The sequence below is a fragment of the Rhipicephalus microplus genome, unplaced genomic scaffold (genome assembly GCF_043290135.1).
Source record: "Rhipicephalus microplus isolate Deutch F79 unplaced genomic scaffold, USDA_Rmic scaffold_12, whole genome shotgun sequence".
Taxonomy (NCBI): domain Eukaryota; kingdom Metazoa; phylum Arthropoda; class Arachnida; order Ixodida; family Ixodidae; genus Rhipicephalus; species Rhipicephalus microplus.
In genome coordinates, this window is record NW_027464585.1 from 10,491,154 (window position 1) to 10,563,242 (window position 72,089).

A 72,089-nucleotide genomic window follows, 5' to 3' on the forward strand; every position below is an offset into this window, starting at 1 on the left:
CATATCTTCAAAGCTATCAGCCCAAAGAAAAAAAAGCGCCGCACCACCACCGGGTGGGCTCGTACCTCCAACCTTTCGTTTAACAACCGATCGCGCTAGCCAATTGCACCACGGAGACAGTCGTGCTCCACTCTCACCACCATCAGGACATATCTTCAAAGTTATCAGCCCAAAGAAAAAAAGTGCCGCACCACAACCGGATGGTCTCGTACCTCCAACCTTTCGGTTAACAGCCGATGGTACTAGCCAATTGCGCCACGGAGACAGTCCTGCTCCACTCTCACCACCACCAGAACATATCTTCAAAGCTATCAGCCCAAAGAATAAAAAGCAACACACCACTCCCGGTAGGGCTCCAACCTCCAACCTTTCCGTTAACAGCCGATCGCATAGCCAATTGCGCCACGGAGACAGTCGTGTTTCACTCTAACCACCGGCAGAACATTTCTTCAGAGCTATCAGCCCAAAGAAAAAAAGCGCCGCACCACCACCGGGTGGGCTCGTACCTCCAACCTTTCGGTTAACAGCCGATCGCGCTAGCCAATTGCGCCACAGAGACAGTCGTGCTCCACTCTCAGCCCCATTAGAACATATCTTCAAAGTTATCAGCCCAAAGAAAAAAAGCGCCGCACCACCACCGGGTGGGCTCGAACCTCCAACCTTTTGGTTAACAGCCGATCGCAGTAGCCAATTTCGCCACAGAGATAGTCCTGCTCCACTGTCACCACAAACACAACATATCTTCAAAGCTATCAGCCCAAAGAAAAAAAGCCACACACTACTCGCGGGAGACTCGAACCTCCAACCTTTCAGTTAACAGCCGATCGCATAGCCAATTGCGCCATACAGTCGTGCTCCACTCTCACAACCGTCAGAACATTTCTTCAGAGCTATCAGCCCAAAGGAAAAAAGGCGCCGCACCAACACCGGGTGGGCTCGAACCTCCAACCTCTCGGTTAACAGCCCATCGCGCTAGCCAATTGCGCCACGGAGACAGTCGTGCTCCACTCTCACCACCATCAGAAGATATCTTCAAAGCTATCAGCCCAAAGAAAAAGAAGCGCCGCACCTCCACCGGGTCGGCTCGTACCTCCAACCTTTCGGTTAACAGCCGATCGCGCTAGCCGATTGCGCCACGGAGACAGTCGTGCTCCACTCTCACCACCAGCAGAACATATCTTCAAAGCTATCGGCCCAAAGAAAAAAATTCGCCGCACCAACACCATGTGGGCTCGTACTTCCAAACTTTCGGTTAACAGCCAATCGCGCCAGCCAATTGCGCCACGGAGACAGTCGTGCTCCACTCTCACCAGCGTCAGAACATTTCTTCACAGCTTTCAGCCCAAAGAAAAAAAAGCGCCGCACCACCACCGGGTGGGCTCGTGCCTCCAACCTTTCGGTTAACAGCCGATCGCGCTAGCCACTTGCGCCACGGAGACAGTCGTGCTCCACTCTCACCGCCATCAGAACAAATCTTCAAAGCTATCAGCTCAAAGAAAAAAAAGCGCCGCACCACCACTGGGTGGGCTTGAACCTCCAACCTTTCAAATAACAGCCGATCGCATAGCCAATTGCGCCACGAACACAGTCGTGCTCCACTCTCACCACCATCAGAACATATCTTCAAAGCTATCAGCCTAAAGAAAAAAAAGCGCCTGACCTCCCCGGGTGGCTCGTACCTGCAACCTTTCGGTTAACAGCCTATCGCGGTAGCCAATTGCGTCACGGAGACAGTCCTGCTCCACTCTAACCACCATGAGAACCTATCTTCAAAGCTATCAGCCCAAAGAAAAAAAAGCAACACACCACTCCCGGGAGGGCTCGAACATTCAACCTTTCAGTTAACAGCCGATCGAACAGCCAATTGCGCCACGGAGACAGTCGTGCTCCACTCTCACCACCATCAGAACATATCTTCAAAGCTATCAGCCCAAAGAAAAAAAAGCGCCGCACCACCACCGGGTGGGCTCGTACCTCCAACCTTTCGTTTAACAGCCGATCGCGCTAGCCAATTGCGCCACGGAGACAGTCGTGCTCCGCTCTCACCACCATCAGAACATATCTTCAAAGCTATCAGCCTAAAGAAAAAAAAGCGCCTGACCTCCCCGGGTGGCTCGTACCTGCAACCTTTCGGTTAACAGCCTATCGCGGTAGCCAATTGCGTCACGGAGACAGTCCTGCTCCACTCTCACCACCATGAGAACCTATCTTCAAAGCTATCAGCCCAAAGAAAAAAAAGCAACACACCACTCCCGGGAGGGCTCGAACATTCAACCATCAGTTAACAGCCGATCGAATAGCCAATTGCGCCACGGAGACAGTCGTGCTCCACTCTCACCACCATCAGAACATATCTTCAAAGCTATCAGCCCAAAGAAAAAAAAGCGCCGCACCACAACCGGATGGGCTCGTACCTCCAACATTTCGGTTAACAGCCGATGGTACTAGCCAAATGCGCCACGGAGACAGTCCTGCTCCACTCTCACCACCACCAGAACATATCTTCAAAGCTATCAGCCCAAAGAATAAAAAGCAACACACCACTCCCGGGAGGGCTCGAACCTCCAACGTTTCAGTTAACAGCCGATCGCATAGCCGATTGCGCCACGGAGACAGTCGTGCTCCACTCTCACCATCGTCAGAACATTTCTTCAGAGCTATCAGCCCAAACAAAAAAAGCGTCGCACCACCACCAGGTGGGCTCGTACCTCCAACCTTTTGGTTAACAGCCGATCGCGCTAGCCAATTGCGCCACGGAGACAGTCGTGCTCCGCTCTCACCACCATCAGAACATATCTTCAAAGCTATCAGCCTAAAGAAAAAAAAGTGCCTGACCTCCCCGGGTGGCTCGTACCTGCAACCTTTCGGTTAACAGCCTATCGCGGTAGCCAATTGCGTCACGGAGACAGTCCTGCTCCACTCTCACCACCATGAGAACCTATCTTCAAAGCTATCAGCCCAAAGAAAAAAAAGCAACACACCACTCCCGGGAGGGCTCGAACATTCAACCTTTCAGTTAACAGCCAATCGAATAGCCAATTGCGCCAAGGAGACAGTCGTGCTCCACTCTCACCACCATCAGAACATATCTTCAAAGCTATCAGCCCAAAGAAAAAAAAGCGCCACACCACCACCGGGTTGGCTCGTACCTCCAACCTTTCGTTTAACAGCCGATCGCGCTAGCCAATTGCACCACGGAGACAGTCGTGCTCCACTCTCACCACCATCAGGACATATCTTCAAAGTTATCAGCCCAAAGAAAAAAAGCGCCGCACCACAACCGGATGGGCTCGTACCTCCAACCTTTCGGTTAACAGCCGATGGTACTAGCCAATTGCGCCACGGAGACAGTCCTGCTCCACTCTCACCACCACCAGAACATATCTTCAAAGCTATCAGCCCAAAGAATAAAAAGCAACACACCACTCCCGGGAGGGCTCGAACCTCCAACGTTTCAGTTAACAGCCGATCGCATAGCCAATTGCGCCATGGAGACAGCCGTGCTCCACTCTCACCATCGTCAGAACATTTCTTCAGAGCTATCAGCCCAAACAAAAAAAAAGCGTCGCACCACCACCAGCTGGGCTCGTACCTCCAACCTTTCGGTTAACAGCCGATCGCGCTAGGCAATTGCGCCACGGAGACAGTCGTGCTCCGCTCTCACCACCATCAGAACATATCTTCAAAGTTATCAGCCTAAAGAAAAAAAAAGCGCCTCACCTCCCCCGGTTGGCTCGTACCTGCAACCTTTCGGTTAACAGCCTATCGCGGTAGCCAATTGCGCCACAGAGACAGTCCTGCTCCACTCTCACCACCATGAGAACCTATCTTCAAAGCTATCAGCCCAAAGAAAAAAAAGCAACACACCACTCCCGGGAGGGCACGAACATCCAACCTTTCAGTTAACAGCCGATCGAATAGCCAATTGCGCCACGGAGACAGCCGTGCTCCACTCTCACCACCATCAGAACATATCTTCAAAGCTATCAGCCCAAAGAAAAAAAAGCGCCGCACCACCACCGGGTGGGCTCGTACCTCCAACCTTTCGTTTAACAGCCGATCGCGCTAGCCAATTGCACCACGGAGACAGTCGTGCTCCACTCTCACCACCATCAGGACATATCTTCAAAGCTATCAGCCCAAAGAAAGAAAAGCGCCGCACCACCACCGGGTGGGCTCGTACCTCCAACCTTTCGGTTAACAGCCGATCGCGCTAGCCAATTGTGCCACGGAGACAGTCGTGCTCCACTCTCACCACCATCAGAACATATCTTCAAAGCTATCAGCCAAAAGAAAAAAAAGCGCCGCCCCCCCACCGGGTTGGCTCGAACCTCCATCCTTTCGGTTAAAGGCCGGTCGCGCTAGCCAATTGCGCCACGGAGACAGTCGCGCTCCACTCTCACCACCATCAGAACATATCTTCAAAGCTATCAGCCCAAAGAAAAAAAGCGCCGCACCACCACCGGGAGGGCTCGTACCTCCAACCTTTCGATCAACAGCCGATCGCGCTAGCCAATTGCGCCACGGAGACAGTCCTGCGCCACTCACCGCCATCAGAACATATCTTCAAAGCTATCAGCCCAAAGAAAAAAAAAAGCAACACACCACTCCCGGTAGGGCTCCAACCTCCAACCTTTCCGTTAACAGCCGATCGCATAGCCAATTGCGCCACGGAGACAGTCGTGTTCCACTCTAACCACCGGCAGAACATTTCTTCAGAGCTATCAGCCCAAAGAAAAAAAGCGCCGCACCACCACCGGGTGGGCTCGTACCTCCAACCTTTCGGTTAACAGCCGATCGCGCTAGCCAATTGCGCCACAGAGACAGTCGTGCTCCACTCTCAGCCCCATTAGAACATATCTTCAAAGTTATCAGCCCAAAGAAAAAAAGCGCCGCACCACCACCGGGTGGGCTCGAACCTCCAACCTTTTGGTTAACAGCCGATCGCAGTAGCCAATTTCGCCACAGAGATAGTCCCGCTCCACTGTCACCACAAACACAACATATCTTCAAAGCTATCAGCCCAAAGAAAAAAAGCCACACACTACTCGCGGGAGACTCGAACCTCCAACCTTTCAGTTAACAGCCGATCGCATAGCCAATTGCGCCATACAGTCGTGCTCCACTCTCACCATCGTCAGAACATTTCTTCAGAGCTATCAGCCCAAACAAAAAAAAAGCGTCGCACCACCACCAGCTGGGCTCGTACCTCCAACCTTTCGGTTAACAGCCGATCGCGCTAGGCAATTGCGCCACGGAGACAGTCGTGCTCCGCTCTCACCACCATCAGAACATATCTTCAAAGTTATCAGCCTAAAGAAAAAAAAAGCGCCTCACCTCCCCCGGTTGGCTCGTACCTGCAACCTTTCGGTTAACAGCCTATCGCGGTAGCCAATTGCGCCACAGAGACAGTCCTGCTCCACTCTCACCACCATGAGAACCTATCTTCAAAGCTATCAGCCCAAAGAAAAAAAAGCAACACACCACTCCCGGGAGGGCACGAACATCCAACCTTTCAGTTAACAGCCGATCGAATAGCCAATTGCGCCACGGAGACAGCCGTGCTCCACTCTCACCACCATCAGAACATATCTTCAAAGCTATCAGCCCAAAGAAAAAAAAGCGCCGCACCACCACCGGGTGGGCTCGTACCTCCAACCTTTCGTTTAACAGCCGATCGCGCTAGCCAATTGCACCACGGAGACAGTCGTGCTCCACTCTCACCACCATCAGGACATATCTTCAAAGCTATCAGCCCAAAGAAAGAAAAGCGCCGCACCACCACCGGGTGGGCTCGTACCTCCAACCTTTCGGTTAACAGCCGATCGCGCTAGCCAATTGTGCCACGGAGACAGTCGTGCTCCACTCTCACCACCATCAGAACATATCTTCAAAGCTATCAGCCAAAAGAAAAAAAAGCGCCGCCCCCCCACCGGGTTGGCTCGAACCTCCATCCTTTCGGTTAAAGGCCGGTCGCGCTAGCCAATTGCGCCACGGAGACAGTCGCGCTCCACTCTCACCACCATCAGAACATATCTTCAAAGCTATCAGCCCAAAGAAAAAAAGCGCCGCACCACCACCGGGAGGGCTCGTACCTCCAACCTTTCGATCAACAGCCGATCGCGCTAGCCAATTGCGCCACGGAGACAGTCCTGCGCCACTCACCGCCATCAGAACATATCTTCAAAGCTATCAGCCCAAAGAAAAAAAAAAGCAACACACCACTCCCGGTAGGGCTCCAACCTCCAACCTTTCCGTTAACAGCCGATCGCATAGCCAATTGCGCCACGGAGACAGTCGTGTTCCACTCTAACCACCGGCAGAACATTTCTTCAGAGCTATCAGCCCAAAGAAAAAAAGCGCCGCACCACCACCGGGTGGGCTCGTACCTCCAACCTTTCGGTTAACAGCCGATCGCGCTAGCCAATTGCGCCACAGAGACAGTCGTGCTCCACTCTCAGCCCCATTAGAACATATCTTCAAAGTTATCAGCCCAAAGAAAAAAAGCGCCGCACCACCACCGGGTGGGCTCGAACCTCCAACCTTTTGGTTAACAGCCGATCGCAGTAGCCAATTTCGCCACAGAGATAGTCCCGCTCCACTGTCACCACAAACACAACATATCTTCAAAGATATCAGCCCAAAGAAAAAAAGCCACACACTACTCGCGGGAGACTCGAACCTCCAACCTTTCAGTTAACAGCCGATCGCATAGCCAATTGCGCCATACAGTCGTGCTCCACTCTCACAACCGTCAGAACATTTCTTCAGAGCTATCAGCCCAAAGGAAAAAAAGCGCCGCACCAACACCGGGGGGGCTCGAACCTCCAACCTCTCGGTTAACAGCCCATCGCGCTAGCCAATTGCGCCACGGAGACAGTCGTGCTCCACTCTCACCACCATCAGAAGATATCTTCAAAGCTATCAGCCCAAAGAAAAAGAAGCGCCGCACCTCCACCGGGTGGGCTCGTACCTCCAACCTTTCGGTTAACAGCCGATCGCGCTAGCCGATTGCGCCACGGAGACAGTCGTGCTCCACTCTCACCACCATCAGAGCATATCTTCAAAGCTATCGGCCCAAAGAAAAAAATTCGCCGCACCAACACCATGTGGGCTCGTACTTCCAAACTTTCGGTTAACAGCCAATCGCGCCAGCCAATTGCGCCACGGAGACAGTCGTGCTCCACTCTCACCAGTGTCAGAACATTTCTTCACAGCTATCAGCCCAAAGAAAAAAAAGCGCCGCACCACCACCGGGTGGGCTCGTGCCTCCAACCTTTCGGTTAACAGCCGATCGCGCTAGCCACTTGCGCCACGGAGACAGTCCTGCTCCACTCTCACCACCATGAGAACCTATCTTCAAAGCTATCAGCCCAAAGAAAAAAAAGCAACACACCACTCCCGGGAGGGCTCGAACATTCAACCTTTCAGTTAACAGCCGATCGAATAGCCAATTGCGCCACGGAGACAGTCGTGCTCCACTCTCACCACCATCAGAACATATCTTCAAAGCTATCAGCCCAAAGAAAAAAAAGCGCCGCACCACAACCGGATGGGCTCGTACCTCCAACATTTCGGTTAACAGCCGATAGTACTAGCCAATTGCGCCACGAAGACAGTCCTGCTCCACTCTCACCACCACCAGAACATATCTTCAAAGCTATCAGCCCAAAGAATAAAAAGCAACACACCACTCCCGGGAGGGCTCGAACCTCCAACGTTTCAGTTAACAGCCGATCGCATAGCCAATTGCGCCACGGAGACAGTCGTGCTCCACTCTCACAATCGTCAGAACATTTCTTCAGAGCTATCAGCCCAAACAAAAAAAGCGTCGCACCACCACCGGGTGGGCTCGTACCTCCAACCTTTTGGTTAACAGCCGATCGCGCTAGCCAATTGCGCCACGGAGACAGTCGTGCTCCGCTCTCACCACCATCAGAACATATCTTCAAAGCTATCAGCCTAAAGAAAAAAAAGCGCCTGACCTCCCCGGGTGGCTCGTACCTGCAACCTTTCGGTTAACAGCCTATCGCGGTAGCCAATTGCGTCACGGAGACAGTCCTGCTCCACTCTCACCACCATGAGAACCTATCTTCAAAGCTATCAGCCCAAAGAAAAAAAAGCAACACACCACTCCCGGGAGGGCTCGAACATTCAACCTTTCAGTTAACAGCCGATCGAATAGCCAATTGCGCCACGGAGACAGTCGTGCTCCACTCTCACCACCATCAGAGCATATCTTCAAAGCTATCAGCCCAAAGAAAAAAAAGCGCCGCACCACCACCGGGTGGGCTCGTACCTCCAACCTTTCGTTTAACAGCCGATCGCGCTAGCCAATTGCACCACGGAGACAGTCGTCCTCCACTCTCACCACCATCAGGACATATCTTCAAAGTTATCAGCCCAAAGAAAAAAAGCGCCGCACCACAACCGGATGGGCTCGTACCTCCAACCTTTCGGTTAACAGCCGATGGTACTAGCCAATTGCGCCACGGAGACAGTCCTGCTCCACTCTCACCACCACCAGAACATATCTTCAAAGCTATCAGCCCAAAGAATAAAAAGCAACACACCCCTCCCGGGAGGGCTCGAACCTCTAACGTTTCAGTTAACAGCCGATCGCATAGCCAATTGCGCCATGGAGACAGTCGTGCTCCACTCTCACCATCGTCAGAACATTTCTTCAGAGCTATCAGCCCAAACAGAAAAAAGCGTCGCACCACCACCAGCTGGGCTCGTACCTCCAACCTTTCGGTTAACAGCCGATCGCGCTAGGCAATTGCGCCATGGAGACAGTCGTGCTCCGCTCTCACCACCATCAGAACATATCTTCAAAGCTATCAGCCTAAAGAAAAAAAAAGAGCCTAACCTCCCCCGATTGGCTCGTACCTGCAACCTTTCGGTTAACAGCCTATCGCGGTAGCCAATTGCGCCACAGAGACAGTCCTGCTCCACTCTCACCACCATGAGAACCGATCTTCAAAGCTATTAGCCCAAAGAAAAAAAAGCAACACACCACTCCCGGGAGGGCACGAACATCCAACCTTTCAGTTAACAGCCGATCGAATAGCCAATTGCGCCACGGAGACAGTCGTGCTCCACTCTCACCACCATCAGAACATATCTTCAAAGCTATCAGCCCAAAGAAAAAAAAGCGCCGCACCACCACCGGGTGGGCTCGTACCTCCAACCTTTCGTTTAACAGCCGATCGCGCTAGCCAATTGCACCACGGAGACAGTCGTGCTCCACTCTCACCACCATCAGGACAAATCTTCAAAGCTATCAGCCCAAAGAAAAAAAAGCGCCGAACCACCACCGGGTGGGGTCGAACCTCCAACCTTTCGGTTAACAGCTGATCGCGCTAGCCAATTGTGCCACGGAGACAGTCGTGCCCCATTCTCACCACCATCAGAACATATCTTCAAAGCTATCAGCCCAAAGAAAAAAAAGCGCCGCACCACCACCGGGTGGGCTCGTACCTCCAACCTTTCGATTAACAGCCGATCGCGCTAGCCAATTGCGCCACGGAGACAGTCCTGCGCCACTCTCACCGCCATCAGAACTTATCTTCAAAGCTATCAGCCCAAAGAAAAAAAGCAACACACCACTCCCGGGAGGGCTCGAACCTCCAACCTTTCCGTTAACAGCCGATCGCATAGCCAATTGCGCCACGGAGACAGTCGTGCTCCACTCTAACCACCGGCAGAACATTTCTTCAGAGCTATCAGCCCAAAGAAAAAAAGCAACACATTACTCGCGGGAGGGCTCGAACCTCCAACCTTTCAGTTAACAGCCGATCGCATAGCCAATTGCGCCATGGATACAGTCGTGCTCCCATCTCATAACCGTCAGAACATATCTTCAAAGCTATCAGCCCAAAGAAAAAAAGCGCCGCACCACAACCGGATGGGCTCGTACCTCCAACCTTTCGGTTAACAGCCGATGGTACTAGCCAATTGCGCCACGGAGACAGTCCTGCTCCACTCTCACCACCATCAGAACATATATTCAAAGCTATCAGCCCAAAGAATAAAAAGCAACACACCCCTCCCGGGAGGGCTCGAACCTCTAACGTTTCAGTTAACAGCCGATCGCATAGCCAATTGCGCCACGGAGACAGTCGTGCTCCACTCTCACAATCGTCAGAACATTTCTTCAGAGCTATCAGCCCAAACAAAAAAAGCGTCGCACCACCACCGGGTGGGCTCGTACCTCCAACCTTTCGTTTAACAGCCGATCGCGCTAGCCAATTGCACCACGGAGACAGTCGTGCTCCACTCTCACCACCATCAGGACAAATCTTCAAAGCTATCAGCCCAAAGAAAAAAAAGCGCCGCACCACCACCGGGTGGGGTCGAACCTCCAAACTTTCGGTTAACAGCTGATCGCGCTAGCCAATTGCGCCACGGAGACAGTCGTGCCCCATTCTCACCACCATCAGAACATATCTTCAAAGCTATCAGCCCAAAGAAAAAAAAAGCGCCACACCACCACCGGGTGGGCTCGTACCTCCAACCTTTCGATTAACAGCTGATCGCGCTAGCCAATTGCGCCACGGAGACAGTCCTGCGCCACTCTCACCGCCATCAGAACTTATCTTCAAAGCTATCAGCCCAAAGAAAAAAAGCAACACACCACTCCCGGGAGGGCTCGAACCTCCAACCTTTCCGTTAACAGCCGATCGCATAGCCAATTGCGCCACGCAGACAGTCGTGCTCCACTCTAACCACCGGCAGAACATTTCTTCAGAGCTATCAGCCCAAAGAAAAAAAGCAACACATTACTCGCGGGAGGGCTCGAACCTCCAACCTTTCAGTTAACAGCCGATCGCATAGCCAATTGCGCCATGGAGACAGTCGTGCTCCAATCTCACAACCGTCAGAACATATCTTCAAAGCTATCAGCCCAAAGAAAGAAAAGCGCCGCACCACCACCGGGTGGGCTCGTACCTCCAACCTTTCGATTAACAGCCGATCGCGCTAGCCAATTGCGCCACGGAGACAGTCCTGCGCCACTATCACCGCCATCAGAACTTATCTTCAAAGCTATCAGCCCAAAGAAAAAAAAGCAACACACCACTCCCGGGAGGGCTCGAACCTCCAACCTTTCCGTTAACAGCCGATCGCATAGCCAATTGCGCCACGGAGACAGTCGTGCTCCACTCTAACCACCGGCAGAACATTTCTTCAGAGCTATCAGCCCAAAGAAAAAAAGCAACACATTACTCGCGGGAGGGCTCGAACCTACAACCTTTCAGTTAACAGCCGATCGCATAGCCAATTGCGCCATGGAGACAGTCGTGCTCCAATCTCACAACCGTCAGAACATATCTTCAAAGCTATCAGCCCAAACAAAAAAAAATCGCCGCACCACCACCAGGTGGGCTCGCACCTCCAACTTTTCGGTTAACAGCCGATCACGCTAGCCAATTGCGCCACGGAGACAGTCGTGCTCCACTCTCACCACCATCAGAACATATCTTCACAGCTATCAGCCCAAAGAAAAAAAAGCGCCGCACCACCACCGGGTGGGCTCGTGCCTCCAACCTTTCGGTTAACAGCCGATCGCGCTAGCCACTTGCGCCACGGAGACAGTCGTGCTCCACTCTCACCGCCATCAGAACAAATCTTCAAAGCTATCAGCTCAAAGAAAAAAAAGCGCCGCACCACCACTGCGTGGGCTTGAACCTCCAACCTTTCAAATAACAGCCGATCGCATAGCCAATTGCGCCACGAACACAGTCGTGCTCCACTCTCACCACCATCAGAACATATCTTCAAAGCTATCAGCCTAAAGAAAAAAAAGCGCCTGACCTCCCCGGGTGGCTCGTACCTGCAACATTTCGGTTAACAGCCTATCGCGGTAGCCAATTGCGTCACGGAGACAGTCCTGCTCCACTCTCACCACCATGAGAACCTATCTTCAAAGCTATCAGCCCAAAGAAAAAAAAGCAACACACCACTCCCGGGAGGGCTCGAACATTCAACCTTTCAGTTAACAGCCGATCAAACAGCCAATTGCGCCACGGAGACAGTCGTGCTCCACTCTCACCACCATCAGAAAATATCTTCAAAGCTATCAGCCCAAAGAAAAAAAAAGCGCCGCACCACCACCGGGTGGGCTCGTACCTCCAACCTTTCGTTTAACAGCCGATCGCGCTAGCCAATTGCGCCACGGAGACAGTCGTGCTCCGCTGTCACCACCATCAGAACATATCTTCAAAGCTATCAGCCTAAAGAAAAAAAAGCGCCTGACCTCCCCGGGTGGCTCGTACCTGCAACCTTTCGGTTAACAGCCTATCGCCGTAGCCAATTGCGTCACGGAGACAGTCCTGCTTTACTCTCACCACCATGAGAACCTATCTTCAAAGCTATCAGCCCAAAGAAAAAAAAGCAACACACCACTCCCGGGAGGGCTCGAACATTCAACCTTTCAGTTAACAGCCGATCGAATAGCCAATTGCGCCACGGAGACAGTCGTGCTCCACTCTCACCACCATCAGAACATATCTTCAAAGCTATCAGCCCAAAGAAAAAAAAGCGCCGCACCACAACCGGATGGGCTCGTACCTCCAACCTTTCGGTTAACAGCCGATGGTACTAGCCAATTGCGCCACGGAGACAGTCCTGCTCCACTCTCAGCACCACCAGAACATATCTTCAAAGCTATCAGCCCAAAGAATAAAAAGCAACACACCACTCCCGGGAGGGCTCGAACCTCCAACGTTTCAGTTAACAGCCGATCGCATAGCCAATTGCGCCACGGAGACAGTCGTGCTCCACTCTCACCATCGTCAGAACATTTCTTCAGAGCTATCAGCCCAAACAAAAAAAAGCGTCGCACCACCACCAGGTGGGCTCGTACCTCCAACCTTTTGGTTAACAGCCGATCGCGATAGCCAATTGCGCCACGGAGACAGTCGTGCTCCGCTCTCACCACCATCAGAACATATCTTCAAAGCTATCAGCCTAAAGAAAAAAAAGCGCCTGACCTCCCCGGGTGGCTCGTACCTGCAACCTTTCGGTTAACAGCCTATCGCGGTAGCCAATTGCGTCACGGAGACAGTCCTGCTCCACTCTCACCACCATGAGAACCTATCTTCAAAGCTATCAGCCCAAAGAAAAAAAAGCAACACACCACTCCCGGGAGGGCTCGAACATTCAACCTTTCAGTGAACAGCCGATCGAATAGCCAATTGCGCCACGGAGACCGTCGTGCTCCACTCTCACCACCATCAGAACATATCTTCAAAGCTATCAGCCCAAAGAAAAAAAAGCGCCGCACCACCACCGGGTGGGCTCGTACCTCCAACCTTTCGTTTAACAGCCGATCGCGCTAGCCAATTGCACCACGGAGACAGTCGTGCTCCACTCTCACCACCATCAGGACATATCTTCAAAGTTATCAGACCAAAGAAAAAAAGCGCCGCACCACAACCGGATGGGCTCGTACCTCCAACCTTTCGGTTAACAGCCGATGGTACTAGCCAATTGCGCCACGGAGACAGTCCTGCTCCACTCTCACCACCATGAGAACCTATCTTCAAAGCTATCAGCCCAAAGAAAAAAAAGCAACACACCACTCCCGGGAGGGCTCGAACATTCAACCTTTCAGTTAACAGCCGATCGAATAGCCAATTGCGCCACGGAGACAGTCGTGCTCCACTCTCACCACCATCAGAACATATCTTCAAAGCTATCAGCCCAAAGAAAAAAAAGCGCCGCACCACAACCGGATGGGCTCGTACCTCCAACATTTCGGTTAACAGCCGATAGTACTAGCCAATTGCGCCACGAAGACAGTCCTGCTCCACTCTCACCACCACCAGAACATATCTTCAAAGCTATCAGCCCAAAGAATAAAAAGCAACACACCACTCCCGGGAGGGCTCGAACCTCCAACGTTTCAGTTAACAGCCGATCGCATAGCCAATTGCGCCACGGAGACAGTCGTGCTCCACTCTCACCATCGTCAGAACATTTCTTCAGAGCTATCAGCCCAAACAAAAAAAGCGTCGCACCACCACCGGGTGGGCTCGTACCTCCAACCTTTTGGTTAACAGCCGATCGCGCTAGCCAATTGCGCCACGGAGACAGTCGTGCTCCGCTCTCACCACCATCAGAACATATCTTCAAAGCTATCAGCCTAAAGAAAAAAAAGCGCCTGACCTCCCCGGGTGGCTCGTACCTGCAACCTTTCGGTTAACAGCCTATCGCGGTAGCCAATTGCGTCACGGAGACAGTCCTGCTCCACTCTCACCACCATGAGAACCTATCTTCAAAGCTATCAGCCCAAAGAAAAAAAAGCAACACACCACTCCCGGGAGGGCTCGAACATTCAACCTTTCAGTTAACAGCCGATCGAATAGCCAATTGCGCCACGGAGACAGTCGTGCTCCACTCTCACCACCATCAGAGCATATCTTCAAAGCTATCAGCCCAAAGAAAAAAAAGCGCCGCACCACCACCGGGTGGGCTCGTACCTCCAACCTTTCGTTTAACAGCCGATCGCGCTAGCCAATTGCACCACGGAGACAGTCGTCCTCCACTCTCACCACCATCAGGACATATCTTCAAAGTTATCAGCCCAAAGAAAAAAAGCGCCGCACCACAACCGGATGGGCTCGTACCTCTAACGTTTCAGTTAACAGCCGATCGCATAGCCAATTGCGCCATGGAGACAGTCGTGCTCCACTCTCACCATCGTCAGAACATTTCTTCAGAGCTATCAGCCCAAACAAAAAAAAAGCGTCGCACCACCACCAGGTGGGCTCGTACCTCCAACCTTTTGGTTAACAGCCGATCGCGATAGCCAATTGCGCCACGGAGACAGTCGTGCTCCGCTCTCACCACCATCAGAACATATCTTCAAAGCTATCAGCCTAAAGAAAAAAAAGCGCCTGACCTCCCCGGGTGGCTCGTACCTGCAACCTTTCGGTTAACAGCCTATCGCGGTAGCCAATTGCGTCACGGAGACAGTCCTGCTCCACTCTCACCACCATGAGAACCTATCTTCAAAGCTATCAGCCCAAAGAAAAAAAAGCAACACACCACTCCCGGGAGGGCTCGAACATTCAACCTTTCAGTGAACAGCCGATCGAATAGCCAATTGCGCCACGGAGACCGTCGTGCTCCACTCTCACCACCATCAGAACATATCTTCAAAGCTATCAGCCAAAAGAAAAAAAAGCGCCGCACCACCACCGGGTGGGCTCGTACCTCCAACCTTTCGTTTAACAGCCGATCGCGCTAGCCAATTGCACCACGGAGACAGTCGTGCTCCACTCTCACCACCATCAGGACATATCTTCAAAGTTATCAGACCAAAGAAAAAAAGCGCCGCACCACAACCGGATGGGCTCGTACCTCCAACCTTTCGGTTAACAGCCGATGGTACTAGCCAATTGCGCCACGGAGACAGTCCTGCTCCACTCTCACCACCACCAGAACATATCTTCAAAGCTATCAGCCCAAAGAATAAAAAGCAACACACCACTCCCGGGAGGGCTCGAACCTCCAAAGTTTCAGTTAACAGCCGATCGCATAGCCAATTGCGCCATGGAGACAGTCGTGCTCCACTCTCACCATCGTCAGAACATTTCTTCAGAGCTATCAGCCCAAACAAAAAAAAGCGTCGCACCACCACCAGCTGGGCTCGTACGTCCAACCTTTCGGTTAACAGCCGATCGCGCTAGCCAATTGCGCCACGGAGACAGTCGTGCTCCGCTCTCACCACCATCAGAACATATCTTCAAAGCTATCAGCCTAAAGAAAAAAAAGCGCCTCACCTCCCCCGGTTGGCTCGTGCCTGCAACCTTTCGGTTAACAGCCTATCGCGGTAGCCAATTGCGCCACAGAGACAGTCCTGCCCCACTCTCACCACCATGAGAACCTATCTTCAAAGCTATCAGCCCAAAGAAAAAAAAGCAACACACCACTCCCGGGAGGGCACGAACATCCAACCTTTCAGTTAACAGCCGATCGAATAGCCAATTGCGCCACGGAGACAGTCGTGCTCCACTCTCACCACCATCAGAACATATCTTCAAAGCTATCAGCCCAAAGAAAAAAAAGCGCCGCACCAACACCGGGGGGGCTCGAACCTCCAACCTCTCGGTTAACAGCCCATCGCGCTAGCCAATTGCGCCACGGAGACAGTCGTGCTCCACTCTCACCACCATCAGAAGATATCTTCAAAGCTATCAGCCCAAAGAAAAAGAAGCGCCGCACCTCCACCGGGTGGGCTCGTACCTCCAACCTTTCGGTTAACAGCCGATCGCGCTAGCCGATTGCGCCACGGAGACAGTCGTGCTCCACTCCCACCACCAGCAGAACATATCTTCAAAGCTATCGGCCCAAAGAAAAAAATTCGCCGCACCAACACCATGTGGGCTCGTACTTCCAAACTTTCGGTTAACAGCCAATCGCGCCAGCCAATTGCGCCACGGAGACAGTCGTGCTCCACTCTCACCAGCGTCAGAACATTTCTTCACAGCTATCAGCCCAAAGAAAAAAAAGCGCCGCACCACCACCGGGTGGGCTCGTGCCTCCAACCTTTCGGTTAACAGCCGATCGCGCTAGCCACTTGCGCCACGGAGACAGTCCTGCTCCACTCTCACCACCATGAGAACCTATCTTCAAAGCTATCAGCCCAAAGAAAAAAAAGCAACACACCACTCCCGGGAGGGCTCGAACATTCAACCTTTCAGTTAACAGCCGATCGAATAGCCAATTGCGCCACGGAGACAGTCGTGCTCCACTCTCACCACCATCAGAACATATCTTCAAAGCTATCAGCCCAAAGAAAAAAAAGCGCCGCACCACAACCGGATGGGCTCGTACCTCCAACATTTCGGTTAACAGCCGATAGTACTAGCCAATTGCGCCACGAAGACAGTCCTGCTCCACTCTCACCACCACCAGAACATATCTTCAAAGCTATCAGCCCAAAGAATAAAAAGCAACACACCACTCCCGGGAGGGCTCGAACCTCCAACGTTTCAGTTAACAGCCGATCGCATAGCCAATTGCGCCACGGAGACAGTCGTGCTCCACTCTCACCATCGTCAGAACATTTCTTCAGAGCTATCAGCCCAAACAAAAAAAGCGTCGCACCACCACCGGGTGGGCTCGTACCTCCAACCTTTTGGTTAACAGCCGATCGCGCTAGCCAATTGCGCCACGGAGACAGTCGTGCTCCGCTCTCACCACCATCAGAACATATCTTCAAAGCTATCAGCCTAAAGAAAAAAAAGCGCCTGACCTCCCCGGGTGGCTTGTACCTGCAACCTTTCGGTTAACAGCCTATCGCGGTAGCCAATTGCGTCACGGAGACAGTCCTGCTCCACTCTCACCACCATGAGAACCTATCTTCAAAGCTATCAGCCCAAAGAAAAAAAAGCAACACACCACTCCCGGGAGGGCTCGAACATTCAACCTTTCAGTTAACAGCCGATCGAATAGCCAATTGCGCCACGGAGACAGTCGTGCTCCACTCTCACCACCATCAGAGCATATCTTCAAAGCTATCAGCCCAAAGAAAAAAAAGCGCCGCACCACCACCGGGTGGGCTCGTACCTCCAACCTTTCGTTTAACAGCCGATCGCGCTAGCCAATTGCACCACGGAGACAGTCGTCCTCCACTCTCACCACCATCAGGACATATCTTCAAAGTTATCAGCCCAAAGAAAAAAAGCGCCGCACCACAACCGGATGGGCTCGTACCTCCAACCTTTCGGTTAACAGCCGATGGTACTAGCCAATTGCGCCACGGAGACAGTCCTGCTCCACTCTCACCACCACCAGAACATATCTTCAAAGCTATCAGCCCAAAGAATAAAAAGCAACACACCCCTCCCGGGAGGGCTCGAACCTCTAACGTTTCAGTTAACAGCCGATCGCATAGCCAATTGCGCCATGGAGACAGTCGTGCTCCACTCTCACCATCGTCAGAACATTTCTTCAGAGCTATCAGCCCAAACAAAAAAAAGCGTCGCACCACCACCAGCTGGGCTCGTACCTCCAACCTTTCGGTTAACAGCCGATCGCGCTAGGCAATTGCGCCATGGAGACAGTCGTGCTCCGCTCTCACCACCATCAGAACATATCTTCAAAGCTATCAGCCTAAAGAAAAAAAAAGCGCCTCACCTCCCCCGGTTGGCTCGTACCTGCAACCTTTCGGTTAACAGCCTATCGCGGTAGCCAATTGCGCCACAGAGACAGTCCTGCTCCACTCTCACCACCATGAGAACCTATCTTCAAAGCTATCAGCCCAAAGAAAAAAAAGCAACACACCACTCCCGGGAGGGCACGAACATCCAACCTTTCAGTTAACAGCCGATCGAATAGCCAATTGCGCCACGGAGACAGTCGTGCTCCACTCTCACCACCATCAGAACATATCTTCAAAGCTATCAGCCCAAAGAAAAAAAAGCGCCGCACCACCACCGGGTGGGCTCGTACCTCCAACCTTTCGTTTAACAGCCGATCGTGCTAGCCAATTGCACCACGGAGACAGTCGTGCTCCACTCTCACCACCATCAGGACAAATCTTCAAAGCTATCAGCCCAAAGAAAAAAAAGCGCCGAACCACCACCGGGTGGGGTCGAACCTCCAACCTTTCGGTTAACAGCTGATCGCGCTAGCCAATTGCGCCACGGAGACAGTCGTGCCCCATTCTCACCACCATCAGAACATATCTTCAAAGCTATCAGCCCAAAGAAAAAAAAGCGCCGCACCACCACCGGGTGGGCTCGTACCTCCAACCTTTCGATTAACAGCCGATCGCGCTAGCCAATTGCGCCACGGAGACAGTCCTGCGCCACTCTCACCGCCATCAGAACTTATCTTCAAAGCTATCAGCCCAAAGAAAAAAAGCAACACACCACTCCCGGGAGGGCTCGAACCTCCAACCTTTCCGTTAACAGCCGATCGCATAGCCAATTGCGCCACGGAGACAGTCGTGCTCCACTCTAACCACCGGCAGAACATTTCTTCAGAACTATCAGCCCAAAGAAAAAAAGCAACACATTACTCGCGGGAGGGCTCGAACCTCCAACCTTTCAGTTAACAGCCGATCGCATAGCCAATTGCGCCATGGATACAGTCGTGCTCCCATCTCACAACCGTCAGAACATATCTTCAAAGCTATCAGCCCAAAGAAAGAAAAGCGCCGCACCACCACCGGGTGGTCTCGTACCTCCAACCTTTCGGTTAACAGCCGATCGCGCTAGCCAATTGCGCCACGGAGACAGTCCTGCTCCACTCTCACCACCATCAGAACATATATTCAAAGCTATCAGCCCAAAGAATAAAAAGCAACACATCACTCCCCGGAGGGCTCGAACCTCCAACGTTTCAGTTAACAGCCGATCGCATAGCCGATTGCGCCACGGAGACAGTCGTGCTCCACTCTCACCATCGTCAGAACATTTCTTCAGAGCTATCAGCCCAAACAAAAAAAAGGGCCGCACCACCACCAGGTCGGCTCGCACCTCCAACCTTTCGGTTAACAGCCGATCACGCTAGCCACTTGCGCCACGGAGACAGTCGTGCTCCACTCTCACCGCCATCAGAACAAATCTTCAAAGCTATCAGCTCAAAGAAAAAAAAGCGCCGCACCACCACTGGGTGGGCTTGAACCTCCAACCTTTCAAATAACAGCCGATCGCATAGCCAATTGCGCCACGAACACAGTCGTGCTCCACTCTCACCACCATCAGAACATATCTTCAAAGCTATCAGCCTAAAGAAAAAAAAGCGCCTGACCTCCCCGGGTGGCTCGTACCTGCAACCTTTCGGTTAACAGCCTATCGCGGTAGCCAATTGCGTCACGGAGACAGTCCTGCTCCACTCTCACCACCATGAGAACCTATCTTCAAAGCTATCAGCCCAAAGAAAAAAAAGCAACACACCACTCCCGGGAGGGCTCGAACATTCAACCTTTCAGTTAACAGCCGATCAAACAGCCAATTGCGCCACGGAGAAAGTCGTGCTCCACTCTCACCACCATCAGAAAATATCTTCAAAGCTATCAGCCCAAAGAAAAAAAAGCGCCACACCACCACCGCGTGGGCTCGTACCTCCAACCTTTCGTTTAACAGCCGATCGCGCTAGCCAATTGCGCCATGGAGACAGTCGTGCTCCGCTCTCACCACCATCAGAACATATCTTCAGAGCTATCAGCCTAAAGAAAAAAAAGCGCCTGACCTCCCCGGGTGGCTCGTACCTCCAACCTTTCGGTTAACAGCCGATGGTACTAGCCAATTGCGCCACGGAGACAGTCCTGCTCCACTCTCACCACCACCAGAACATATCTTCAAAGCTATCAGCCCAAAGAATAAAAAGCAACACACCACTCCCGGGAGGGCTCGAACCTCCAACGTTTCAGTTAACAGCCGATCGCATAGCCAATTGCGCCACGGAGAGTCGTGCTCCACTCTCACCATCGTCAGAACATTTCTTCAGAGCTATCAGCCCAAACAAAAAAAAAAGCGTCGCACCACCACCAGGTGGGCTCGTACCTCCAACCTTTTGGTTAACAGCCGATCGCGCTAGCCAATTGCGCCACGGAGACAGTCGTGCTCCGCTCTCACCACCATCAGAACATATCTTCAAAGCTATCAGCCTAAAGAAAAAAAAGTGCCTGACCTCCCCGGGTGGCTCGTACCTGCAACCTTTCGGTTAACAGCCTATCGCGGTAGCCAATTGCGTCACGGAGACAGTCCTGCTCCACTCTCACCACCATGAGAACCTATCTTCAAAGCTATCAGCCCAAAGAAAAAAAAGCAACACACCACTCCCGGGAGGGCTCGAACATTCAACCTTTCAGTTAACAGCCGATCGAATAGCCAATTGCGCCACGGAGACAGTCGTGCTTCACTCTCACCACCATCAGAACATATCTTCAAAGCAATCAGCCCAATGAAAAAAAAGCGCCGCACCACCACCGGGTGGGCTCGTACCTCCAACCTTTCGTTTAACAGCCGATCGCGCTAGCCAATTGCACCACGGAGACAGTCGTGCTCCACTCTCACCACCATCAGGTTATGTCTTCAAAGTTATCAGCCGAAAGAAAAAAAGCGCCGCACCACAACCGGATGGGCTCGTACCTCCAACCTTTCGGTTAACAGCCGATGGTACTAGCCAATTGCGCCACGGAGACAGTCCTGCTCCACTCTCACCACCACCAGAACATATCTTCAAAGCTATCAGCCCAAAGAATAAAAAGCAACACACCACTCCCGGGAGGGCTCGAACCTCCAAAGTTTCAGTTAACAGCCGATCGCATAGCCAATTGCGCCATGGAGACAGTCGTGCTCCACTCTCACCATCGTCAGAACATTTCTTCAGAGCTATCAGCCCAAACAAAAAAAAGCGTCGCACCACCACCAGCTGGGCTCGTACCTCCAACCTTTCGGTTAACAGCCGATCGCGCTAGCCAATTGCGCCACGGAGACAGTCGTGCTCCGCTCTCACCACCATCAGAACATATCTTCAAAGCTATCAGCCTAAAGAAAAAAAAGCGCCTCACCTCCCCCGGTTGGCTCGTGCCTGCAACCTTTCGGTTAACAGCCTATCGCGGTAGCCAATTGCGCCACAGAGACAGTCCTGCTCCACTCTCACCACCATGAGAACCTATCTTCAAAGCTATCAGCCCAAAGAAAAAAAAGCAACACACCACTCCCGGGAGGGCACGAACATCCAACCTTTCAGTTAACAGCCGATCGAATAGCCAATTGCGCCACGGAGACAGTCGTGCTCCACTCTCACCACCATCAGAACATATCTTCAAAGCTATCAGCCCAAAGAAAAAAAAAGCGCCGCACCACCACCGGGTGGGCTCGTACCTCCAACCTTTCGTTTAACAGCCGATCGCGCTAGCCAATTGCACCACGGAGACAGTCGTGCTCCACTCTCACCACCATCAGGACAAATCTTCAAAGCTATCAGCCCAAAGAAAAAAAAGCGCCGCACCACCACCGGGTGGGGTCGAACCTCCAACCTTTCGGTTAACAGCTGATCGCGCTAGCCAATTGCGCCACGGAGACAGTCGTGCCCCATTCTCACCACCATCAGAACATATCTTCAAAGCTATCAGCCCAAAGAAAAAAAAAGCGCCGCACCACCACCGGGTGGGCTCGTACCTCCAACCTTTCGATTAACAGCTGATCGCGCTAGCCAATTGCGCCACGGAGACAGTCCTGCGCCACTCTCACCGCCATCAGAACTTATCTTCAAAGCTATCAGCCCAAAGAAAAAAAGCAACACACCACTCCCGGGAGGGCTCGAACCTCCAACCTTTCCGTTAACAGCCGATCGCATAGCCAATTGCGCCACGCAGACAGTCGTGCTCCACTCTAACCACCGGCAGAACATTTCTTCAGAGCTATCAGCCCAAAGAAAAAAAGCAACACATTACTCGCGGGAGGGCTCGAACCTCCAACCTTTCAGTTAACAGCCGATCGCATAGCCAATTGCGCCATGGAGACAGTCGTGCTCCAATCTCACAACCGTCAGAACATATCTTCAAAGCTATCAGCCCAAAGAAAGAAAAGCGCCGCACCACCACCGGGTGGGCTCGTACCTCCAACCTTTCGATTAACAGCCGATCGCGCTAGCCAATTGCGCCACGGAGACAGTCCTGCGCCACTATCACCGCCATCAGAACTTATCTTCAAAGCTATCAGCCCAAAGAAAAAAAAGCAACACACCACTCCCGGGAGGGCTCGAACCTCCAACCTTTCCGTTAACAGCCGATCGCATAGCCAATTGCGCCACGGAGACAGTCGTGCTCCACTCTAACCACCGGCAGAACATTTCTTCAGAGCTATCAGCCCAAAGAAAAAAAGCAACACATTACTCGCGGGAGGGCTCGAACCTACAACCTTTCAGTTAACAGCCGATCGCATAGCCAATTGCGCCATTAAGACAGTCGTGCTCCAATCTCACAACCGTCAGAACATATCTTCAAAGCTATCAGCCCAAAGAAAGAAAAGCGCCGCACCACCACCGGGTGGTCTCGTACCTCCAACCTTTCGGTTAACAACCGATCGCGCTAGCCAATTGCGCCACGGAGACAGTCCTGCTCCACTCTCACCACCATCAGAACATATATTCAAAGCTATCAGCCCAAAGAATAAAAAGCAACACATCACTCCCCGGAGGGCTCGAACCTCCAACGTTTCAGTTAACAGCCGATCGCATAGCCGATTTCGCCACGGAGACAGTCGTGCTCCACTCTCACCATCGTCAGAACATTTCTTCACAGCTATCAGCCCAAACAAAAAAAAAGCGCCGCACCACCACCAGGTGGGCTCGCACCTCCAACTTTTCGGTTAACAGCCGATCGCGCTAGCCAATTGCGCCACGGAGACAGTCGTGCCCCATTCTCACCACCATCAGAACATATCTTCAAAGCTATCAGCCCAAAGAAAAAAAAAGCGCCGCACCACCACCGGGTGGGCTCGTACCTCCAACCTTTCGATTAACAGCTGATCGCGCTAGCCAATTGCGCCACGGAGACAGTCCTGCGCCACTCTCACCGCCATCAGAACTTATCTTCAAAGCTATCAGCCCAAAGAAAAAAAGCAACACACCACTCCCGGGAGGGCTCGAACCTCCAACCTTTCCGTTAACAGCCGATCGCATAGCCAATTGCGCCACGCAGACAGTCGTGCTCCACTCTAACCACCGGCAGAACATTTCTTCAGAGCTATCAGCCCAAAAAAAAAAGCAACACATTACTCGCGGGAGGGCTCGAACCTCCAACCTTTCAGTTAACAGCCGATCGCATAGCCAATTGCGCCATGGAGACAGTCGTGCTCCAATCTCACAACCGTCAGAACATATCTTCAAAGCTATCAGCCCAAAGAAAGAAAAGCGCCGCACCACCACCGGGTGGGCTCGTACCTCCAACCTTTCGATTAACAGCCGATCGCGCTAGCCAATTGCGCCACGGAGACAGTCCTGCGCCACTATCACCGCCATCAGAACTTATCTTCAAAGCTATCAGCCCAAAGAAAAAAAGCAACACACCACTCCCGGGAGGGCTCGAACCTCCAACCTTTCCGTTAACAGCCGATCGCATAGCCAATTGCGCCACGCAGACAGTCGTGCTCCACTCTAACCACCGGCAGAACATTTCTTCAGAGCTATCAGCCCAAAAAAAAAAGCAACACACCACTCCCGGGAGGGCTCGAACCTCCAACCTTTCCGTTAACAGCCGATCGCATAGCCAATTGCGCCACGGAGACAGTCGTGCTCCACTCTAACCACCGGCAGAACATTTCTTCAGAGCTATCAGCCCAAAGAAAAAAAGCAACACATTACTCGCGGGAGGGCTCGAACCTACAACCTTTCAGTTAACAGCCGATCGCATAGCCAATTGCGCCATTGAGACAGTCGTGCTCCAATCTCACAACCGTCAGAACATATCTTCAAAGCTATCAGCCCAAAGAAAGAAAAGCGCCGCACCACCACCGGGTGGTCTCGTACCTCCAACCTTTCGGTTAATAGCCGATCGCGCTAGCCAATTGCGCCACGGAGACAGTCCTGCTCCACTCTCACCACCATCAGAACATATATTCAAAGCTATCAGCCCAAAGAATAAAAAGCAACACATCACTCCCCGGAGGGCTCGAACCTCCAACGTTTCAGTTAACAGCCGATCGCATAGCCGATTTCGCCACGGAGACAGTCGTGCTCCACTCTCACCATCGTCAGAACATTTCTTCACAGCTATCAGCCCAAACAAAAAAAAAGCGCCGCACCACCACCAGGTGGGCTCGCACCTCCAACTTTTCGGTTAACAGCCGATCACGCTAGCCAATTGCGCCACGGAGACAGTCGTGCTCCACTCTCACCACCATCAGAACATATCTTCACAGCTATCAGCCCAAAGAAAAAAAAGCGCCGCACCACCACCGGGTGGGCTCGTGCCTCCAACCTTTCGGTTAACAGCCGATCGCGCTAGCCACTTGCGCCACGGAGACAGTCGTGCTCCACTCTCACCGCCATCAGAACAAATCTTCAAAGCTATCAGCTCAAAGAAAAAAAAGCGCCGCACCACCACTGCGTGGGCTTGAACCTCCAACCTTTCAAATAACAGCCGATCGCATAGCCAATTGCGCCACGAACACAGTCGTGCTCCACTCTCACCACCATCAGAACATATCTTCAAAGCTATCAGCCTAAAGAAAAAAAAGCGCCTGACCTCCCCGGGTGGCTCGTACCTGCAACCTTTCGGTTAACAGCCTATCGCGGTAGCCAATTGCGTCACGGAGACAGTCCTGCTCCACTCTCACCACCATGAGAACCTATCTTCAAAGCTATCAGCCCAAAGAAAAAAAAGCAACACACCACTCCCGGGAGGGCTCGAACATTCAACCTTTCAGTTAACAGCCGATCAAACAGCCAATTGCGCCACGGAGACAGTCGTGCTCCACTCTCACCACCATCAGAAAATATCTTCAAAGCTATCAGCCCAAAGAAAAAAAAAAGCGCCGCACCACCACCGGGTGGGCTCGTACCTCCAACCTTTCGTTTAACAGCCGATCGCGCTAGCCAATTGCGCCACGGAGACAGTCGTGCTCCGCTGTCACCACCATCAGAACATATCTTCAAAGCTATCAGCCTAAAGAAAAAAAAGCGCCTGACCTCCCCGGGTGGCTCGTACCTGCAACCTTTCGGTTAACAGCCTATCGCCGTAGCCAATTGCGTCACGGAGACAGTCCTGCTTTACTCTCACCACCATGAGAACCTATCTTCAAAGCTATCAGCCCAAAGAAAAAAAAGCAACACACCACTCCCGGGAGGGCTCGAACATTCAACCTTTCAGTTAACAGCCGATCGAATAGCCAATTGCGCCACGGAGACAGTCGTGCTCCACTCTCACCACCATCAGAACATATCTTCAAAGCTATCAGCCCAAAGTAAAAAAAGCGCCGCACCACAACCGGATGGGCTCGTACCTCCAACCTTTCGGTTAACAGCCGATGGTACTAGCCAATTGCGCCACGGAGACAGTCCTGCTCCACTCTCACCACCACCAGAACATATCTTCAAAGCTATCAGCCCAAAGAATAAAAAGCAACACACCACTCCCGGGAGGGCTCGAACCTCCAACGTTTCAGTTAACAGCCGATCGCATAGCCAATTGCGCCACGGAGACAGTCGTGCTCCACTCTCACCATCGTCAGAACATTTCTTCAGAGCTATCAGCCCAAACAAAAAAAAGCGTCGCACCACCACCAGGTGGGCTCGTACCTCCAACCTTTTGGTTAACAGCCGATCGCGCTAGCCAATTGCGCCACGGAGACAGTCGTGCTCCGCTCTCACCACCATCAGAACATATCTTCAAAGCTATCAGCCTAAAGAAAAAAAAGCGCCTGACCTCCCCGGGTGGCTCGTACCTGCAACCTTTCGGTTAACAGCCTATCGCGGTAGCCAATTGCGTCACGGAGACAGTCCTGCTCCACTCTCACCACCATGAGAACCTATCTTCAAAGCTATCAGCCCAAAGAAAAAAAAGCAACACACCACTCCCGGGAGGGCTCGAACATTCAACCTTTCAGTGAACAGCCGATCGAATAGCCAATTGCGCCACGGAGACCGTCGTGCTCCACTCTCACCACCATCAGAACATATCTTCAAAGCTATCAGCCCAAAGAAAAAAAAGCGCCGCACCACCACCGGGTGGGCTCGTACCTCCAACCTTTCGTTTAACAGCCGATCGCGCTAGCCAATTGCACCACGGAGACAGTCGTGCTCCACTCTCACCACCATCAGGACATATCTTCAAAGTTATCAGACCAAAGAAAAAAAGCGCCGCACCACAACCGGATGGGCTCGTACCTCCAACCTTTCGGTTAACAGCCGATGGTACTAGCCAATTGCGCCACGGAGACAGTCCTGCTCCACTCTCACCACCACCAGAACATATCTTCAAAGCTATCAGCCCAAAGAATAAAAAGCAACACACCACTCCCGGGAGGGCTCGAACCTCCAAAGTTTCAGTTAACAGCCGATCGCATAGCCAATTGCGCCATGGAAACAGTCGTGCTCCACTCTCACCATCGTCAGAACATTTCTTCAGAGCTATCAGCCCAAACAAAAAAAAGCGTCGCACCACCACCAGCTGGGCTCGTACGTCCAACCTTTCGGTTAACAGCCGATCGCGCTAGCCAATTGCGCCACGGAGACAGTCGTGCTCCGCTCTCACCACCATCAGAACATATCTTCAAAGCTATCAGCCTAAAGAAAAAAAAGCGCCTCACCTCCCCCGGTTGGCTCGTGCCTGCAACCTTTCGGTTAACAGCCTATCGCGGTAGCCAATTGCGCCACAGAGACAGTCCTGCCCCACTCTCACCACCATGAGAACCTATCTTCAAAGCTATCAGCCCAAAGAAAAAAAAGCAACACACCACTCCCGGGAGGGCACGAACATCCAACCTTTCAGTTAACAGCCGATCGAATAGCCAATTGCGCCACGGAGACAGTCGCGCTCCACTCTCACCACCATCAGAACATATCTTCAAAGCTATCAGCCCAAAGAAAAAAAAGCGCCGCACCACCACCGGGTGGGCTCGTACCTCCAACCTTTCGTTTAACAGCCGATCGCGCTAGCCAATTGCACCACGGAGACAGTCGTGCTCCACTCTCACCACCATCAGGACAAATCTTCAAAGCTATCAGCCCAAAGAAAAAAAAGCGCCGCACCACCACGGGGTGGGGTCGAACCTCCAACGTTTCAGTTAACAGCCGATCGCATAGCCAATTGCGCCACGGAGACAGTCGTGCTCCACTCTCACCATCGTCAGAACATTTCTTCAGAGCTATCAGCCCAAACAAAAAAAAGCGTCGCACCACCACCAGGTGGGCTCGTACCTCCAACCTTTTGGTTAACAGCCGATCGCGCTAGCCAATTGCGCCACGGAGACAGTCGTGCTCCGCTCTCACCACCATCAGAACATATCTTCAAAGCTATCAGCCTAAAGAAAAAAAAGCGCCTGACCTCCCCGGGTGGCTCGTACCTGCAACCTTTCGGTTAACAGCCTATCGCGGTAGCCAATTGCGTCACGGAGACAGTCCTGCTCCACTCTCACCACCATGAGAACCTATCTTCAAAGCTATCAGCCCAAAGAAAAAAAAGCAACACACCACTCCCGGGAGGGCTCGAACATTCAACCTTTCAGTGAACAGCCGATCGAATAGCCAATTGCGCCACGGAGACCGTCGTGCTCCACTCTCACCACCATCAGAACATATCTTTAAAGCTATCAGCCCAAAGAAAAAAAAGCGCCGCACCACCACCGGGTGGGCTCGTACCTCCAGCCTTTCGTTTAACAGCCGATCGCGCTAGCCAATTGCAGCACGGAGACAGTCGTGCTCCACTCTCACCACCATCAGGACATATCTTCAAAGTTATCAGACCAAAGAAAAAAAGCGCCGCACCACAACCGGATCGGCTCGTACCTCCAACCCTTCGGTTAACAGCCGATGGTACTAGCCAATTGCGCCACGGAGACAGTCCTGCTCCACTCTCACCACCACCAGAACATATCTTCAAAGCTATCAGCCCAAAGAATAAAAAGCAACACACCACTCCCGGGAGGGCTCGAACCTCCAAAGTTTCAGTTAACAGCCGATCGCATAGCCAATTGCGCCATGGAGACAGTCGTGCTCCACTCTCACCATCGTCAGAACATTTCTTCAGAGCTATCAGCCCAAACAAAAAAAAGCGTCGCACCACCACCAGCTGGGCTCGTACGTCCAACCTTTCGGTTAACAGCCGATCGCGCTAGCCAATTGCGCCACGGAGACAGTCGTGCTCCGCTCTCACCACCATCAGAACATATCTTCAAAGCTATCAGCCTAAAGAAAAAAAAGCGCCTCACCTCCCCCGGTTGGCTCGTGCCTGCAACCTTTCGGTTAACAGCCTATCGCGGTAGCCAATTGCGCCACAGAGACCGTCCTGCCCCACTCTCACCACCATGAGAACCTATCTTCAAAGCTATCAGCCCAAAGAAAAAAAAGCAACACACCACTCCCGGGAGGGCACGAACATCCAACCTTTCAGTTAACAGCCGATCGAATAGCCAATTGCGCCACGGAGACAGTCGTGCTCCACTCTCACCACCATCAGAACATATCTTCAAAGCTATCAGCCCAAAGAAAAAAAAGCGCCGCACCACCACTGGGTGGGCTCGTACCTCCAACCTTTCGTTTAACAGCCGATCGCGCTAGCCAATTGCACCACGGAGACAGTCGTGCTCCACTCTCACCACCATCAGGACAAATCTTCAAAGCTATCAGCCCAAAGAAAAAAAAGCGCCGCACCACAACCGGGTGGGGTCGAACCTCCAACCTTTCGGTTAACAGCTGATCGCGCTAGCCAATTGCGCCACGGAGACAGTCGTGCCCCATTCTCACCACCATCAGAACTTACCTTCAAAGCTATCAGCTCAAAGAAAAAAAGCAACACACCACTCCCGGGAGGGCTCGAACCTCCAACCTTTCCGTTAACAGCCGATCGCATAGCCAATTGCGCCACGCAGACAGTCGTGCTCCACTCTAACCACCGGCAGAACATTTCTTCAGAGCTATCAGCCCAAAGAAAAAAAGCAACACATTACTCGCGGGAGGGCTCGAACCTCCAACCTTTCAGTTAACAGCCGATCGCATAGCCGATTGCGCCACGGAGACAGTCGTGCTCCACTCTCACCATCGTCAGAACATTTCTTCAGAGCTATCAGCCCAAACAAAAAAAAGCGCCGCACCACCACCAGGTGGGCTCGCACCTCCAACCTTTCGGTTAACAGCCGATCGCGCTAGCCACTTGCGCCACGGAGACAGTCGTGCTCCACTCTCACCGCCATCAGAACAAATCTTCAAAGCTATCAGCTCAAAGAAAAAAAAGCGCCGCACCACCACTGGGTGGGCTTGAACCTCCAACCTTTCAAATAACAGCCGATCGCATAGCCAATTGCGCCACGAACACAGTCGTGCTCCACTCTCACCACCATCAGAACATATCTTCAAAGCTATCAGCCTAAAGAAAAAAAAGCGCCTGACCTCCCCGGGTGGCTCGTACCTGCAACCTTTCGGTTAACAGCCTATCGCGGTAGCCAATTGCGTCACGGAGACAGTCCTGCTCCACTCTCACCACCATGAGAACCTATCTTCAAAGCTATCAGCCCAAAGAAAAAAAAGCAACACACCACTCCCGGGAGGGCTCGAACATTCAACCTTTCAGTTAACAGCCGATCAAACAGCCAATTGCGCCACGGAGACAGTCGTGCTCCACTCTCACCACCATCAGAAAATATCTTCAAAGCTATCAGCCCAAAGAAAAAAAAGCGCCGCACCACCACCGGGGGGGCTCGTACCTCCAACCTTTCGTTTAACAGCCGATCGCGCTAGCCAATTGCGCCATGGAGACAGTCGTGCTCCGCTCTCACCACCATCAGAACATATCTTCAAAGCTATCAGCCTAAAGAATAAAAAGCGCCTGACCTCCCCGGGTGGCTCGTACCTGCAACCTTTCGGTTAACAGCCTATCGCCGTAGCCAATTGCGTCACGGAGACAGTCCTGCTCCACTCTCACCACCATGAGAACCTATCTTCAAAGCTATCAGCCCAAAGAAAAAAAAGCAACACACCACTCCCGGGAGGGCTCGAACATTCAACCTTTCAGTTAACAGCCGATCGAATAGCCAATTGCGCCACGGAGACAGTCGTGCTCCACTCTCACCACCATCAGAACATATCTTCAAAGCTATCAGCCCAAAGAAAAAAAAGCGCCGCACCACAACCGGATGGGCTCGTACCTCCAACCTTTCGGTTAACAGCCGATGGTACTAGCCAATTGCGCCACGGAGACAGTCCTGCTCCACTCTCACCACCACCAGAACATATCTTCAAAGCTATCAGCCCAAAGAATAAAAAGCAACACACCACTCCCGGGAGGGCTCGAACCTCCAACGTTTCAGTTAACAGCCGATCGCATAGCCAATTGCGCCACGGAGACAGTCGTGCTCCACTCTCACCATCATCAGAACATTTCTTCAGAGCTATCAGCCCAAACAAAAAAAAAGCGTCGCACCACCACCAGGTGGGCTCGTACCTCCAACCTTTTGGTTAACAGCCGATCGCGCTAGCCAATTGCGCCACGGAGACAGTCGTGCTCCGCTCTCACCACCATCAGAACATATCTTCAAAGCTATCAGCCTAAAGAAAAAAAAGCGCCTGACCTCCCCGGGTGGCTCGTACCTGCAACCTTTCGGTTAACAGCCTATCGCGGTAGCCAATTGCGTCACGGAGACAGTCCTGCTCCACTCTCACCACCATGAGAAGCTATCTTCAAAGCTATCAGCCCAAAGAAAAAAAAGCAACACACCACTCCAGGGAGGGCTCGAACATTCAACCTTTCAGTTAACAGCCGATCGAATAGCCAATTGCGCCACGGAGACAGTCGTGCTCCACTCTCACCACCATCAGAACATATCTTCAAAGCTATCAGCCCAAAGAAAAAAAAGCGCCGCACCACCACCGGGTGGGCTCGTACCTCCAACCTTTCGTTTAACAGCCGATCGCGCTAGCCAATTGCACCACGGAGACAGTCGTGCTCCACTCTCACCACCATCAGGACATATCTTCAAAGTTATCAGACCAAAGAAAAAAAGCGCCGCACCACAACCGCATGGGCTCGTACCTCCAACCTTTCGGTTAACAGCCGATGGTACTAGCCAATTGCGCCACGGAGACAGTCCTGCTCCACTCTCACCACCACCAGAACATATCTTCAAAGCTATCAGCCCAAAGAATAAAAAGCAACACACCACTCCCGGGAGGGCTCGAACCTCCAAAGTTTCAGTTAACAGCCGATCGCATAGCCAATTGCGCCATGGAGACAGTCGTGCTCCACTCTCACCATCGTCAGAACATTTCTTCAGAGCTATCAGCCCAAACAAAAAAAGCGTCGCACCACCACCAGCTGGGCTCGTACCTCCAACCTTTCGGTTAACAGCCGATCGCGCTAGCCAATTGCGCCACGGAGACAGTCGTGCTCCGCTCTCACCACCATGAGAACATATCTTCAAAGCTATCAGCCTAAAGAAAAAAAAGCGCCTCACCTCCCCCGGTTGGCTCGTGCCTGCAACCTTTCGGTTAACAGCCTATCGCGGTAGCCAATTGCGCCACAGAGACAGTCCTGCCCCACTCTCACCACCATGAGAACCTATCTTCAAATCTATCAGCCCAAAGAAAAAAAAGCAACACACCACTCCCGGGAGGGCACGAACATCCAACCTTTCAGTTAACAGCCGATCGAATGGCCAATTGCGCCACGGAGACAGTCGTGCTCCACTCTCACCACCATCAGAACATATCTTCAAAGCTATCAGCCCAAAGAAAAAAAAGCGCCGCACCACCACCGGGTGGGCTCGTACCTCCAACCTTTCGTTTAACAGCCGATCGCGCTAGCCAATTGCACCACGGAGACAGTCGTGCTCCACTCTCACCACCATCAGGACAAATCTTCAAAGCTATCAGCCCAAAGAAAAAAAAGCGCCGCACCACCACCGGGTGGGGTCGAACCTCCAACCTTTCGGTTAACAGCTGATCGCGCTAGCCAATTGCGCCACGGAGACAGTCGTGCCCCATTCTCACCACCATCAGAACATATCTTCAAAGCTATCAGCCCAAAGAAACAAAAAGCGCCGCACCACCACCGGGTGGGCTCGTACCTCCAACCTTTCGATTAACAGCCGATCGCGTTAGCCAATTGCGCCACGGAGACGGTCCTGCGCCACTCTCACCGCCATCAGAACTTATCTTCAAAGCTATCTGCCCAAAGAAAAAAAGCAACACACCACTCCCGGGAGGGCTCGAACCTCCAACCTTTCCGTTAACAGCCGATCGCATAGCCAATTGCGCCACGCAGACAGTCGTGCTCCACTCTAACCACCGGCAGAACATTTCTTCAGAGCTATCAGCCCAAAGAAAAAAAGCAACACATTACTCGCGGGAGGGCTCGAACCTCCAACCTTTCAGTTAACAGCCGATCGCATAGCCAATTGCGCCATGGAGACAGTCGTGCTCCAATCTCACAACCGTCAGAACATATCTTCAAAGCTATCAGCCCAAAGAAAGAAAAGCGCCGCACCACCACCGGGTGGTCTCGTACCTCCAACCTTTCGGTTAACAGCCGATCGCGCTAGCCAATTGCGCCACGGAGACAGTCCTGCTCCACTCTCACCACCATCAGAACATATATTCAAAGCTATCAGCCCAAAGAATAAAAAGCAACACATCACTCCCCGGAGGGCTCGAACCTCCAACGTTTCAGTTAACAGCCGATCGCATAGCCGATTGCGCCACGGAGACAGTCGTGCTCCACTCTCACCATCGTCAGAACATTTCTTCAGAGCTTTCAGCCCAAACAAAAAAAAGCGCCGCACCACCACCAGGTGGGCTCGCACCTCCAACCTTTCGGTTAACAGCCGATCACGCTAGCCAATTGCGCCACGGAGACAGTCGTGCTCCACTCTCACCACCATCAGAACATATCTTCAAAGCTATCAGCCCAAAGAAAAAAAAAGCAACACACCACTCCCGGTAGGGCTCGAACCTCCAACCTTTCCGTTAACAGCCGATCGCATAGCCGATTGCGCCACGGAGACAGTCGTGCTCCACTCTAACCACCGGCAGAACATTTCTTCAGAGCTATCAGCCCAAAGAAAAAAAGCGCCGCACCACCACCGGGTGGGCTCGTACCCCCAACCTTCCGGTTAACAGCCGATCGCGCTAGCCAATTGCACCACGGAGACAGTCGTGCTCCACTCTCAGCCCCATTAGAACATATCTTCAAAGTTATCAGCCCAAAGAAAAAAAGCGCCGCACCACTACTGGGTGGGCTTGAGCCTCCAACCTTTCAATTAACAGCCGATCGCATAGCTAATTGCGCCACGAAGACAGTCGTGCTCCACTCTCACCACCGTCAGAACATTTCTTCAGAGCTATCAGCCCAAAGGAAAAAAAGCGCCGCACCACCACTGGGTTGGCTCGAACCTCCAACCTGTCGGTTAACAGCCGATCGCGCTAGCCAATTGCGCCAAGAGACAGTCGTGCTCCACTCTCACCACCATCAGGACATATCTTCAAAGCTATCAGTCCAAAGAAAAAAGCGCCACACCACCACCGGATGGGCTCGTACCTCCAACCTTCCGGTTAACAGCCGATCTCGCTAGCCAATTGCGCCACGGAGACAGTCGTGCTCCACTCTCACCACCATCAGAACATATCTTCAAAGCTATCAGCCAAAAAAAAGCGCCGCACCACCACCGGGTGGGCTCGAACCTCCAAACTTTCGGTTAAAGGCCGATCGCGCTAGCCAATTGTGCCACGGAGACAGTCGTGCTTCACTCTCACCACCATCAGAACATATCTTCAAAGCTATCAGCCCAAAGAAAAAAAAGCGCCGCACCACCACCCGGTGGGCTCGTACCTCCTACCTTTCAATTAACAGCCGATCGCGCTAGCCAATTGCGCCACGGAGACAGTCCTGCGCCACTCACCGCCATCAGAACATATTTTCAAAGCTATCAGCCCAAAGAAATAAAAGCAACACACCACTCCCGGTAGGGCTCGAACCTCCAACCTTTCCGTTAACAGCCGATCGCGTAGCCAGTTGCGCCACGGAGACAGTCGTGCTCCACTGTAACCACCGGCAGAACATTTCTTCAGAGCTATCAGCCCAAAGAAAAAAAAGCGCCACACCACCACCGGGTGGGCTCGTACCTCCAACCTTTCGGTTAACAGCCGATCGCGCTAGCCAATTGCGCCACGGAGACAGTCGTGCTCCACTCTCAGCCCCATCAGAACATATCTTCAAAGTTATCAGCCCAAAGAAAAAAAGCGCCGCACCACCACCGGGTGGGCTCGAACCTCCACCCTTTCGGTTAACAGCCGATCGCGGAAGCCAATTGCGCCACGGAGATAGTCCTGCTCCACCCTCACCACCAACAGAACATATCTTCAAAGCTATTAGCCCAAAGAAAAAAAAGCTACACACTACTCGCGGGAGGGCTCGAACCTCCAACCTTTCGGTTAACAGCCGATCGAGCTAGCCAATTGCGCCAGGGAGACAGTCGTGCTCCACTCTCACCACCATCAGAACATATCTTCAAAGCTATCAGCCCAAAGAAAAAAAATGCACCGCACCACCACCGGGTGGGGTCGAACCTCCAACCTTTCGGTTAACAGCCGATCACGCTAGCCAATTGCGCCACGGAGACAGTTGTGCTCCACTCTCACCACCATCAGAACATATCTTCACAGCTATCAGCCCAAAGAAAAAAAAGCGCCGCACCACCACCGGGTGGGCTCGTGCCTCCAACCTTTCGGTTAACAGCCGATCGCGCTAGCCACTTGCGCCACGGAGACAGTCCTGCTCCACTCTCACCGCCATCAGAACAAATCTTCAAAGCTATCAGCTCAAAGAAAAAAAGCGCCGCACCACCACTGGGTCGGCTTGAACCTCCAACCTTTCAAATAACAGCCGATCGCATAGCCAATTGCGCCACGAACACAGTCGTGCTCCACTCTCACCACCATCAGAACATATCTTCAAAGCTATCAGCCTAAGGAAAAAAAGCGCCCGACTTTCCCGGGTGGCTCGTACCTGCAACCTTTCGGTTAACAGCCTATCGCGGTAGCCAATTGCGTCACGGAGACAGTCCTGCTCCACTCTCACCACCATGAGAACCTATCTTCAAAGCTATCAGCCCAAAGAAAAAAAAGCAACACACCACTCCCGGGAGGGCTCGTACCTCCAACCTTTCGTTTTACAGCTGATCGCGCTAGCAAATTGCGCCACGGAGACAGTCGTGCTCCGCCCTCACCACCATCAGAACATATCTTCAAAGCTATCAGCCTAAAGAAAAAAAAGCGCCTGACCTCCCCGGGTGGCTCGTACCTGCAACCTTTCGGTTAACAGCCTATCGCGGTAGCCAATTGCGTCACGGAGACAGTCCTGCTCCACTCTCACCACCATGAGAACCTATCTTCAAAGCTATCAGCCCAAAGAAAAAAAAGCAACACACCACTCCCGGAAGGGCTCGAACATTCAACCTTTCAGTTAACAGCCGATCGAATAGCCCATTGCGCCACGGAGACAGTCGTGCTCCACTCTCACCACCGTCAGAACATATCTTCAAAGCTATCAGCCCAAAGAAAAAAAAGCGCCGCACCACAACCGGATGGGCTCGTACCTCCAACTTTTCGGTTAACAGCCGATGGTACTAGCCAATTGCGCCACGGAGACAGTCCTGCTCCACTCTCACCACCACCAGAACATATCTTCAAAGCTATCAGCCCAAAGAATAAAAAGCAACACACCACTCCCGGGAGGGCTCGAACATTCAACCTTTCAGTTAACAGCCGATCGAATAGCCAATTGCGCCACGGAGACAGTCGTGCTCCACTCTCACCACCATCAGAACATATCTTCAAAGCTATCAGCCCAAAGAAAAAAAGCGCCGCACCACCACCGGGTGGGCTCGTACCCCCAAACTTTCGGTTAACAGCCGATCGCGCTAGCCAATTGCGCCACGGAGACAGTCGTGCTCCACTCTCAGCCCCATTAGAACATATCTTCAAAGTTATCAGCCCAAAGAAAAAAAGCGCCGCACCACTACTGGGTGGGCTTGAACCTCCAACCTTTCAATTAACAGCCGATCGCATAGCCAATTGCGCCACGAAGACAGTCGTGCTCCACTCTCACCACCATCAGAACATATCTTCAAAGCTATCAGCCTAAAGAAAAAACAGCGCCTGACCTCCCCGGGTGGCTCGTACCTGCAACCTTTCGGTTAACAGCCTATCGCGGTAGCCAATTGCGTCACGGAGACAGTCCTGCTCCACTCTCACCACCATGAGAACCTATCTTCAAAGCTATCAGCCCAAAGAAAAAAAAGCAACACACCACTCCCGGGAGGGCTCGAACATTCAACCTTTCAGTTAACAGCCGATCGAACAGCCAATTGCGCCACGGAGACAGTCGTGCTCCACTCTCACCACCATCAGAACATATCTTCAAAGCTATCAGCCCAAAGAAAAAAAAGCAACACACCACTCCCGGGAGGGCTCGAACATTCAACCTTTCAGTTAACAGCCGATCGAATAGCCAATTGTTCCACGGAGACAGTCGTGCTCCACTCTCACCACCATCAGAACATATCTTCAAAGCTATCAGCCCAAAGAAAAAAAAGCGCCGCACCACAACCGGATGGGCTCGTACCTCCAACCTTTCGGTTAACAGCCGATGGTACTAGCCAATTGCGCCACGGAGACAGTCCTGCTCCACTCTCACCACCACCAGAACATATATTCAAAGCTATCAGCCCAAAGAATAAAAAGCAACACATCACTCCCCGGAGGGCTCGAACCTCCAACGTTTCAGTTAACAGCCGATCGCATAGCCGATTGCGCCACGGAGACTGTCGTGCTCAACTCTCACCATCGTCAGAACATTTCTTCAGAGCTATCAGCCCAAAGGAAAAAAAGCGCCGCACCACCACTGGGTGGGCTCGAACCTCCAACCTGTCGGTTAACAGCCGATCGCGCTAGCCAATTGCGCCACGGAGACAGTCGTGCTCCACTCTCACCACCACCAGAACATATCTTCAAAGCTATCAGCCAAAAAAAGCGCCGCACCACCACCGGGTGGGCTCGAACCTCCAACCTTTCGGTTAAAGGCCGATCGCGCTAGCCAATTGTGCCACGGAGACAGTCGTGCTTCACTCTCACCACCATCAGAACATATCTTCACAGCTATCAGCCCAAAGAAAAAAAAGCAACACACTACTCGCGGGAGGGCTCGAACCTCCAACCTTTCGGTTAACAGCCGATCGAGCTAGCCAATTGCGCCAGGGAGACAGTCGTGCTCCACTCTCCCCACCATCAGAACATATCTTCAAAGCTATCAGCCCAAAGAAAAAAAATGCACCGCACCACTACCGGGTGGGGTCGAACCTCCAACCTTTCGGTTAACAGCCGATCACGCTAGCCAATTGCGCCACGGAGACAGTTGTGCTCCACTCTCACCACCATCAGAACATATCTTCACAGCTATCAGCCCAAAGAAAAAAAAGCGCCGCACCACCACCGGGTGGGCTCATGCCTCCAACCTTTCAATTAACAGCCGATCGCATAGCCAATTGCGCCACGAAGACAGTCGTGCTCCACTCTCACCACCGTCAGAACATTTCTTCAGAGCTATCAGCCCAAAGGAAAAAAAGCGCCGCACCACCACTGGGTGGGCTCGAACCTCCAACCTGTCGGTTAACAGCCGATCGCGCTAGCCAATTGCGCCACGGAGACAGTCGTGCTCCACTCTCACCACCTTCAGAACATATCTTCAAAGCTATCAGCCCAAAGAAAAAAAAGCAACACACCACTCCCGGTAGGGCTCGAACCTCCAACCTTTCCGTTAACAGCCGATCGCATAGCCAATTGCGCCACGGAGACAGTCGTGCTCCACTCTAACCACCGGCAGAACATTTCTTCAGAGCTATCAGCCCAAGAAAAAAAGCGCCGCACCACCACCGGGTGGGCTCGTACCCCCAACCTTTCGGTTAACAGCCGATCGCGCTAGCCAATTGCGCCACGGAGACAGTCGTGCTCCACTCTCAGCCCCATTAGAACATATCTTCAAAGTTATCAGCCCAAAGAAAAAAAGCGCCGCACCACTACTGGGTGGGCTTGAACCTCCAACCTTTCGATTAACAGCCGATCGCATAGCCAATTGCGCCACGAAGACAGTCGTGCTCCGCTCTCACCACCGTCAGAACATTTCTTCAGAGCTATCAGCCCAAAGGAAAAAAAGCGCCGCACCACCACTGGGTGGGCTCGAACCTCCAACCTGTCGGTTAACAGCCGATCACGCTAGCCAATTGCGCCACGGAGACAGTTGTGCTCCACTCTCACCACCATCAGAACATATCTTCACAGCTATCAGCCCAAAGAAAAAAAAGCGCCGCACCACTCCCGGTAGGGCTCGAACCTCCAACCTTTCGGTTAACAGCCGATCGCGCTAGCCAATTGCGCTACGGAGACAGTCGTGCTCCACTCTCAGCCCCATCAGAACATATCTTCAAAGTTATCAGCCCAAAGAAAAAAAGCGCCGCACCACCACCGGGTGGGCTCTAACCTCCACCCTTTCGGTTAACAGCCGATCGCGGTAGCCAATTGCGCCACGGAGATAGTCCTGCTCCACCCTCACCACCAACAGAACATATCTTCAAAGCTATTAGCCCAAAGAAAAAAAAGCAACACACTACTCGCGGGAGGGCTCGAACCTCCAACCTTTCGGTTAACAGCCGATCGAGCTAGCCAATTGCGCCAGGGAGACAGTCGTGCTCCACTCTCCCCACCATCAGAACATATCTTCAAAGCTATCAGCCCAAAGAAAAAAAATGCACCGCACCACTACCGGGTGGGGTCGAACCTCCAACCTTTCGGTTAACAGCCGATCACGCTAGCCAATTGCGCCACGGAGACAGTTGTGCTCCACTCTCACCACCATCAGAACATATCTTCACAGCTATCAGCCCAAAGAAAAAAAAGCGCCGCACCACCACCGGGTGGGCTCATGCCTCCAACCTTTCGGTTAACAGCCGATCGCGCTAGCCACTTGCGCCACGGAGACAGTCGTGCTCCACTCTCACCGCCATCAGAACAAATCTTCAAAGCTATCAGCTCAAAGAAAAAAAGCGCCGCACCACCACTGGGTGGGCTTGAACCTCCAAACTTTCAAATAACAGCCGATCGCATAGCCAATTGCGCCACGAACACAGTCGTGCTCCACTCTCACCACCATCAGAACATATCTTCAAAGCTATCAGCCTAAAGAAAAAAAAGCGCCTGACCTCCCCGGGTGGCTCGTACCTGCAACCTTTCGGTTAACAGCCTATCGCGGTAGCCAATTGCGTCACGGAGACAGTCCTGCTCCACTCTCACCACCATGAGAACCTATCTTCAAAGCTATCAGCCCAAAGAAAAAAAAGCAACACACCACTCCCGGGAGGGCTCGTACCTCCAACCTTTCGTTTTACAGCCGATCGCGCTAGCCAATTGCGCCACGGAGACAATCGTGCTCCGCTCTCACCACCATCAGAACATACCTTCAAAGCTATCAGCCTAAAGAAAAAAAGCGCCTGACCTCCCCGGGTGGCTCGTACCTGCAACCTTTCGGTTAACAGCCTATCGCGGTAGCCAATTGCGTCACGGAGACAGTCCTGCTCCACTCTCACCACCATGAGAACCTATCTTCAAAGCTATCTGCCCAAAGAAAAAAAAGCAACACACCACTCCCGGAAGGGCTCGAACATTCAACCTTTCAGTTAACAGCCGATCGAATAGCCAATTGCGCCACGGAGACAGTCGTGCTCCACTCTCACCACCATCAGAACATATCTTCAAAGCTATCAGCCCAAAGAAAAAAAAGCGCCGCACCACAACCGGATGGGCTCGTACCTCCAACCTTTCGGTTAACAGCCGATGGTACTAGCCAATTGCGCCACGGAGACAGTCCTGCTCCACTCTCACCACCACCAGAACATATCTTCAAAGCTATCAGCCCAAAGAATAAAAAGCAACACACCACTCCCGGGAGGGCTCGAACCTCCAACGTTTCAGTTAACAGCCGATCGCATAGCCAATTGCGCCACGGAGACAGTCGTGCTCCACTCTCACCATCGTCAGAACATTTCTTCAGAGCTATCAGCCCAAACAAAAAAAAGCGTCGCACCACCACCAGGTGGGCTCGTACCTCCAACCTTTTGGTTAACAGCCGATCGCGCTAGCCAATTGCGCCACGGAGACAGTCGTGCTCCGCTCTCACCACCATCAGAACATATCTTCAAAGCTATCAGCCTAAAGAAAAAAAACCGCCTGACCTCCCCGGGTGGCTCGTACCTGCAACCTTTCGGTTAACAGCCTATCGCGGTAGCCAATTGCGTCACGGAGACAGTCCTGCTCCACTCTCACCACCATGAGAACCTATCTTCAAAGCTATCAGCCCAAAGAAAAAAAAGCAACACACCACTCCCGGGAGGGCTCGAACATTCAACCTTTCAGTTAACAGCCGATCGAATAGCCAATTGCGCCACGGAGACAGTCGTGCTCCACTCTCACCACCATCAGAACATATCTTCAAAGCTATCAGCCCAAAGAAAAAAAAGCGCCGCACCACCACCGGGTGGGCTCGTACCTCCAACCTTTCGTTTAACAGCCGATCGCGCTAGCCAATTGCACCACGGAGACAGTCGTGCTCCACTCTCACCACCATCTGGACATATCTTCAAAGTTATCAGACCAAAGAAAAAAAGCGCCGCACCACAACCGGATGGGCTCGTACCTCCAACCTTTCGGTTAACAGCCGATGGTACTAGCCAATTGCGCCACGGAGACAGTCCTGCTCCACTCTCACCACCACCAGAACATATCTTCAAAGCTATCAGCCCAAAGAATAAAAAGCAACACACCACTACCGGGAGGGCTCGAACCTCCAAAGTTTCAGTTAACAGCCGATCGCATAGCCAATTGCGCCATGGAGACAGTCGTGCTCCACTCTCACCATCGTCAGAACATTTCTTCAGAGCTATCAGCCCAAACAAAAAAAAGCGTCGCACCACCACCAGCTGGGCTCGTACCTCCAACCTTTCGGTTAACAGCCGATCGCGCTAGCCAATTGCGCCACGGAGACAGTCGTGCTCCGCTCTCACCACCATCAGAACATATCTTCAAAGCTATCAGCCTAAAAAAAAGCGCCTCACCTCCCCCGGTTGGCTCTTGCCTGCAACCTTTCGGTTAACAGCCTATCGCGGTAGCCAATTGCGCCACAGAGACAGTCCTGCCCCACTCTCACCACCATGAGAACCTATCTTCAAAGCTATCAGCCCAAAGAAAAAAAAGCAACACACCACTCCCGGGAGGGCACGAACATCCAACCTTTCAGTTAACAGCCGATCGAATGGCCAATTGCGCCACGGAGACAGTCGTGCTCCACTCTCACCACCATCAGAACATATCTTCAAAGCTATCAGCCCAAAGAAAAAAAAGCGCCGCACCACCACCGGGTGGGCTCGTACCTCCAACCTTTCGTTTAACAGCCGATCGCGCTAGCCAATTGCACCACGGAGACAGTCGTGCTCCACTCTCACCACCATCAGGACAAATCTTCAAAGCTATCAGCCCAAAGAAAAAAAAGCGCCGCACCACCACCGGGTGGGGTCGAACCTCCAACCTTTCGGTTAACAGCTGATCGCGCTAGCCAATTGCGCCACGGAGACAGTCGTGCCCCATTCTCACCACCATCAGAACATATCTTCAAAGCTATCAGCCCAAAGAAAAAAAAAGCGCCGCACCACCACCGGGTGGGCTCGTACCTCCAACCTTTCGATTAACAGCCGATCGCATAGCCAATTGCGCCACGCAGACAGTCGTGCTCCACTCTAACCACCGGCAGAACATTTCTTCAGAGCTATCAGCCCAAAGAAAAAAAGCAACACATTACTCGCGGGAGGGCTCGAACCTCCAACCTTTCAGTTAACAGCCGATCGCATAGCCAATTGCGCCATGGAGACAGTCGTGCTCCAATCTCACAACCGTCAGAACATATCTTCAAAGCTATCAGCCCAAAGAAAGAAAAGCGCCGCACCACCACCGGGTGGTCTCGTACCTCCAACCTTTCGGTTAACAGCCGATCGCGCTAGCCAATTGCGCCACGGAGACAGTCCTGCTCCACTCTCACCACCATCAGAACATATATTCAAAGCTATCAGCCCAAAGAATAAAAAGCAACACATCACTCCCCGGAGGGCTCGAACCTCCAACGTTTCAGTTAACAGCCGATCGCATAGCCGATTGCGCCACGGAGACAGTCGTGCTCCACTCTCACCATCGTCAGAACATTTCTTCAGAGCTTTCAGCCCAAACAAAAAAAAAGCGCCGCACCACCACCAGGTGGGCTCGCACCTCCAACCTTTCGGTTAACAGCCGATCACGCTAGCCAATTGCGCCACGGAGACAGTCGTGCTCCACTCTCACCACCATCAGAACATATCTTCAAAGCTATCAGCCCAAAGAAAAAAAAGCAACACACCACTCCCGGTAGGGCTCGAACCTCCAACCTTTCCGTTAACAGCCGATCGCATAGCCAATTGCGCCACGGAGACAGTCGTGCTCCACTCTAACCACCGGCAGAACATTTCTTCAGAGCTATCAGCCCAAAGAAAAAAAGCGCCGCACCACCACCGGGTGGGCTCGTACCCCCAACCTTTCGGTTAACAGCCGATCGCGCTAGCCAATTGCACCACGGAGACAGTCGTGCTCCACTCTCAGCCCCATTAGAACATATCTTCAAAGTTATCAGCCCAAAGAAAAAAAGCGCCGCACCACTACTGGGTGGGCTTGAACCTCCAACCTTTCAATTAACAGCCGATCGCATAGCCAATTGCGCCACGAAGACAGTCGTGCTCCACTCTCACCACCGTCAGAACATTTCTTCAGAGCTATCAGCCCAAAGGAAAAAAAGCGCCGCACCACCACTGGGTTGGCTCGAACCTCCAACCTGTCGGTTAACAGCCGATCGCGCTAGCCAATTGCGCCAAGAGACAGTCGTGCTCCACTCTCACCACCATCAGGACATATCTTCAAAGCTATCAGTCCAAAGAAAAAAGCGCCACACCACCACCGGATGGGCTCGTACCTCCAACCTTCCGGTTAACAGCCGATCGCGCTAGCCAATTGCGCCACGGAGACAGTCGTGCTCCACTCTCACCACCATCAGAACATATCTTCAAAGCTATCAGCCAAAAAAAAGCGCCGCACCACCACCGGGTGGGCTCGAACCTCCAAACTTTCGGTTAAAGGCCGATCGCGCTAGCCAATTGTGCCACGGAGACAGTCGTGCTTCACTCTCACCACCATCAGAACATATCTTCAAAGCTATCAGCCCAAAGAAAAAAAAGCGCCGCACCACCACCCGGTGGGCTCGTACCTCCTACCTTTCAATTAACAGCCGATCGCGCTAGCCAATTGCGCCACGGAGACAGTCCTGCGCCACTCACCGCCATCAGAACATATTTTCAAAGCTATCAGCCCAAAGAAATAAAAGCAACACACCACTCCCGGTAGGGCTCGAACCTCCAACCTTTCCGTTAACAGCCGATCGTGTAGCCAGTTGCGCCACGGAGACAGTCGTGCTCCACTGTAACCACCGGCAGAACATTTCTTCAGAGCTATCAGCCCAAAGAAAAAAAAGCGCCACACCACCACCGGGTGGGCTCGTACCTCCAACCTTTCGGTTAACAGCCGATCGCGCTAGCCAATTGCGCCACGGAGACAGTCGTGCTCCACTCTCAGCCCCATCAAACCATATCTTCAAAGTTATCAGCCCAAAGAAAAAAAAGCACCGCACCACCACCGGGTGGGCTCGAACCTCCACCCTTTCGGTTAACAGCCGATCGCGGTAGCCAATTGCGCCACGGAGATAGTCCTGCTCCACCCTCACCACCAACAGAACATATCTTCAAAGCTATCAGCCCAAAGAAAAAAAAGCAACACACTACTCGCGGGAGGGCTCGAACCTCCAACCTTTCGGTTAACAGCCGATCGAGCTAGCCAATTGCGCCAGGGAGACAGTCGTGCTCCACTCTCACCACCATCAGAACATATCTTCAAAGCTATCAGCCCAAAAAAAAATGCACCGCACCACTACCGGGTGGGGTCGAACCTCCAACCTTTCGGTTAACAGCCGATCACGCTAGCCAATTGCGCCACGGAGACAGTTGTGCTCCACTCTCACCACCATCAGAACATATCTTCACAGCTATCAGCCCAAAGAAAAAAAAGCGCCGCACCACCACCGGGTGGGCTCGTGCCTCCAACCTTTCGGTTAACAGCCGATCGCGCTAGCCACTTGCGCCACGGAGACAGTCGTGCTCCACTCTCACCGCCATCAGAACAAATCTTCAAAGCTATCAGCTCAAAGAAAAAAAAGCGCCGCACCACCACTGGGTGGGCTTGAACCTCCAACCTTTCAAATAACAGCCGATCGCATAGCCAATTGCGCCACGAACACAGTCGTGCTCCACTCTCACCACCATCAGAACATATCTTCAAAGCTATCAGCCTAAAGAAAAAAAAGCGCCTGACCTCCCCGGGTGGCTCGTACCTGCAACCTTTCGGTTAACAGCCTATCGCAGTAGCCAATTGCGTCACGGAGACAGTCCTGCTCCACTCTCACCACCATGAGAACCTATCTTCAAAGCTATCAGCCCAAAGAAAAAAAAGCAACACACCACTCCCGGGAGGGCTCGTACCTCCAACCTTTCGTTTTACAGCCGATCGCGCTAGCCAATTGCGCCACGGAGACAGTCGTGCTCCGCTCTCACCACCATCAGAACATATCTTCAAAGCTATCAGCCTAAAGAAAAAAAAGCGCCTGACCTCCCCGGGTGGCTCGTACCTGCAACCTTTCGGTTAACAGCCTATCGCGGTAGCCAATTGCGTCACGGAGACAGTCCTGCTCCACTCTCACCACCATGAGAACCTATCTTCAAAGCTATCAGCCCAAAGAAAAAAAAGCAACACACCACTCCCGGAAGGGCTCGAACATTCAACCTTTCAGTTAACAGCCTATCGAATAGCCAATTGTGCCACGGAAACAGTCGTGCTCCACTCTCACCACCATCAGAACATATCTTCAAAGCTATCAGCCCAAAGAAAAAAAAGCGCCGCACCACAACCGGATGGGCTCGTACCTCCAACCTTTCGGTTAACAGCCGATGGTACTAGCCAATTGCGCCACGGAGACAGTCCTGCTCCACTCTCACCACCACCAGAACATATCTTCAAAGCTATCAGCCCAAAGAATAAAAAGCAACACACCACTCCCGGGAGGGCTCGAACCTCCAACGTTTCAGTTAACAGCCGATCGCATAGCCAATTGCGCCACGGAGACAGTCGTGCTCCGCTCTCACCATCGTCAGAACATTTCTTCAGAGCTATCAGTCCAAACAAAAAAAAGCGTCGCACCACCACCAGGTGGGCTCGTACCTCCAACCTTTTGGTTAACAGCCGATCGCGCTAGCCAATTGCGCCACGGAGACAATCGTGCTCCGCTCTCACCACCATCAGAACATATCTTCAAAGCTATCAGCCTAAAGAAAAAAAGCGCCTGACCTCCCCGGGTGGCTCGTACCTGCAACCTTTCGGTTAACAGCCTATCGCGGTAGCCAATTGCGTCACGGAGACAGTCCTGCTCCACTCTCACCACCATGAGAACCTATTTTCAAAGCTATCAGCCCAAAGAAAAAAAAGCAACACACCACTCCCGGGAGGGCTCGAACATTCAACCTTTCAGTTAGCAGCCGATCGCATAGCCAATTGCGCCATGGAGACAGTCGTGCTCCACTCTCACCATCGTCAGAACATTTCTTCAGAGCTATCAGCCCAAAGAAAAAAAGCGCCGCACCACCACCGGGTGGGCTCGTACCCCCAACCTTTCGGTTAACAGCCGATCGCGCTAGCCAATTGCGCCACGGAGACAGTCGTGCTCCACTCTCAGCCCCATTAGAACATATCTTCAAAGTTATCAGCCCAAAGCAAAAAAGCGCCGCACCACTACTGGGTGGGCTTGAACCTCCAACCTTTCAATTAACAGCCGATCGCATAGCCAATTGCGCCACGAAGACAGTCGTGCTGCACTCTCACCACCATCAGAGCATATCTTCAAAGCTATCAGCCTAAAGAAAAAACAGCGCCTGACCTCCCCGGGTGGCTCGTACCTGCAACCTTTCGGTTAACAGCCTATCGCGGTAGCCAATTGCGTCACGGAGACAGTCCTGCTCCACTCTCACCACCATGAGAACCTATCTTCAAAGCTATCAGCCCAAAGAAAAAAAAGCAACACACCACTCCCGGGAGGGCTCGAACATTCAACCTTTCAGTTAACAGCCGATCGAACAGCCAATTGCGCCACGGAGACAGTCGTGCTCCACTCTCACCACCATCAGAACATATCTTCAAAGCTGTCAGCCCAAAGAAAAAAAAGCAACACACCACTCCCGGGAGGGCTCGAACATTCAACCTTTCAGTTAACAGCCGATCGAATAGCCAATTGTGCCACGGAGACAGTCGTGCTCCACTCTCACCACCATCAGAACATATCTTCAAAGCTATCAGCCCAAAGAAAAAAAAGCGCCGCACCACAACCGGATGGGCTCGTACCTCCAACCTTTCGGTTAACAGCCGATGGTACTAGCCAATTGCGCCACGGAGACAGTCCTGCTCCACTCTCACCACCACCAGAACATATATTCAAAGCTATCAGCCCAAAGAATAAAAAGCAACACATCACTCACCGGAGGGCTCGAACCTCCAACGTTTCAGTTAACAGCCGATCGCATAGCCGATTGCGCCACGGAGACTGTCGTGCTCCACTCTCACCATCGTCAGAACATTTCTTCAGAGCTATCAGCCCAAACAAAAAAAAGCGCCGCGCCACCACCAGGTGGGCTCGCACCTCCAACCTTTCGGTTAACAGCCGATCACGCTAGCCAATTGCGCCACGGAGACAGTCGTGCTCCACTCTCACCACCATCAGAACATATCTTCAAAGCTATCAGCCCAAAGAAAAAAAAGCAACACACCATTCCCGGTAGGGCTCGAACCTCCAACCTTTCCGTTAACAGCCGATCGCATAGCCAATTGCGCCACGGAGACAGTCGTGCTCCACTCTAACCACCGGCAGAACATTTCTTCAGAGCTATCAGCCCAAGAAAAAAAGCGCCGCACCACCACCGGGTGGGCTCGTACCCCCAACCTTTCGGTTAACAGCCGATCGCGCTAGCCAATTGCGCCACGGAGACAGTCGTGCTCCACTCTCAGCCCCATTAGAACATATCTTCAAAGTTATCAGCCCAAAGAAAAAAAGCGCCGCACCACTACTGGGTGGGCTTGAACCTCCAACCTTTCAATTAACAGCCGATCGCATAGCCAATTGCGCCACGAAGACAGTCGTGCTCCACTCTCACCACCGTCAGAACATTTCTTCAGAGCTATCAGCCCAAAGGAAAAAAAGCGCCGCACCACCACTGGGTGGGCTCGAACCTCCAACCTGTCGGTTAGCAGCCGATCGCGCTAGCCAATTGCGCCACGAAGACAGTCGTGCTCCACTCTCACCACCATCAGGACATATCTTCAAAGCTATCAGTCCAAACAAAAAAGCGCCACACCACCACCGGATGGGCTCGTACCTCCAACCTTCCGGTTAACAGCCGATCGCGCTAGCCAATTGCGCAACGGAGACAGTCGTGCTCCACTCTCACCACCATCAGAACATATCTTCAAAGCTATCAGCCAAAAAAAAGCGCCGCACCACCACCGGGTGGGCTCGAACCTCCAACCTTTTGGTTAAAGGCCGATCGCGCTAGCCAATTGTGCCACGGAGACAGTCGTGCTTCACTCTCACCACCATCTGAACATATCTTCAAAGCTATCAGCCCAAAGAAAAAAAAGCGCCGCACCACCACCCGGTGGGCTCGTACCTCCTACCTTTCAATTAACAGCCGATCGCGCTAGCCAATTGCGCCACGGAGACAGTCCTGCGCCACTCACCGCCATCAGAACATAATTTCAAAGCTATCAGCCCAAAGAAAAAAAAGCAACACACCACTCCCGGTAGGGCTCGAACCTCCAACCTTTCCGTTAACAGCCGATCGCGTAGCCAGTTGCGCCACGGAGACAGTCGTGCTCCACTGTAACCACCGGCAGAACATTTCTTCAAAGCTATCAGCCCAAAGAAAAAAAAGCGCCACACCACCACCGGGTGGGCTCGTACCTCCAACCTTTCGGTTAACAGCCGATCGCGCTAGCCAATTGCGCCACGGAGACAGTCGTGCTCCACTCTCAGCCCCATCAGAACATATCTTCAAAGCTATCAGCCTAAAGAAAAAAAAGCGCCTGACCTCCCCGGGTGGCTCGTACCTGCAACCTTTCGGTTAACAGCCTATCGCGGTAGCCAATTGCGTCACGGAGACAATCCTGCTCCACTCTCACCACCATGAGAACCTATCTTCAAAGCTATCAGCCCAAAGAAAAAAAAGCAACACACCACTCCCGGGAGGGCTCGAACATTCAACCTTTCAGTTAACAGCCGATCGAACAGCCAATTGCGCCATGGAGACAGTCGTGCTCCACTCTCACCACCATCAGAACATATCTTCAAAGCTATCAGCCCAAAGAAAAAAAAGCGCCGCACCACCACCGGGTGGGCTCGTACCTCCAACCTTTCGTTTAACAGCCGATCGCGCTAGCCAATCGCGCCACGGAGACAGTCGTGCTCCGCTCTCACCACCATAAGAACATATCTTCAAAGCTATCAGCCTAAAGAAAAAAAAGCGCCTGACCTCCCCGGGTGGCTCGTACCTGCAACCTTTCGGTTAACAGCCTATCTCGGTAGCCAATTGCGTCACGGAGACAGTCCTGCTCCACTCTCACCACCATGAGAACCTATCTTCAAAGCTATCAGCCCAAAGAAAAAAAAGCAACACACCACTCCCGGGAGGGCTCGAACACTCAACCTTTCAGTTAACAGCCGATCGAATAGCCAATTGTGCCACGGAGACAGTCGTGCTCCACTCTCACCACCATCAGAACATATCTTCAAAGCTATCAGCCCAAAGAAAAAAAAAGCGCCGCACCACAACCGGATGGCCTCGTACCTCCAACCTTTCGGTTAACAGCCGATGGTACTAGCCAATTGCGCCACGGAGACAGTCCTGCTCCACTCTCACCACCACCAGAACATATATTCAAAGCTATCAGCCCAAAGAATAAAAAGCAACACATCACTCCCCGGAGGGCTCGAACCTCCAACGTTTCAGTTAACAGCCGATCGCATAGCCGATTGCGCCACGGAGACTGTCGTGCTCCACTCTCACCATCGTCAGAACATTTCTTCAGAGCTATCAGCCCAAACAAAAAAAAAGCGCCGCGCCACCACCAGGTGGGCTCGCACCTCCAACCTTTCGGTTAACAGCCAATCACGCTAGCCAATTGCGCCACGGAGACAGTCGTGCTCCACTCTCACCACCATCAGAACATATTTTCAAAGCTATCAGCCCAAAGAAAAAAAAGCAACACACCACTCCCGGTAGGGCTCGAACCTCCAACCTTTCCGTTAACAGCCGATCGCATAGCCAATTGCGCCACGGAGACAGTCGTGCTCCACTCTAACCACCGGCAGAACATTTCTTCAGAGCTATCAGCCCAAGAAAAAAAGCGCCGCACCACCACCGGGTGGGCTCGTACCCCCAACCTTTCGGTTAACAGCCGATCGCGCTAGCCAATTGCGCCACGGAGACAGTCGTGCTCCACTCTCAGCCCCATTTGAACATATCTTCAAAGTTATCAGCCCTAAGAAAAAAAGCGCCGCACCACTACTGGGTGGGCTTGAACCTCCAACCTTTCAATTAACAGCCGATCGCATAGCCAATTGCGCCACGAAGACAGTCGTGCTCCACTCTCACCACCGTCAGAACATTTCTTCAGAGCTATCAGCCCAAAGGAAAAAAAGCGCCGCACCACCACTGGGTGGGCTCGAACCTCCAACCTGTCGGTTAACAGCCGATCGCGCTAGCCAATTGCGCCACGGAGACAGTCGTGCTCCACTCTCACCACCATCAGGACATATCTTCAAAGCTATCAGTCCAAACAAAAAAGCGCCACACCACCACCGGATGGGCTCGTACCTCCAACCTTCCGGTTAACAGCCGATCGCGCTAGCCAATTGCGCAACGGAGACAGTCGTGCTCCACTCTCACCACCATCAAAACATATCTTCAAAGCTATCAGCCAAAAAAAAGCGCCGCACCACCACCGGGTGGGCTCGAACCTCCAACCTTTCGGTTAAAGGCCGATCGCGCTAGCCAATTGTGCCACGGAGACAGTCGTGCTTCACTCTCACCACCATCAGAACATATCTTCAAAGCTATCAGCCCAAAGAAAAAAAAGCGCCGCACCACCACCCGGTGGGCTCGTACCTCCTACCTTTCAATTAACAGCCGATCGCGCTAGCCAATTGCGCCACGGAGACAGTCCTGCGCCACTCACCGCCATCAGAACATAATTTCAAAGCTATCAGCCCAAAGAAAAAAAAAGCAACACACCACTCCCGGTAGGGCTCGAACCTCCAACCTTTCCGTTAACAGCCGATCGCGTAGCCAGTTGCGCCACGGAGACAGTCGTGCTCCACTGTAACCACCGGCAGAACATTTCTTCAAAGCTATCAGCCCAAAGAAAAAAAAGCGCCACACCACCACCGGGTGGGCTCGTACCTCCAACCTTTCGGTTAACAGCCGATCGCGCTAGCCAATTGCGCCAGGGAGACAGTCGTGCTCCACTCTCACCACCATCAGAACATATCTTCAAAGCTATCAGCCCAAAAAAAAAATGCACCGCACCACTACCGGGTGGGGTCGAACCTCCAACCTTTCGGTTAACAGCCGATCACGCTAGCCAATTGCGCCACGGAGACAGTTGTGCTCCACTCTCACCACCATCAGAACATATCTTCACAGCTATCAGCCCAAAGAAAAAAAAGCGCCGCACCACCACCGGGTGGGCTCGTGCCTCCAACCTTTCGGTTAACAGCCGATCGCGCTAGCCACTTGCGCCACGGAGACAGTCGTGCTCCACTCTCACCGCCATCAGAACAAATCTTCAAAGCTATCAGCTCAAAGAAAAAAAAGCGCCGCACCACCACTGGGTGGGCTTGAACCTCCAACCTTTCAAATAACAGCCGATCGCATAGCCAATTGCGCCACGAACACAGTCGTGCTCCACTCTCACCACCATCAGAACATATCTTCAAAGCTATCAGCCTAAAGAAAAAAAAGCGCCTGACCTCCCCGGGTGGCTCGTACCTGCAACCTTTCGGTTAACAGCCTATCGCAGTAGCCAATTGCGTCACGGAGACAGTCCTGCTCCACTCTCACCACCATGAGAACCTATCTTCAAAGCTATCAGCCCAAAGAAAAAAAAGCAACACACCACTCCCGGGAGGGCTCGTACCTCCAACCTTTCGTTTTACAGCCGATCGCGCTAGCCAATTGCGCCACGGAGACAGTCGTGCTCCGCTCTCACCACCATCAGAACATATCTTCAAAGCTATCAGCCTAAAGAAAAAAAAGCGCCTGACCTCCCCGGGTGGCTCGTACCTGCAACCTTTCGGTTAACAGCCTATCGCGGTAGCCAATTGCGTCACGGAGACAGTCCTGCTCCACTCTCACCACCATGAGAACCTATCTTCAAAGCTATCAGCCCAAAGAAAAAAAAGCAACACACCACTCCCGGAAGGGCTCGAACATTCAACCTTTCAGTTAACAGCCTATCGAATAGCCAATTGTGCCACGGAAACAGTCGTGCTCCACTCTCACCACCATCAGAACATATCTTCAAAGCTATCAGCCCAAAGAAAAAAAAGCGCCGCACCACAACCGGATGGGCTCGTACCTCCAACCTTTCGGTTAACAGCCGATGGTACTAGCCAATTGCGCCACGGAGACAGTCCTGCTCCACTCTCACCACCACCAGAACATATCTTCAAAGCTATCAGCCCAAAGAATAAAAAGCAACACACCACTCCCGGGAGGGCTCGAACCTCCAACGTTTCAGTTAACAGCCGATCGCATAGCCAATTGCGCCACGGAGACAGTCGTGCTCCACTCTCACCATCGTCAGAACATTTCTTCAGAGCTATCAGTCCAAACAAAAAAAAGCGTCGCACCACCACCAGGTGGGCTCGTACCTCCAACCTTTTGGTTAACAGCCGATCGCGCTAGCCAATTGCGCCACGGAGACAATCGTGCTCCGCTCTCACCACCATCAGAACATATCTTCAAAGCTATCAGCCTAAAGAAAAAAAGCGCCTGACCTCCCCGGGTGGCTCGTACCTGCAACCTTTCGGTTAACAGCCTATCGCGGTAGCCAATTGCGTCACGGAGACAGTCCTGCTCCACTCTCACCACCATGAGAACCTATTTTCAAAGCTATCAGCCCAAAGAAAAAAAAGCAACACACCACTCCCGGGAGGGCTCGAACATTCAACCTTTCAGTTAGCAGCCGATCGCATAGCCAATTGCGCCATGGAGACAGTCGTGCTCCACTCTCACCATCGTCAGAACATTTCTTCAGAGCTATCAGCCCAAAGAAAAAAAGCGCCGCACCACCACCGGGTGGGCTCGTACCCCCAACCTTTCGGTTAACAGCCGATCGCGCTAGCCAATTGCGCCACGGAGACAGTCGTGCTCCACTCTCAGCCCCATTAGAACATATCTTCAAAGTTATCAGCCCAAAGAAAAAAAGTGCCGCACCACTACTGGGTGGGCTTGAACCTCCAACCTTTCAATTAACAGCCGATCGCATAGCCAATTGCGCCACGAAGACAGTCGTGCTGCACTCTCACCACCATCAGAGCATATCTTCAAAGCTATCAGCCTAAAGAAAAAACAGCGCCTGACCTCCCCGGGTGGCTCGTACCTGCAACCTTTCGGTTAACAGCCTATCGCGGTAGCCAATTGCGTCACGGAGACAGTCCTGCTCCACTCTCACCACCATGAGAACCTATCTTCAAAGCTATCAGCCCAAAGAAAAAAAAGCAACACACCACTCCCGGGAGGGCTCGAACATTCAACCTTTCAGTTAACAGCCGATCGAACAGCCAATTGCGCCACGGAGACAGTCGTGCTCCACTCTCACCACCATCAGAACATATCTTCAAAGCTATCAGCCCAAAGAAAAAAAAGCAACACACCACTCCCGGGAGGGCTCGAACATTCAACCTTTCAGTTAACAGCCGATCGAATAGCCAATTGTGCCACGGAGACAGTCGTGCTCCACTCTCACCACCATCAGAACATATCTTCAAAGCTATCAGCCCAAAGAAAAAAAAGCGCCGCACCACAACCGGATGGGCTCGTACCTCCAACCTTTCGGTTAACAGCCGATGGTACTAGCCAATTGCGCCACGGAGACAGTCCTGCTCCACTCTCACCACCACCAGAACATATATTCAAAGCTATCAGCCCAAAGAATAAAAAGCAACACATCACTCACCGGAGGGCTCGAACCTCCAACGTTTCAGTTAACAGCCGATCGCATAGCCGATTGCGCCACGGAGACTGTCGTGCTCCACTCTCACCATCGTCAGAACATTTCTTCAGAGCTATCAGCCCAAACAAAAAAAAGCGCCGCGCCACCACCAGGTGGGCTCGCACCTCCAACCTTTCGGTTAACAGCCGATCACGCTAGCCAATTGCGCCACGGAGACAGTCGTGCTCCACTCTCACCACCATCAGAACATATCTTCAAAGCTATCAGCCCAAAGAAAAAAAAGCAACACACCATTCCCGGTAGGGCTCGAACCTCCAACCTTTCCGTTAACAGCCGATCGCATAGCCAATTGCGCCACGGAGACAGTCGTGCTCCACTCTAACCACCGGCAGAACATTTCTTCAGAGCTATCAGCCCAAGAAAAAAAGCGCCGCACCACCACCGGGTGGGCTCGTACCCCCAACCTTTCGGTTAACAGCCGATCGCGCTAGCCAATTGCGCCACGGAGACAGTCGTGCTCCACTCTCAGCCCCATTAGAACATATCTTCAAAGTTATCAGCCCAAAGAAAAAAAGCGCCGCACCACTACTGGGTGGGCTTGAACCTCCAACCTTTCAATTAACAGCCGATCGCATAGCCAATTGCGCCACGAAGACAGTCGTGCTCCACTCTCACCACCGTCAGAACATTTCTTCAGAGCTATCAGCCCAAAGGAAAAAAAGCGCCGCACCACCACTGGGTGGGCTCGAACCTCCAACCTGTCGGTTAGCAGCCGATCGCGCTAGCCAATTGCGCCACGAAGACAGTCGTGCTCCACTCTCACCACCATCAGGACATATCTTCAAAGCTATCAGTCCAAACAAAAAAGCGCCACACCACCACCGGAGGGGCTCGTACCTCCAACCTTCCGGTTAACAGCCGATCGCGCTAGCCAATTGCGCAACGGAGACAGTCGTGCTCCACTCTCACCACCATCAGAACATATCTTCAAAGCTATCAGCCAAAAAAAAGCGCCGCACCACCACCGGGTGGGCTCGAACCTCCAACCTTTTGGTTAAAGGCCGATCGCGCTAGCCAATTGTGCCACGGAGACAGTCGTGCTTCACTCTCACCACCATCAGAACATATCTTCAAAGCTATCAGCCCAAAGAAAAAAAAGCGCCGCACCACCACCCGGTGGGCTCGTACCTCCTACCTTTCAATTAACAGCCGATCGCGCTAGCCAATTGCGCCACGGAGACAGTCCTGCGCCACTCACCGCCATCAGAACATAATTTCAAAGCTATCAGCCCAAAGAAAAAAAAGCAACACACCACTCCCGGTAGGGCTCGAACCTCCAACCTTTCCGTTAACAGCCGATCGCGTAGCCAGTTGCGCCACGGAGACAGTCGTGCTCCACTGTAACCACCGGCAGAACATTTCTTCAAAGCTATCAGCCCAAAGAAAAAAAAGCGCCACACCACCACCGGGTGGGCTCGTACCTCCAACCTTTCGGTTAACAGCCGATCGCGCTAGCCAATTGCGCCACGGAGACAGTCGTGCTCCACTCTCAGCCCCATCAGAACATATCTTCAAAGCTATCAGCCTAAAGAAAAAAAAGCGCCTGACCTCCCCGGGTGGCTCGTAGCTGCAACCTTTCGGTTAACAGCCTATCGCGGTAGCCAATTGCGTCACGGAGACAATCCTGCTCCACTCTCACCACCATGAGAACCTATCTTCAAAGCTATCAGCCCAAAGAAAAAAAAGCAACACACCACTCCCGGGAGGGCTCGAACATTCAACCTTTCAGTTAACAGCCGATCGAACAGCCAATTGCGCCATGGAGACAGTCGTGCTCCACTCTCACCACCATCAGAACATATCTTCAAAGCTATCAGCCCAAAGAAAAAAAAGCGCCGCACCACCACCGGGTGGGCTCGTACCTCCAACCTTTCGTTTAACAGCCGATCGCGCTAGCCAATCGCGCCACGGAGACAGTCGTGCTCCGCTCTCACCACCATAAGAACATATCTTCAAAGCTATCAGCCTAAAGAAAAAAAAGCGCCTGACCTCCCCGGGTGGCTCGTACCTGCAACCTTTCGGTTAACAGCCTATCGCGGTAGCCAATTGCGTCACGGAGACAGTCCTGCTCCACTCTCACCACCATGAGAACCTATCTTCAAAGCTATCAGCCCAAAGAAAAAAAAGCAACACACCACTCCCGGGAGGGCTCGAACATTCAACCTTTCAGTTAACAGCCGATCGAATAGCCAATTGTGCCACGGAGACAGTCGTGCTCCACTCTCACCACCATCAGAACATATCTTCAAAGCTATCAGCCCAAAGAAAAAAAAAGCGCCGCACCACAACCGGATGGCCTCGTACCTCCAACCTTTCGGTTAACAGCCGATGGTACTAGCCAATTGCGCCACGGAGACAGTCCTGCTCCACTCTCACCACCACCAGAACATATATTCAAAGCTATCAGCCCAAAGAATAAAAAGCAACACATCACTCCCCGGAGGGCTCGAACCTCCAACGTTTCAGTTAACAGCCGATCGCATAGCCGATTGCGCCACGGAGACTGTCGTGCTCCACTCTCACCATCGTCAGAACATTTCTTCAGAGCTATCAGCCCAAACAAAAAAAAAAGCGCCGCGCCACCACCAGGTGGGCTCGCACCTCCAACCTTTCGGTTAACAGCCAATCACGCTAGCCAATTGCGCCACGGAGACAGTCGTGCTCCACTCTCACCACCATCAGAACATATTTTCAAAGCTATCAGCCCAAAGAAAAAAAAGCAACACACCACTCCCGGTAGGGCTCGAACCTCCAACCTTTCCGTTAACAGCCGATCGCATAGCCAATTGCGCCACGGAGACAGTCGTGCTCCACTCTAACCACCGGCAGAACATTTCTTCAGAGCGATCAGCCCAAGAAAAAAAGCGCCGCACCACCACCGGGTGGGCTCGTACCCCCAACCTTTCGGTTAACAGCCGATCGCGCTAGCCAATTGCGCCACGGAGACAGTCGTGCTCCACTCTCAGCCCCATTTGAACATATCTTCAAAGTTATCAGCCCTAAGAAAAAAAGCGCCGCACCACTACTGGGTGGGCTTGAACCTCCAACCTTTCAATTAACAGCCGATCGCATAGCCAATTGCGCCACGAAGACAGTCGTGCTCCACTCTCACCACCGTCAGAACATTTCTTCAGAGCTATCAGCCCAAAGGAAAAAAAGCGCCGCACCACCACTGGGTGGGCTCGAACCTCCAACCTGTCGGTTAACAGCCGATCGCGCTAGCCAATTGCGCCACGGAGACAGTCGTGCTCCACTCTCACCACCATCAGGACATATCTTCAAAGCTATCAGTCCAAACAAAAAAGCGCCACACCACCACCGGATGGGCTCGTACCTCCAACCTTCCGGTTAACAGCCGATCGCGCTAGCCAATTGCGCAACGGAGACAGTCGTGCTCCACTCTCACCACCATCAAAACATATCTTCAAAGCTATCAGCCAAAAAAAAGCGCCGCACCACCACCGGGTGGGCTCGAACCTCCAACCTTTCGGTTAAAGGCCGATCGCGCTAGCCAATTGTGCCACGGAGACAGTCGTGCTTCACTCTCACCACCATCAGAACATATCTTCAAAGCTATCAGCCCAAAGAAAAAAAAGCGCCGCACCACCACCCGGTGGGCTCGTACCTCCTACCTTTCAATTAACAGCCGATCGCGCTAGCCAATTGCGCCACGGAGACAGTCCTGCGCCACTCACCGCCATCAGAACATAATTTCAAAGCTATCAGCCCAAAGAAAAAAAAAGCAACACACCACTCCCGGTAGGGCTCGAACCTCCAACCTTTCCGTTAACAGCCGATCGCGTAGCCAGTTGCGCCACGGAGACAGTCGTGCTCCACTGTAACCACCGGCAGAACATTTCTTCAAAGCTATCAGCCCAAAGAAAAAAAAGCGCCACACCACCACCGGGTGGGCTCGTACCTCCAACCTTTCGGTTAACAGCCGATCGCGCTAGCCAATTGCGCCACGGAGACAGTCGTGCTCCACTCTCAGCCCCATCAGAACATATCTTCAGTTATCAGCCCAAAGAAAAAAAGCGCCGCACCACCGCCGGGTGGGCTCGAACCTCCACCCTTTCGGTTAACAGCCGATCGCGGTAGCCAATTGCGCCACGGAGATAGTCCTGCTCCACCCTCACCACCAACAGAACATATCTTCAAAGCTATCAGCCCAAAGAAAAAATAGCAACACACTACTCGCGGGAGGGCTCGAACCTCCAACCTTTCGGTTAACAGCCGATCGAGCTAGCCAATTGCGCCAGGGAGAAAGTCGTGCTCCACTCTCACCACCATCAGAACATATCTTCAAAGCTATCAGCCCAAAGAAAAAAATGCAGCGCACCACTACCGGGTGGGGTCGAACCTCCAACCTTTCGGTTAACAGCCGATCACGCTAGCCAATTGCGCTACGGAGACAGTCGTGCTCCACTCTCACCACCATCAGAACATATCTTCACAGCTATCAGCCCAAAGAAAAAAAAGCGCCGCACCACCACCGGGTGGGCTCGTGCCTCCAACCTTTCGGTTAACAGCCGATCGCGCTAGCCACTTGCGCCACGGAGACAGTCGTGCTCCACTCTCACCGCCATCAGAACAAATCTTCAAAGCTATCAGCTCAAAGAAAAAAAAGCGCCGCACCACCACTGGGTGGGCTTGAACCTCCAACCTTTCAAATAACAGCCGATCGCATAGCCAATTGCGCCACGAACAAAGTCGTGCTCCACTCTCACCACCATCAGAACATATCTTCAAAGCTATCAGCCTAAAGAAAAAAAAGCGCCTGACCTCCCCGTGTGGCTCGTACCTGCAACCTTTCGGTTAACAGCCTATCGCGGTAGCCAATTGCGTCACGGAGACAGTCCTGCTCCACTCTCACCACCATGAGAACCTATCTTCAAAGCTATCAGCCCAAAGAAAAAAAAGCAACACACCACTCCCGGGAGGGCTCGAACATTCAACCTTTCAGTTAACAGCCGATCGAACAGCCAATTGCGCCATGGAGACAGTCGTGCTCCACTCTCACCACCATCAGAACATATCTTCAAAGCTATCAGCCCAAACAAAAAAAAGCGCCGCACCACAACCGGATGGGCTCGTACCTCCAACCTTTCGGTTAACAGCCGATGGTACTAGCCAATTGCGCCACGGAGACAGTCCTGCTCCACTCTCACCACCACCAGAACATATCTTCAAAGCTATCAGCCCAAAGAATAAAAAGCAACACACCACTCCCGGGAGGGCTCGAACCTCCAACGTTTCAGTTAACAGCCGATCGCATAGCCAATTGCGCCACGGAGACAGTCGTGCTCCACTCTCACCATCGTCAGAACATTTCTTCAGAGCTATCAGCCCAAACAAAAAAAAGCGTCGCACCACCACCAGGTGGGCTCGTACCTCCAACCTTTTGGTTAACAGCCGATCGCGCTAGCCAATTGCGCCACGGAGACAGTCGTGCTCCGCTCTCACCACCATCAGAACATATCTTCAAAGCTATCAGCCTAAAGAAAAAAAAGCGCCTGACCTCCCCGGGTGGCTCGTGCCTGCATCCTTTCGGTTAACAGCCTATCGCGGTAGCCAATTGCGTCACGGAGACAGTCCTGCTCCACTCTCACCACCATGAGAACCTATCTTCAAAGCTATCAGCCCAAAGAAAAAAAAGCAACACACCACTCCCGGGAGGGCTCGAACATTCAACCTTTCAGTTAACAGCCGATCGAATAGCCAATTGCGCCACGGAGACAGTCGTGCTCCACTCTCACCACCATCAGAACATATCTTCAATGCTATCAGCCCAAAAAAAAAAAGCGCCGCACCACCACCGGGTGGGCTCGTACCTCCAAACTTTCGTTTAACAACCGATCGCGCTAGCCAATTGCACCACGGAGACAGTCGTGCTCCACTCTCACCACCATCAGGACATATCTTCAAAGTTATCAGCCCAAAGAAAAAAAGCGCCGCACCACAACCGGATGGGCTCGTACCTCCAACCTTTCGGTTAACAGCCGATGGTACTAGCCAATTGCGCCACGGAGACAGTCCTACTCCACTCTCACCACCACCAGAACATATCTTCAAAGCTATCAGCCCAAAGAAAAAAAAGCGCCGCACCACCACCGGGTGGGCTCGTACCTCCTACCTTTCAATTAACAGCCGATCGCGCTAGCCAATTGCGCCACGGAGACAGTCCTGCGCCACTCACCGCCATCAGAACATATTTTCAAAGCTATCAGCGCAAAGAAAAAAAAGCAACACACCACTCCCGGTAGGGCTCGAACCTCCAACCTTTCCGTTAACAGCTGATTGCGTAGCCAGTTGCGCCACGGAGACAGTCGTGCTCCACTGTAACCACCGGCAGAACATTTCTTCAGAGCTATCAGCCCAAAGAAAAAAAAGCGCCACACCACCACCGGGTGGGCTCGTACCTCCAACCTTTCGGTTAACAGCCGATCGCGCTAGCCAATTGCGCCACGGAGACAGTCGTGCTCCACTCTCAGCCCCATCAGAACATATCTTCAAAGTTATCAGCCCAAAGAAAAAAAGCGCCGCACCACCACCGGGTGGGCTCGAACCTCCACCCTTTCGGTTAACAGCCGATCGCGGTAGCCAATTGCGCCACGGAGATAGTCCTGCTCCACCCTCACCACCAACAGAACATATCTTCAAAGCTATCAGCCCAAAGAAAAAAAAGCAACACACTACTCGCGGGAGGGCTCGAACCTCCAACCTTTCGGTTAACAGCCGATCGAGCTAGCCAATTGCGCCAGGGAGACAGTCGTGCTCCACTCTCACCACCATCAGAACATATCTTCAAAGCTATCAGCCCAAAGAAAAAAAATGCACCGCACCACTACCGCGTGGGGTCGAACCTCCAACCTTTCGGTTAACAGCCGATCGCGCTAGCCAATTGCGCCACGGACACAGTCGTGCCCCATTCTCACCACCATCAAAACATATCTTCAAAGCTATCAGCCCAAAGAAAAAAAAAGCGCCGCACCACCACCGGGTGGGCTCGAACATTCAACCTTTCAGTTAACAGCCGATCGAATAGCCAATTGCGCCACGGAGACAGTCGTGCTCCACTCTCACAACCATCAGAACATATCTTCAAAGCTATCAGCTCAAAGAAAAAAAAGCGCCGCACCACCACCGGGTGGGCTCGTACCTCCAACCTTTCGTTTAACAGCCGATCGCGCTAGCCAATTGCACCACGGAGACAGTCGTGCTCCACTCTCACCACCATCAGGACATATCTTCAAAGTTATCAGCCCAAAGAAAAAAAGCGCCGCACCACAACCGGATTGGCTCGTACCTCCAACCTTTCGGTTAACAGCTGATGGTACTAGCCAATTGCGCCACGGAGGCAGTCCTGCTCCACTCTCACCACCACCAGAACATATCTTCAAAGCTATCAGCCCAAAGAATAAAAAGCAACACACCACTCCCGGGAGGGCTTGAACCTCCAACGTTTCAGTTAACAGCCGATGGTACTAGCCAATTGCGCCACGGAGACAGTCCTGCTCCACTCTCACCACCACCAGAACATATCTTCAAAGCTATCAGCCCAAAGAATAAAAAGCAACACACCACTCCCGGGAGGGCTCGAACCTCCAACGTTTCAGTTAACAGCCGAACGCATAGCCAATTGCGCCACGGAGACAGTCGTGCTCCACTCTCACCATCGTCAGAACATTTCTTCAGAGCTATCAACCCAAACAAAAAAAAGCGTCGCACCACCACCAGGTGGGCTCGTACCTCCAACCTTTCGGTTAACAGCCGATCGCGCTAGCCAATTGCGCCACGGAGACAGTCCTGCTCCACTCTCACCACCATGAGAACCTATCTTCAAAGCTATCAGCCAAAAGAAAAAAAGCGCCGCACCACCAACGGGTGGGCTCGAACCTCCACCCTTTCGGTTAACAGCCGATCGCGGTAGCCAATTGCGCCACGGAGACAGTCGTGCTCCACTCTCACCACCATCAGAACATATCTTCAAAGCTATCAGCCCAAAGAAAAAAAAGCGCCGCACCACCACCGGGTGGGCTAGTACCTCCAACCTTTCGGTTAACAGCTGATCGCGCTAGCCAATTGGGCCACGGAGACAGTCGTGCCCCATTCTCACCACCATCAGAACATATCTTCAAAGCTATTAGCCCAAAGAAAAAAAAAGCCCCGCACCACCACCGGGTGGGCTCGTACCTCCAACCTTTCGATTAACAGCCGATCGCGCTAGCCAATTGCGCCACGGAGGCAGTCCTGCGCCACTCTCACCGCCATCAGAACTTATCTTCAAAGCTATCTGCCCAAAGAAAAAAAAGCAACACACCACTCCCGGGAGGGCTCGAACCTCCAACCTTTCCGTTAACAGCCGATCGCATAGCCAATTGCGCCACGGAGACAGTCGTGCTCCACTCTAACCACCGGCAGAACATTTCTTCAGAGCTATCAGCCCAAAGAAAAAAAGCAACACATTACTCGCGGGAGGGCTCGAACCTCCAACCTTTCAGTTAACAGCCGATCGCATAGCCAATTGCGCCTTGGAGACAGTCGTGCTCCAATCTCACAACCGTCAGAACATATCTTCAAAGCTATCAGCCCAAAGAAAGAAAAGCGCCGCACCACCACCGGGTGGTCTCGTACCTCCAACCTTTCGGTTAACAGCCGATCGCGCTAGCCAATTGCGCCACGGAGACAGTCCTGCTACACTGTCACCAGCATCAGAACATATCTTCAAAGCTATCAGCCCAAAGAATAAAAAGCAACACATCACTCCCCGGAGGGCTCGAACCTCCAACGTTTCAGTTAACAGCCGATCGCATAGCCGATTGCGCAACGGAGACAGTCGTGCTCCACTCTCACCATCGTCAGAAGATTTCTTCAGAGCTATCAGCCCAAACAAAAAAAAGCGCCGCACCACCACCAGGTGGGCTCGCACCTCCAACCTTTCGGTTAACAGCCGATCACGCTAGCCAATTGCGCCACGGAGACAGTCGTGCTCCACTCTCACCACCATCAGAACATATCTTCAAAGCTATCAGCCCAAAGAAAAAAAAAGCAACACACAACTGCCGGTAGGGCTCGAACCTCCAACCTTTCAGTTAACAGCCGATCGCATAGCCAATTGCGCCACGGAGACAGTCGTGCTCCACTCTCACAACCGTCTGAACATTTCTTCAGATCTATCAGCCCAAAGAAAAAAAGCGCTGCACCACCACCGGGTGGGCTCGTACCTCCAACCTTTCGATTAACAGCCGATTGCGCTAGCCAATTGCGCCACGGAGACAGTCCTGCGCCACTCACCGCCATCAAAACATATTTTCAAAGCTATCAGCCCAAAGAAAAAAAGCGCCGCACCACCACCGGGTGGGCTCGAACCTCCACCCTTTCGGTTAACAGCCGATCGCGGTAGCCAATTGCGCCACGGAGATAGTCCTGCTCCACCCTCACCACCAACAGAACATAACGTCAAAGCTATCAGCCCAAAGAAAAAAAGCAACACACTACTCCCGGTAGGGCTCGAACCTCCAACCTTTCGGTTAACAGCCGATCGCAATAGCCAATTGCGCCACGGAGATAGTCCTGCTCCACCCTCACCACCAACAGAACATATCTTCAAAGCTATCAGCCCAAAGAAAAAAAAGCAACACACTACTCGCGGGAGGGCTCGAACCTCCAACCTTTCGGTTAACAGCCGATCGAGCTAGCCAATTGCGCCACGGAGACAGTCGTGCTCCACTCTCACCACCATCAGAACATATCTTCAAAGCTATCAGCCCAAAGAAAAAAATGCACCGCACCACTACCGGGTGGGGTCGAACCTCCAACCTTTCGGTTAACAGCCGATCGCTCTAGCCAATTGCGCCACGGACACAGTCGTGCCCCAATCTCACCACCATAAAAACATATCTTCAAAGCTATCAGCCCAAAAAAAAAGCGCCGCACCACCACCGGGTGGGCTCGTACCTCCAACCTTTCGATTAACAGCCGATCGCGCTAGCCAATTGCGCCACGGAGTCAGTCCTGCGCCACTCTCACCACCATCAGAACATATCTTCAAAGCTATCAGCCCAAACAAAAAAAAAACGGGCCGCACCACCACCGGGTGGGCTCGTACCTCCAACCTTTCGATTAACAGCCGATCGCGCTAGCCAATTGCGCCACGGAGACAGTCCTGCGCCACTCACCGCCATCAGAACATAGTTTCAAAGCTATCAGCTCAAAGAAAAAAATACAACACACCACTCCCGGTAGGGCTCGAACCTCCAACCTTTCCGTTAACAGCCGATCGCGTAGCCAGTTGCGCCACGGAGACAGTCGTGCTCCACTCTAACCACCGGCAGAACATTTCTTCAGAGCTATCAGCCCAAAGAAAAAAAAGCGCCGCACCACCACCGGGTGGGCTCGTACCTCCAACCTTTCGGTTAACAGCCAATCGCGCTAGCCAATTGCGCCATGAAGACAGTCGTGCTCCACTCTCACCACCATCAGAACATATCTTCAAAGCTATCAGCCTAAAGAAAAAAAAGCGCCTGACCTCCCCGGGTGGCTCGTACCTGCAACCTTTCGGTTAACAGCCTATCGCGGTAGCCTATTGCGCCACGGAGACAGTCCTGCTCCACTCTCACCACCATGAGAACCTAGCTTCAAAGCTATCAGCCCAAAGAAAAAAAAAGCAACACACCACTCCCGGGAGGGCTCGAACATCCAACCTTTCAGTTAACAGCCGATCGAATAGCCGATTGCGCCACGGAGACAGTCGTGCTCCACTCTCACCACCATCAGAACCTATCTTCAAAGCTATCAATTCAAAGAAAAAAAAGCGCCGCACCACCACCGGGTGGGCTCGTACCTCAAACCTTTCGTTTAACAGCCGATCGCGCTAGCCAATTGCACCACGGAGACAGTCGTGCTCCACTCTCACCACCATCAGGACATATCTTCAAAGCTATCAGCCCAAAGAAAAAAAGCGCCGCACCACAACCGGATGGGCTCGTACCTCCAACCTTTCGGTTAACAGCCGATGGTACTAGCCGATTGCGCAACGGAGACAGTCCTGCTCCACTCTCACCACCACCAGAACATATCTTCAAAGCTATCAGCCCAAAGAATAAAAAGCAACACACCACTCCCGGGAGGGCTCGAACCTCCAACGTTTCAGTTAACAGCCGATCGCATAGCCAATTGCGCCACTGAGACAGTCGTGCTCCACTCTCACCATCGTCAGAACATTTCTTCAGAGCTATCAGCCCGAACAAAAAAAATCGTCGCACCACCACCAGGTGGGCTCGTACCTCCAACCTTTCGGTTAACAGCCGATCGCGCTAGCCAATTGCGCCACGGAGACAGTCGTGCTCCACTCTCACCACCATCAGAACATATCTTCAAAGCTATCAGCCTAAAGAAAAAAAAAGCGCCTCACCTCCCCCGGTTGGCTCCTACCTGCAACCTTTCGGTTAACAGCCTATCGCGGTAGCCAATTGCGCCACAGAGACAGTCCTGCTCCACTCTCACCACCATGAGAACCTATCTTCAAAGCTATCAGCCCAAAGAAAAAAAAGCAACACACCACTCCCGGGAGGGCTCGAACATCCAACCTTTCAGTTAACAGCCGATCGAATAGCCAATTGCGCCACGGAGACAGTCGTGCTCCACTCTCACCACCATCAGAACATATCTTCAAAGCTATCAGCCCAAAAAAAAGCGCCGCACCACCACCGGATGGGCTCGTACCTCCAACCTTTCGGTTAACAGCCGATGGTGCTCGCCGATTGCGCCACGGAGACAGTCCTGCTCCACTCTCACCACCATGAGAACCTATCTTCAAAGCTATCAGCCCAAAGAAAAAAAAGCAACACACCACTCCCGGGAGGGCTCGAACATCCAACCTTTCAGTTAACAGCCGATCAAATAGCCAATTGCTCCACGGAGACAGTCGTGCTCCACTCTCACCACCATCAGAACATATCTTCAAAGCTATCAGCCCAAAGAAAAAAAAGCGCCGCACCACCACCGGGTGGGCTCGTACCTCCAACCTTTCGCTTAACAGCCGATCGCGCTAGCCAATTGCACCACGGAGACAGTCGTGCTCCACTCTCACCACCATCAGGACATATCTTCAAAGCTATCAGCCCAAAGAAAAAAAGCGCCGCACCACCACCGGATGGGCTCGTACCTCCAACCTTTCGGTTATCAGCCGATGGTACTAGCCAATTGCGCCACGGAGACAGTCCTGCTCCACTCTCACCACTACCAGAACATATCTTCAAAGCTATCAGCCCAAAGAATAAAAAACAACACACCACTCCCGGGAGGGCTCGAACCTCCAACGTTTCAGTTAACAGCCGATCGCATTGCCAATTGCGCCACGGAGACAGTCGTGCTCCACTCTCACCATCGTCAGAACATTTCTTCAGAGCTATCAGCCCAAACAAAAAAAAGCGCCGCACCACCACCAGGTGGGCTCGTACCTCCAATTTTTCGGTTAACAGCCGATCTCGCTAGCCATTTGCGGCACGGAGACAGTCCTGCTCCATTCTCGCCACCATCAGAACATATCTTCAAAGCTATCAGCCCAAAGAAAAAATAGCGCCGCACTACCACCGGGTGGGCTCGAAACACCAACCTTTCCGTTAACAGCCGATCGCGCTAGCCAATTGCGCCATGGAGACAGTCGTGCTCCACATTCACCACCATCAGAACATATCTTCAAAGCTCTCAGCGCAAAGAAAAAAGCAACACACCACTCCCGGGAGGGCTCGAACCTCCAACTTTTCAGTTAACAGCCGATGGCGCTAGCCAAATGCGCCACGGAGACAGTCCTGCTCCACTCTCACCACCATCAGAACATATCTTCAAAGCTATCAGCCCAAAGAAAAAAAAAGCGCAGCACCACTACTGGGTGGGCTTGAACCTCCAACCTTTCAATTAACAGCCGATCACATAGCCAATTGTGCCACGAAGACAGTCGTGATTCACTCTCACCACCGTCAGAACATTTCTTCAGAGCTATCAGCCCAAAGGAAAAAAAGCGCCGCACCACCACTGGGTGGGCTCGAACCTCCAACCTGTCGGTTAACAGCCGATCGCCCTAGCCAATTGCGCCACGGAGACAGTCGTGCTCCACTCTCACCACCATCAGGACATATCTTCAAAGCTATCAGTCCAAAGAAAAAAGCGCCACACCACCACCGGATGGGCTCGTACCTCCAACCTTCCGGTTAACAGCCGATGGTACTAGCCAATCGCGCCACGGAGACTGTCCTGCTCCACTCTCAGTACCACCAGAACATATCTTCAAAGCTATCAGCCCAAAGAATAAAAAGCAAAACACCACTCCCGGGAGGGCTCGAACCTCCACCGTTTCAGTTAAGAGCCGATCGCATAGCCAATTGCGCCACGCAGACAGTCGTGCTCCACTCTCACCATCGTCAGAACATTTCTTCAGAGCTATCAGCCCAAACAAAAAAAACCGCCACACCACCACCAGGTGGGCTCGTACCTCCAACCTTTCGGTTAACAGCCGATCGCATTGCCAATTGCGCCACGGAGACAGTCGTTCTCCACTCTCACCATCGTCAGAACATTTCTTCAGAGCTATCAGCCCAAACAAAAAAAAGCGCCGCACCACCACCAGGTGGGCTCGTACCTCCAATTTTTCGGTTAACAGCTGATCGCGTAGCCAGTTGCGCCACGGAGACAGTCGTGCTCCACTGTAACCACCGGCAGAACATTTCTTCAGAGCTATCAGCCCAAAGAAAAAAAAGCGCCACACCACCACCGGGTGGGCTCGTACCTCCAACCTTTCTGTTAACAGCCGATCGCGCTAGCCAATTGCGCCACGGAGACAGTCGTGCTCCACTCTCAGCCCCATCAGAACATATCTTCAAAGTTATCAGCCCAAAGAAAAAAAGCGCCGCACCACCACCGGGTGGGCTCGAACCTCCACCCTTTCGGTTAACAGCCGATCGCGATAGCCAATTGCGCCACGGAGATAGTCCTGCTCCACCCTCACCACCAACAGAACATATCTTCAAAGCTATCAGCCCAAAGAAAAAAAAGCAACACACTACTCGCGGGAGGGCTCGAACCTCCAACCTTTCGGTTAACAGCCGATCGAGCTAGCCAATTGCGCCAGGGAGACAGTCGTGCTCCACTCTCACCACCATCAAAACATATCTTCAAAGCTATCAGCCCAAAGAAAAAAAATGCACCGCACCACTACCGCGTGGGGTCGAACCTCCAACCTTTCGGTTAACAGCCGATCGCGCTAGCCAATTGCGCCACGGACACAGTCGTGCCCCATTCTCACCACCATCAAAACATATCTTCAAAGCTATCAGCCCAAAGAAAAAAAAAGCGCCGCATCACCACCGGGTGGGCTCGAACATTCAACCTTTCAGTTAACAGCCGATCGAATAGCCAATTGCGCCACGGAGACAGTCGTGCTCCACTCTCACAACCATCAGAACATATCTTCAAAGCTATCAGCTCAAAGAAAAAAAAGCGCCGCACCACCACCGGGTGGGCTCGTACCTCCAACCTTTCGTTTAACAGCCGATCGCGCTAGCCAATTGCACCACGGAGACAGTCGTGCTCCACTCTCACCACCATCAGGACATATCTTCAAAGTTATCAGCCCAAAGAAAAAAAGCGCCGCACCACAACCGGATTGGCTCGTACCTCCAACCTTTCGGTTAACAGCCGATGGTACTAGCCAATTGCGCCACGGAGGCAGTCCTGCTCCACTCTCACCACCACCAGAACATATCTTCAAAGCTATCAGCCCAAAGAATAAAAAGCAACACACCACTCCCGGGAGGGCTTGAACCTCCAACGTTTCAGTTAACAGCCGATGGTACTAGCCAATTGCGCCACGGAGACAGTCCTGCTCCACTCTCACCACCACCAGAACATATCTTCAAAGCTATCAGCCCAAAGAATAAAAAGCAACACACCACTCCCGGGAGGGCTCGAACCTCCAACGTTTCAGTTAACAGCCGAACGCATAGCCAATTGCGCCACGGAGACAGTCGTGCTCCACTCTCACCATCGTCAGAACATTTCTTCAGAGCTATCAACCCAAACAAAAAAAAGCGTCGCACCACCACCAGGTGGGCTCGTACCTCCAACCTTTCGGTTAACAGCCGATCGCGCTAGCCAATTGCGCCACGGAGACAGTCCTGCTCCACTCTCACCACCATGAGAACCTATCTTCAAAGCTATCAGCCAAAAGAAAAAAAGCGCCGCACCACCACCGGGTGGGCTCGAACCTCCACCCTTTCGGTTAACAGCCGATCGCGGTAGCCAATTGCGCCACGGAGACAGTCGTGCTCCACTCTCACCACCATCAGAACATATCTTCAAAGCTATCAGCCCAAAGAAAAAAAAGCGCCGCACCACCACCGGGTGGGCTAGTACCTCCAACCTTTCGGTTAACAGCTGATCGCGCTAGCCAATTGGGCCACGGAGACAGTCGTGCCCCATTCTCACCACCATCAGAACATATCTTCAAAGCTATTAGCCCAAAGAAAAAAAAAGCCCCGCACCACCACCGGGTGGGCTCGTACCTCCAACCTTTCGATTAACAGCCGATCGCGCTAGCCAATTGCGCCACGGAGGCAGTCCTGCGCCACTCTCACCGCCATCAGAACTTATCTTCAAAGCTATCTGCCCAAAGAAAAAAAAGCAACACACCACTCCCGGGAGGGCTCGAACCTCCAACCTTTCCGTTAACAGCCGATCGCATAGCCAATTGCGCCACGGAGACAGTCGTGCTCCACTCTAACCACCGGCAGAACATTTCTTCAGAGCTATCAGCCCAAAGAAAAAAAGCAACACATTACTCGCGGGAGGGCTCGAACCTCCAACCTTTCAGTTAACAGCCGATCGCATAGCCAATTGCGCCTTGGAGTCAGTGGTGCTCCAATCTCACAACCGTCAGAACATATCTTCAAAGCTATCAGCCCAAAGAAAGAAAAGCGCCGCACCACCACCGGGTGGTCTCGTACCTCCAACCTTTCGGTTAACAGCCGATCGCGCTAGCCAATTGCGCCACGGAGACAGTCCTGCTACACTGTCACCAGCATCAGAACATATCTTCAAAGCTATCAGCCCAAAGAATAAAAAGCAACACATCACTCCCCGGAGGGCTCGAACCTCCAACGTTTCAGTTAACAGCCGATCGCATAGCCGATTGCGCAACGGAGACAGTCGTGCTCCACTCTCACCATCGTCAGAAGATTTCTTCAGAGCTATCAGCCCAAACAAAAAAAAAGCGCCGCACCACCACCAGGTGGGCTCGCACCTCCAACCTTTCGGTTAACAGCCGATCACGCTAGCCAATTGCGCCACGGAGACAGTCGTGCTCCACTCTCACCACCATCAGAACATATCTTCAAAGCTATCAGCCCAAAGAAAAAAAAAGCAACACACAACTGCCGGTAGGGCTCGAACCTCCAACCTTTCAGTTAACAGCCGATCGCATAGCCAATTGCGCCACGGAGACAGTCGTGCTCCACTCTCACAACCGTCTGAACATTTCTTCAGATCTATCAGCCCAAAGAAAAAAAGCGCTGCACCACCACCGGGTGGGCTCGTACCTCCAACCTTTCGATTAACAGCCGATTGCGCTAGCCAATTGCGCCACGGAGACAGTCCTGCGCCACTCACCGCCATCAAAACATATTTTCAAAGCTATCAGCCCAAAGAAAAAAAGCGCCGCACCACCACCGGGTGGGCTCGAACCTCCACCCTTTCGGTTAACAGCCGATCGCGGTAGCCAATTGCGCCACGGAGATAGTCCTGCTCCACCCTCACCACCAACAGAACATAACGTCAAAGCTATCAGCCCAAAGAAAAAAAGCAACACACTACTCCCGGTAGGGCTCGAACCTCCAACCTTTCGGTTAACAGCCGATCGCAATAGCCAATTGCGCCACGGAGATAGTCCTGCTCCACCCTCACCACCAACAGAACATATCTTCAAAGCTATCAGCCCAAAGAAAACAAAGCAACACACTACTCGCGGGAGGGCTCGAACCTCCAACCTTTCGGTTAACAGCCGATCGAGCTAGCCAATTGCGCCACGGAGACAGTCGTGCTCCACTCTCACCACCATCAGAACATATCTTCAAAGCTATCAGCCCAAAGAAAAAAAATGCACCGCACCACTACCGGGTGGGGTCGAACCTCCAACCTTTCGGTTAACAGCCGATCGCTCTAGCCAATTGCGCCACGGACACAGTCGTGCCCCATTCTCACCACCATAAAAACATATCTTCAAAGCTATCAGCCCAAAAAAAAAGCGCCGCACCACCACCGGGTGGGCTCGTACCTCCAACCTTTCGATTAACAGCCGATCGCGCTAGCCAATTGCGCCACGGAGTCAGTCCTGCGCCACTCTCACCACCATCAGAACATATCTTCAAAGCTATCAGCCCAAACAAAAAAAAACGGGCCGCACCACCACCGGGTGGGCTCGTACCTCCAACCTTTCGATTAACAGCCGATCGCGCTAGCCAATTGCGCCACGGAGACAGTCCTGCGCCACTCACCGCCATCAGAACATAGTTTCAAAGCTATCAGCTCAAAGAAAAAAATACAACACACCACTCCCGGTAGGGCTCGAACCTCCAACCTTTCCGTTAACAGCCGATCGCGTAGCCAGTTGCGCCACGGAGACAGTCGTGCTCCACTCTAACCACCGGCAGAACATTTCTTCAGAGCTATTAGCCCAAAGAAAAAAAAGCGCCGCACCACCACCGGGTGGGCTCGTACCTCCAACCTTTCGGTTAACAGCCAATCGCGCTAGCCAATTGCGCCATGAAGACAGTCGTGCTCCACTCTCACCATCATCAGAA